The following is a 58,256-nucleotide window of genomic DNA, read 5'->3' on the forward strand; positions in this document are numbered from 1 at the left end:
AGAAAAAATATATTTGTCTCACTTTAACTTATTGCACCAGTGCATCAGTGCAGCTAAAAAGAACAGGCCACTAGTTTTCGCCTTGCGATACCCCCTTTTTCGTATCGCCGACGAGACAAAGGGTCTCTCTCGAAGTACCAATGAGCTTCTCGATATTCAAAAAACTCCGAGGTGATCCTCGAGAGCCGTACGCTATTCGACGTTATCGAGCCTCCCTTGCAGCAAGTGCGCTTCTGCCAGGGTTGCCAGATATTTGCAATCTCAAATCGCCATAAGAGATCACCCAAATCGCCAAAATCGCCATTAGAGGTCACTCAAATCGCCAAAAAAGCGCAAATTTCAGTACTATTTGAAGTAGAACAAAAAATCAAAATGACGTCAAAAGAAAGTCAAAATGTTGTTACTTTCGGTAAGAAAATCAGGGGACAAGAAACGCAACGAGAGACGTTCGGGAAAAAGACACGTGCTCGGAAACGCCCAATAAATGACGCTTCGCGAGTTACGCGTCGGATTTGGCTGTAGCGGATACACCAATAAATACTTTGAATCATAATCACGGGATCCTGACATTACGCCCCCCCCCCCCCTCTTACGTTTTCCTTACATATCAGAAGTGGGATAAAGAACCAACACGTGCAATCATGGGACGCCATGAATGTCGCGACGAATCTCGCGGGAGTACAAAGTGGAAGAGGTACCGCTACTCTTCGGCGACGAGCCGAAGGCAAATCCGAGGAGAAGAGAAACACGGCGACAAGCGTATTAGGCAAATAGAACGCATGGTGGAGAAGCTGGATCGACGATCACAAGCAAGGGGTTCAAGCATACAACGGGGAAATGAGCAGCTGATTCCGCTGTTCGACCTGCCGAAAGACAACTTGACGATCGATAAATGGATCGAACACGTGAACGATCTGGCGGAACAATATGACTGGGACGACCGGTCTGTGATGCGCCTGATAGCAGGACGATTAAGGGGGCACGCACGACAGTGATACGACGGGCGGCCGCCTACGTGGACGGAGATGAAGAAAGCGCTGAGGCAGCAGTTCCGTAAGTCCGTTCCATTTGCAAAATTGTTACGGGAAACCGCGAGCTACGAGAGTGCACCCGGTCAAGCACTCGGCGATTATTGCTTTCAAAAATTGAGCAAACTACGCAAACTAAATATCGAAATACCTGACAAATATCTTATCGACGCGATAATCGATGGGATCACGGACAAGAACATCGCGAGAACAGTTTGTTCTGCGCAACATCGTGACGCGGATAAATTGTACGTATATATGGCGATGTTGGGTTGCATCCCGGCGAGAGATAACAAGGAAAAGGATGCATCGGGCGCGGGACCCGACCGAGGGAACCGACCGACGAAATTTACGAAATCGGAACGCGCGGGCGGAAACAACGAAAACGCCAAACCGACTAACAATAACAATACCGCGAAGGGCGGTCGGGCAAAGTCGAGAGGCGAATCCTTCAATTGCGGAAAGGTCGGTCATATTGCAAAGGAATGCCGCAAGCCATGCCGTGTCGAGTGCGAACGCTGCCATCGTTTAGGGCATACGTCTGGAGAATGCCCGAAACAAAAGGATGTGAATGCGGTGAAAACGGACGACACGCGCAATCATTACTAACGAGAAATAATCGTGGACAGTCATAAAATTTACAGTCAGGTATTGATCGATACGGGAAGTAGCAGCATGCTGCTGCGCGCGTCCGTTGCCGATAAACAAGGCATGTTGATGGGCTTCGCGGGACAAACGATGACGAGTAACCGGTCGACACCCTGCGAAATTAAGATCATGAGCGCCACGATCACGGCGCGGGTCGACGCCATTATTGTGCCGGACAGCCATCTTACGTACGATATCATAATGGGGCGCAATTTTCGTGACCAAGAGCACATTGTGCTGATCAAGCGAGGCAACCGACTGACGTTGAGACAGCTAACTATGACTAACACCGACAAGGGCATTATCAGCATTAATTTTTCGCACGAACAATGCAACGATACTCTTATGGTCCGGGCAGACCATCGAGATGAAGGAACGAGACAACGGTGCGTAGAACTAATTCGCGATTTTCGAGATTGCGTCTCAACCTCCATGAAAGACTTGGGGAAAACTGACGCCGCATCGCTAAGCATCCGATGCATGTCAGATATACCCGTGGTCTATCGGCCATATCGACTAGCCGAAAACGAGAAGCGAGTCGTGCGGGGAATGATACGGAAATTGTTGAATAACGATATTATTCGGGAGTCGAACTCGCCCTACGCAAGCCCGATATTACTCGTAAAGAAAAAAAATGACGAATATCGTATGTGCGTAGATTTTTGAAAATTGAACGCAATCACGGTCAAGGACAAGTATCCGATGCCATTGATCGAGGAGCAAATCGACAAGCTGGGAGGCAATAAGTACTTCACAGAGGTAGATCTAGCTTCTGGCTAGTACCAAGTACCAATGGCAAAGGATTCGATCAAGAAGACGGCGTTCGTGACACCCGAGGATCATTACGAATTCTTGAGAATACCGTTTGGCCTGACGAATGCGCCAGCAGTTCTTTCAAAGGTTAATGGATAAGGTGCTGAGCGACCTGAAGAATTCAGTAGCTTTTCCCTATTTGGACGACGTAATTATACCATCCAAGACTATCGAAGAGGGCATGACGCGACTACATCGTGTGTTGAGGCATTAGTTGACATTGACATCGTAAGCATAAGTTGACATTGAAATTAGAAAAGTGCTCTTTCTTTGCAGAATCTATAGAATATCTAGGTCAAGAAATCAGCGAGCAAAGAGTCCGACCCAGTCAACGCAAGGTAGAGGCATTGTTACGCATGGAAAAGCCTCAGACGGTGAAGCAAGTGCGCCAGCTTTAAGGTTGACCAGCTATTTTAGGAAGTTTATTGAACATTTTGCAACAATAGTCGAGCCACTAACAAGACTTACCAGGAAGAACCTTGGGACTTGGAAGTGCCTTGGACTTGGAAAAACGCACAAGAACAGGCGACCCGTGCGATCAAGGACAAGCTAATGACTCGACGAGTCATGGTAATATTTGACAAATTTGGTAAGCACGTAGAATGAATGCGTGGTCGAGAAACAAGACATTTAGAGAGTATAATGTAATTATAGATTTACTTGCAAAGGGCTCAAATCCCGGGCCGAAACGTAGTACAACTTCGCTTGTTATGTACGATTGCCAGTGTTGGTCAAATTTAATAAATAAATTTGTCTTTCTTTTTTAACTACTGGCGGCTTGGAAATTGGTTACTCGAGTAATATTTGACCTCAACAGGCATACGGAAGTACACACGGACGCGAGCGTGGTTGACGTAGACGCTATTATACTACAGTAAGCAAACCACAGCGGATCAATGATGTTATCATTCGTACAAGTTGGAGACAATGGCAATTGTATTAGCCCTAAGATATTTCCGAGTGTATCTGCTGGGCATTGAATTCAAGGTCGTGACGGACTGCAATGCGCTGCAATTGACATTCTCAAAACGGGACTTGCTGCCCCGAATTGGCCGCTGGTAGCTCGAGATGCAGAAGTATACATTTGACATTGAGTATCGAGCTGGATCCAGAATGTCACACGCAGACGCGCTCAGTCGCAACCCGGCACCGTTCAGTGGAGGTTGCCGCAGGTGGACGTGACAGAAGGCGACTGAATCGTGGCAGCGCAGCTACAAAAAATGAGCAGCTGCTACGAATACGAACGATCTTGCTGGAAAATAAGCGGACGGGTGAGACGAAACATTACTTTGACGAGTACCTACTTAAAAATAATAAAGTACACAGAAAAATTGACGACCAGACGACGGCATGGGTGGTACCGCAAGGGGCTCGAATGCAGATTTGCAGGCTGTGCCACGACGATGCGGGACATCTGGGTGTTGAAAAGACACTCGAACGCATTAAAAGAAATTATTGGTTTGCAGACGATTCACGACGAAGTTCATAAAAGCGTGCCTGAACTGCGCTTACTATAAGAGCACGAGCGGGAAGAAGCAATGCAAACTGAATCATCGAAAAGGTGCCGGTGCCCTTTCATACAGTTCACATAGATCACGTTGGCCTGTTCGAGACGAGCCGCAAACAGAATAAGTTTCTGCTGGTATTTCATTTTTAACTGCCTGATCTATTTGTTTGAAGTTCCCACCAGGATCATAAGCAATCGGGAAATGGCTTTCACGTCACGAATATTTTGTAAGTTTTGCAGCGACTATGGCATCAAACACGTTTTGAATGCTGTAGCCATCCCCACGAGCCAACGGGCAATGCGAAAGATACAACAGGACCATTGTGCAAGCTCTGGCCACGACGACGGCGGGACGAGACCCTCGAGACTGAGGCGCAGTCGTCAAGCAGATTCAGAGTGCGTTAAATACAGCGCACAATAAGAGTATCGATACGACATCAATGAAAGCGCTGATCGGCTGTAAGACGAGAAGCGCTACGGAGGCGCCATTGCTATCACAGATCCAAGACGAGATGCGTCGTCTGGACCTGAACGAGATACACGCGGACGTCAAGTCTTATATCGATCAAGAGCAACGACGATAGAAGGAACGATACGATAAAGCACGCCGGGAGGCAACGAAGTATAATAACGGTGATCTGGTGTTAATACAGATCACAAACGATTCCGCGACGGGTAGTAGCAAGAAGCTGCACCCTAAGTTTAAAAGACCGTTCAAGGTACGCAAGGTCCTTGGTAAAATATTGATAAAACTGATTTATAAAAGTATTGAAAATTTTTGCGTTATTTTGCTAATTTTTGTTAAAAATTAAAAAAGTATTAATATAATAAAGTTCTTTTAAATTATTTTAAAGAATACTTATTTTATTAATTTACTGATTCTATAACCTAATTTTTTCTTTAGAGTAATGTTAAAAATAATAAAAATTAAATTATTGTATGATACGATACGATGTTTTTTATTGATTATACACGAATTTGAAATTTGTACTCCATTTTAGGGTATTTTAGCGAATAAATACAGTATTCTGTGAATACCATGAAACGGTATCAATATGATATTGAAAATTACTTCATTATACAAAATTTGATTTTTTTATTATATTTTATTGTGTTTTATTACATGTCATTATATTTGTAATTATAACTTATGAAGTTACCTATTTGTATCTATATAATATAAACATACGTAATATACACTGGCGCAAAAAAAACGGGACAAAAATCATTCAAATTATATGAACTTTATTTACAATAAAGGACAAAGACTACTTTAAGAATCCTTATCTCAAAAGTTTAATTTGTTAAGTGTAATTTCTTTATATCGCATAAAAAGCAAACATGTTTTTTTCCCCATTAAAAAAAGTAAAAGTTTGTTAGCATTTTTCACAAGTTTCTCGTTAAAATCTTGATAATATTAATCCAGATTCTTAAAGTTCATTTTTCTAAACAATTCAAAAAAAAATGTCAATACGATGTTTTTTGTTGATTATATACAAGTTGGAAATTTACACTTCATTTTAGGGTATTTTAGCGAATAAATACAGTATTCGTTGGATACCATGAAACGGTATCAATATTATATTGCATATTAATTTTAATCGTGTTTAACTCAGGCATGCCGCCGTTATCAGAGTGACCCAATATGCACCACGTGGAGATTGGCGATCGGATTGTGCACATCATGTGGTCATCCATGTGGATGCAATGTTCTTTTTTCATTACTGCATCGAAATTCTTTTATCTTCGAAATATCTATTAAATTTTCTGTCGATATATCTGTTAAGAAATATTTATAGGAAATTTACATGGATATTTCAAAAAACGCCGCGCACTCGTCCGCCAGTTAGTGCACGGTGCCGTCGACAGGCAGCGTAACTCTCTCGGGAGTAAGGTGCACCCGACACGCTACATAAAGGCTATCCCTAGTGCCGCCCGGTCATATATATGTTCACTGGAGAAATCTCTTGGACAAGCCTATAAATCCGCCCTTGATCTTCTTAGATCTACCCCTAACAGAGTAGTCTGGTTGTTTAGTAAACAACCTTGCCTTTCGAGGAGGATTATGGTTAGAACGGATAAATACCTATGCAAGTTGATTCAACTGAAAAGATATATCATAATAAACAAAATTAAAAACTATCATTCATATAGATTGACTAGAAGAGTGGCAAATAGGAACATCCCGTACATTGTCGATAGATGGTTATCGGTGAGTCCTTTTGAAAGACTCCTCTATCAATGGGACGTCCATCCGGCCCTTCCCATTCTGTCATCAACTGATCTCTCTGATACTGAGGTTGATCTTAGTTCAGACCCTATGGCTCTCCGTTGTAATAATTTTAACAATGCATTTAATAACTTAATTTCTTTTTACAGTTCATCGAATAACGAAATTACCCTTTTCACAGATGGTTCCAGAACTCCCTTGTTGGAGGGAGGTGCTCTAGTGGGCTGTGCTATTTTTGTTCCTCACCAGGATTGTTCTTATAAATACAGATTGAACTAATATTCGAGCTCCTTCTCCGCGGAGTCTATAGCAATCTCCAGGGCCTTAGAAATAGCCTTGGAAAATAATTGGAAAGAACTGAACATTTGTTCGGACTCTAAAAGCAATCTGGAGGTGATAAAATCCTTGGAGGAGGTTTATCGTAACACCATTATTAAACTCAGTCCATGGCTGGTCAGAATAAGGAATCAGCTTGCTGTGGCAAAGGAAAGGGGTCATAAAATAAGATTTACATGGTGCCCTGCACACAAGAATATAGAGGGAAACGATAGGGCAGATAATGCAGCTAAAGACGGGGCGCTAATTGGTGATTTGATTGATTTCTTCAACCATATAGCTTTCCCAGAGGAATTACAGCTTTAATGAAAGACTATGAAACATCAGATATAGTCCTTCTTAATAGAATTAATATAAACACTGGTAATTATTTTTGTAATAATTTTTCTGAATGGAATGTTTCTTGAGTTTCCAAACTTCGATTACCTCGAACCTATTCCTGCATCCTCACAAGGATTATTACGGACTACAGTTATACAAATGTTACAAAGTTTAAATTTGGTTGCTCTGAATCAATGGATTGTGAATGTAGGAATCTTTTTCAAGATATTAACCATATTTTCTGGGGTTGTCCTAATCTCATAAGACCCAGAGAAAATCTGTATAAAAGATTATCCCATAAAAAAAACCTTAAAAAGGTAAAAAAGATACGCCAAGTACATAAACGCGTGCTTTCCAAAATAAATTTGAGATCAATACAGTTAGCCAAGTATATTTTAAAAGACTTAAAGAAATTTATTAAATAACTATTTAAAAATTGCTTAAACAGACTTGATTAAATGATTAAAATCAACCAATGGGATTATAGTGAAGCAAAAACTTGGCGTGCCCGGCTCGTATTTTTTCTGAATTTCCAAGGCTCTATGTTATTGATGACAAAAATGCAATTAATGTGACGGATATTGCTTTACTCAGATATTGCTTTACTATCTGTCAATTTCTGCTTTATTATATGTGTTATCACTTATATTCCCATTTTTCAAATAATTTTTTAATAGAACCATTTTTGAATGCGTTTATATACTTGACATATCTTTTTTAACTTTGTGAAGTTTTTCATAAGTTATTATTTTTATTTTATTTTATTCGTACAAATAATTTTCATATTGTATAACATTGATGGGTCGTTTAAAGCTGGGCACGCCAAGTTTTTGCTTCACTATAATCCCGTTGGATGATTTTAATTATTTAATCATCAAGTCCGTTTAAGCAATTTTTAAATAGTTATTTAATAAATTTCTTTAAGTCTTTTAAAATATACTTGGCTAACTGTATTGATCTCAAATTTATTTTGGAAAGCACGCGTTTATGTACTTGGCGTATCTTTTTTACCTTTTTAAGGTTTTTTATGGGATTTTACTCCTTTTTGTAAAAATTAAAGAATTATTTCTTTTTTTAATTACATTAAGTTACATTATACATACTTTTAAATGTGTTAATTTGATGTATGTATGTATATATGTATATGTTTTCCATAATTTATTTTATGTTATTTGTTCTGCAAAAAATATGAATGCATTTTTAGCATTTCGAGGCCAATTGCATTTCTTTATACTTAAGGGGATGCTGGAGTTGTCTGTTTTACCAACAAAAAAATAATAATTTTTGTTTAACATCTTTTTATTTTTTTTATAGATTTGGAAATCCTTCTCCAGAATAAAAGAATACGCATTGCTACCAGTCTGTGGAGTGGAGTTTCCTCCAAAAACGAGAAAAAATTGTTAATTTGCTGTCACGTCATAACAATGTTTGTTTAATATAAAAGATCTACAGTTTGTACCTACGAAATTCGTATTCACAGACTAGTAGACGACGAGAACAAACAGTGTCAAGTTTCGAAAATTAGATTTTAGTGCCTAATTGAGACGAAATTGTGAAACGAAAATTTAGGTTATATACGCGTAAAAAGTTGATAAATAAAGCAATAAAAAAAAATATTTTTTGTCCTCGATATAAAGTCCAATTCACAGATGAATATTAATATGTGTATTTTAATTCTGGAAAAGAATTTCCAAATTTATAAAAGAGATATATACGAAATCTCATTAATGATGTGCATGAATGACTCTACATTATCGACCTCGATCAAGTTTGAGAGGCAGTCCAGCATCGCCTTAAATCATTTATTAACACCCATTTTGCGCTTTCAGTACAAATCATGTTTGTTTAATGTACATCGATTATATTTTCATTGTGATGAAAGATTGCACTAATAATTTTATATTTATTTGCATTGAGAGATAAAGTTTAGTTAAAATTATAAAATTATTTGCTTTATCCCTTTTTCCTTTCTTTCATTCTCTCGCACTCTCTTTTCCTCTTTCTTTTTCTCGTTTCTCTTTCACCATCTTTTTATTCTCTCTATTATACATATATTATACATCTATAATTGTAATTATAGCTTGAATATTTAGAAGCTTGTAATTTTATTAATTTTTAATATTTTATTATTAATATTTTTGACATTTACATATATATCATGTATTTGTTTATGTTATATATTTATTTCATTTTTATTAACTTATTAGATTTTTTTCACGTACCAATATTTATCATTTACATTACAAAATAATTTTTTTAATATTTTGGTTTTATAAAATTGTATGTAAGCATATTGTGAAGCCTCTTGAAGGACAAACCAGCTTTGCATGTATGTGTGCATGTATATGTGAATCTGTGAAAAATAACTCAAGTGAACTTTTTCGCGCAAGAGATATCGAGATTTCAGAATTATCTAGTTTATTATATTTTTTTCGCGTACCATATTCGCGTACAATATTCACCACTTACATTACGAAATAATTTTATTTTAGTTTTATAAAATTGTGGTCACATTGTGAAGCCCCTTTATGGACAAACTGGTTTTGCGTGTGTGTACATGTGAATCTGTGGAAAATAATCCAAGTGAGCTTTTTCGCGCAAGAGATTACAAGATCTCAGAAATGAGTGTACCAATTTTAATCGGAGTGGTCGTAATCGAAAGCTCACATCAATATTATATAAAATTGCCATTAGATTTTTGATTATGATTTTAGTTTCTGAGATATTTTAACTGAAAGTGAATTTGACAGCTAAATTCCGGATAAAGCTTAGTAGCGGCGTGACATTTGCGTAGTAAAGTTTGCATCATTTGCGTCATGCAGTAGAATTCTTTATGTACTTGGCATCGCGCCGCTTGATTTGAACTTAGACTCATCGCTCCCTATACGGTTGAATATCTGATCTCAATTCTGAATGGTAGTATCGCTAAGGCAATAATCAAGTTTATACTTGAAAGTAATTTACAAATTTAAGGCATGTAGTAACCGTCTTGACGGTATACTTGTTGAGCGCGTGCCAAAGGATCTTCTTTACAGGTTGCGAGAAGGGACATGGGCCTTCCCACCACATGTGGAAGAGGACCTTGCTGTGACGGGTCCAGTCTGCTGTAAACTAGGGCACAATCCGACCCCCACGATTGTTGTCCTCTAAGCCTTTGAAGCGTGGTACTGTGTCCCTATTGGAAGGAAGAAGAAGAAGAAAGACTATCCCTAGCACTTGAATATTCACGTAGGTTTCACGATGCCGATCCACGTATTATTGAGGTGTCTTTAGAACTTATTTTAAAAAATTTGAATTTTGGTCCGCCATTTTAGATGCGCCTTATTAAATTTACCATTCTTCATCCGCCACTTCTAGATTAATATAACTGACTGCTAAAATCGTAATCATGAACCTAAAAAACTTCTTCGAAACTGACTTTGAATACAATTTTTGAAACTTCTGCGACTTCGGTCTGCCATTTTTAATCTGTCATTCTGAATCTCGTAAAACTAATGTCAAAATCGTAATTAGCGATCTCAAAAACATTAATTATAATAAAGTAATGTTGTAAAAACTGTGAGAAAACGATTCTTAAGAATAACGTTAGTTATCATTGTACTATAGAGTGTTAAATTTTCGAATACGTTTTCTTAAAAAACGCCTTAAAATGCCTTGTTAGCCAAAATAAAAAAACGTGTTTAATATTTTTCGATGTACTACGTGTGTACAAAGTTTCAAGAAAATCGGCATGTTGCACTTGAGTTGTTAGTCCACGCTGTTCGTTTTCACATTAAATGCCACGGAGTTAGAATATGTTATAATTTTCTTGCAAGGATATATTTACGCAAAGCAAGGTCTGTCCCATAACCTCGTGTGCTTAGAGGCCGAAACAAAAATCATAATTGTTCTGTTCTACACAAATTTTCACCTTTCTATGCAGAAATAATTTTTTTCTGTTTATTACTTATTTTGTTATGTGATAGTCGGAGATTTTTTACTATTTTTTCCGTGTTCCTCGTTAAAAATATCTTCGTAAACCACCTTCATTTTGAGGGACCAAAGTTATCGTAATCATCTCAACAAATGTAATAAATTCCGTGTGAAAAACACTTTAGTTAACACTTTACTTATATAAATCATAATAAGGATATTTACATTTTTCAAGTTCGCATTATCGTTCTTATATAAATATATACATTAATTTTTGTCTTATATTATATATATTATATATATATATATATATATATATAACTAAAAAATATTTTATATTCTGTGCTGTTTACAAATACTTCATAATACAACCAACAGCAAATATAAATTTAAATGTAAATTTTTGTAGGAAATTGAATTACTGATCAATAATCAACCACTTATCCGTTATACTTTCAATTTGTTTAAAAAGAATCGGATTTCTGAGACGGACTTTTAACTCCAGCTTTCCTCCAATTGTCTTTCTGCCGTCCATAAGCTGAAATATATATAATAATAAATCTTTTAACTTTATTTTTGTTTATACATACAGAAAAAAGAAATAAATCGATCATTTAAAAACAATATAAGTTAATTTTGGTCAAAATTAAGATATTACACAATTTATAATAATAAAGTAAATACACGATTTTCTTCGTAACATTATTAGACATTTTTTTCTACATACCCACAAAACTATAGCTCTCACCTTTTAATGACTCATTAGTACTTCTCTTCAGTATAAAAGCTCCATCCTACCTAAAAGCTTACTACTATGCTTAACAGAAAAAAATTCAACCTAAACATAAATAAATAGTTAAAGCAGTAACTAAGAAACAGCACTAAAATCTTAAAAGTATTTTAGATTTATTAAGATGTAAACAATTGGTAACTTATCTTGGGTCGTGACGCTGCGGCTGACCTATCAGCATAAATCTACAACAATATGACCTAGATAGGTCTAATCGCCAACTACTTACATCGTAAACTTAAAACATTTTCAAGGTCTCAGTGCGATTCTAGTTATACCTTTAACTATTTATTTATGTTTAGGCTGAAGTTCTTTTTGTTGAACATAAGAATAAGCTTTTAGGTAAAGTACTGCGCATTTATGGTGAAGTTCAACCTTTGAATAAAGTCATTAAAAAGCGAAGTTTCATCTAAAGCCAAGTCAGGTCACCTATCAAGCGTTTACAACAAGAGAAAAATATTATATACTATAATATTATAATATTATGATAAAATGGATGTGGTCAGAAGTATAGAAATGAACTGATAAGAAGTATGGATTATAATTTTTTCATATCTGACAAAGAGTTAAATTAATGAAATTATTTAAGGCTGTGTTTCAGTAAAACTTTAAAACTCGCAATGCTCGTAATATTGTTTAATCTTTGTTATTTAGCAAATGTTAAATAAAGACAAAAGATGCTCACAAACATTGGAACACAGCCTAAGTCGATTACGAGATATAGATCACAGCCTAAATGCACATTGTAAATATAGCCAATAATAAATTATTTTAACATATTGAAATTGAATATTACAAGTTTGTATTTCATTATGAATTGCATTTTTTTATTTTTTAACAAAAGTTAAAACAAAATTAATTATGACCAATGACAACTTTTATTGAAAAATCAAATATAGTTTTTCGCAAAGACGGGAAATATAAATATATATATAAATATTTTAAAGCATCAATACCATTAAAATAATTATCAATTTAATTTACAATATTACTATTCTAATTCAATTTAAAGCAACGGTGCGCGCGCGGACGCACGCACAATTCAAAAAGAAGTAAAAAATATAAAAATTATATTTAAAAATTATAAACAGAACTAATAACTAAGAACCAGCTAATTACTATTTATAACAGAAAAAAATAATAGAAACAAAAAATAAAAAAGACAGCGCGAGTTGATATCTTAATATCATAATTATAAAGTGTTTATCACTTTGACATTGTTTGCATTTATATTAACTTGCAATTATGCATATCGCAAAAAATACATATTGTTTATAAAATTAACACTACAAAATGCAATTAAATTATTTAGATAGTCTAAACTGCATGAATTATAATAATACAGTGTACATTGACTAAATTAAGACATTTAGAAACGCGTATTAAAAAACACAAAAACAACATAAAAAACATGAGATGTTCAATCCGTTGTCAGCAGACAAATAGAATTTCCGAAAATCATGATTTTAATTGGTTGACTACGTATGCTGCATAGTGAGAAACATATGCTAAAAAAATGATAGCAGAAATGTCCGTCATTAAAAAAAATACTAACAGTATTAACTTACAGAAGAACATAGAGAATTTTAATCTAATATACAACAGAGTTATTGAGTTCACACGCTTGTTTTTTACTATGCAATTGGCTTTCGATTATGTCCTGTTCAGTCGTACTTGTACTGCTCATGTATAAAGACAACACTTCTAGTTTTATATCTTTTTGACGATCTGAATTACAACGGACATGAATTTACACAAAAAAATTTATAAGTTTACGAGCTAAGTCCGCGTAAATTGTCTCGTTTTTTTTATTAATTATTTTATAAAATTTTTTTCAGATATCAATTGCGAACACAAAATTACAATCTTTCTATAATACATTTTATTTAACGCTACCATATATTTGATAAGGGTCCAAAGTGAAGGTCAATGTTATATATTTGATTTTATAATAAAATTTGCCTGTCAGGTCAACCATAAACAATTTTAAAATCGGTTTTTCTAAATCATCATTGGGGACAAGAACATTATTTTAAATGTGACACATTCCACTCACTTGATGTACAAGATAATAAGAATTTTTTAATACATATTTTTAATTATTTTTAGCAAAAACTGGACAATTTTTTTATTCTCTAAAAGTGAAATTCTTTTACTTATGTTGTTTTTTTTTAAAGATCGATTCAAATATAAAAAGATCAATCATGTAATTACTGGAAAGGAATCGTGTAGAGTGCATTGAGATTCCAAAGGTTGTAATTTGACCATTACTGTGCCAAGTAGGCTATCACTTCGAAAAAAACCCCTGTAACATAAAAAAAGTATAAATATATAAAAACATTATTATAAAAATTGTGCTTAGAAATTTGTAGTTACAAGTATACGTTGTTACAAATTGCTCGCGTATAACGCCATAGAATTTGTAATACCATTTATGACAAATAACTTTATATACACATGCATACACACGTGCACGCACACACACATCTTTTTAAAGGAGGAGGGCCTATAAGGGCCAAAAATGACCTATATGGGTAACCGATTAAATTTTATATATATGAAAAAGTAATAAATATACATATTTTTATAATTATTATCTCATATATTTGATTTCACATATTTGCATGCAATTATTCGTATAAGGATCGATTTTACTTACCATGATTTTTGTAATTATTTATTCTTAAAAGCAATTAAAACTAAATTGAAACAAAATCATGCAATATTTAATGGAATAACTCAACAAAATTAATTAAAAACCAAATACTTCGCTATGTGCGTATATAACATACATGTTCTCTAAGATATCTATACAAATTAAAATTTCTATATGAATAATGTGTAGCTTTTATTTGAGTACATTTTGTATTTCAATTACATTACACAAAAGATTATATTATTAAAGATTAAGATTCTATGCTAATTAAAATGCATTAATTGTTAATACCTTAAGGACCGACACTTTTTGTTTAGAGATCTGTATTTGCAGACCAACAATATTTAAAAAAAACCAACTAAAATTCTCTCTTCTCAAACAATGTCTTTTCCCTTTCATTGTTTTATCTAACTTTTAACGATCGCTTTTTTATCGTTCCAAACTCGTTACCTTCCGTTTATACTTTCTATACTTGTGCATTACATTTTTCCCAAAAACATTATTTGATAAGTTAACAATTAATGCATTTTAATTAATATAGGATCTGAATCTTTAATAACATAACTTTCATATAATGCAAATAAAATACAAAATATGCTGAAATAAAAGCTACATATTATTTATATAAAAATTCTAATTCAACACATATCTTACAGAACATCTATGCTATATACGCACATAGTGAAGTATCTGATTTTTAATGTTCTTGAGTTATTTCATTACGTATTGCATGATTTTGTTTCAATTTAGTTCTAAATGCTTTTAAAAATAAACAATTACAAAAATCATGGTAGATAAAATCGACCTTTACAGGAACAATTGCATGCGTATACGCAAATCACTTAAAACATCTTCGATTTTCATAATGAGCGCAAGCATTTTTCGAGATAATAATTGTAAAAATTTGATGTATATTCATCACCCTTTCATATAAATAAAATGCAGTCGGTTACCCACATAGACCCTCCTCTTTTCTATAAACATTATTACTTTCTTACAAAAAACGATATATGTATAATGTCAAAATATCTATTGTATTAAAAAACGTCAAAACTTTCTGTGCATATAACCGCATATTCTATAGAAATATAGGGATTTCATACCTGGGATGAGTGCAACACAGGATAGGATTCAGCGAGCATCTGTAAACAACGTACTACTTTTCGGGTATAATACTTTAATTATACAGCTTTATAATATTCTATCATGTGATAATATTTTATCACGTAATAAAATGTATGCAGTACTGATTACAAGTTTGGAAACAATTGTGATTTTCTCATATCTTACAAAAAGTTGTTTTCAAAAATATTTCATCAAAAAATCTTCTAAAAAATCTCATAATGCGTCTTTAATTATTATACTAGTAAAATATTTATTTATGAAAGATAATATGCTATCTATCATGCAGTTCTCCCATATTGTAATATTTGATATTACTATAATATTACAAAATTATATGTTACAAACAATATAACACAAATATTATAGAAATATTTCATTACAATATATCGTAATATAATATTATAATTTGTAACATTACTGCAATAGTGTTGCACGTGTCGCCCGTTGTGATGCCCAACCGCACGAGTCAGCTGGTCCAACAGACCAATATTATCGATCACCTCGTTGCTATGGGGAAAACGTTGTTGTTTAAAAAATGACGGTTTCGAAAAAATTCCGTTTTCCTCCAAATCGTGAATGTTATTTCCCGCGTGCAACCAAGAGTTCGAGTGAGAAGGCCTGTTTTTTTTGTCGCTGCACTACTGCACTGGTACAATAAGTTAGAATAAGACAAATATATTTTTTTCTCATTCTAACTTATTAGTTTATTACACCAGTACAACAGTGCAGCAACAAAGAACAGACTTTGAGCGTGGATAGCGAACGGAAGTGTGAGAGTGACGCGAGTGAGCGCAACACTTTTTGGGGGCTCGTCCGGGATAACGGACGAGCGAACGAGTCGACGGAAAATTTAAAACATCGAGGAATTCTTATGACGACACACTCGTCAAGGAGGACCCGCTCTCAGGTCGCGGCGTCGATTCCTGCGAAAACAAGCGCGATGGAAGCAGTGTTGATGGAGCTGCAGCAGCTGCGAGAGAAACAGAGAGCGACAGGAGCAGCAGACCTTTTGCGCCGAAATCGAAGCCCGTTTCTTGGAGTGCGAAGCAGTTCTGCAAAGGTTGGAGAAACGACTCTCCGAGCCACAGCTAAATCGAAATTTTAATGAAATTTTAATGCGAGAAGGGTTAAAATTAAGCCCAACACTTTTGACGGCTCGGTGCCGTTGCGAAAATTCCTCTCGCAATTTAATCTGATCGCCCGCGCAAATCAATGGAATGACACGTTGAAAGCGGTCGTCCTAATTTCGTGTCTACGGAATAAAGCGCGCTCGGTACTGAAATCTATTAATTTGGAAAATTTAGAGTTTTCTGAACTCGAATCTAAGCTAGAATTACGTTTTAGAGAAGGGAAACTTACTCAAAATTTTCATTCGCAATTTACCGGACAAAAACAAGGAATAGGGGAAGATTTCGCGACTTACGGCTCAGAATTAGAGATGCTTTTTCGTTTAGCCTATCCCGAGTGTCCTTTCGCCGTTCGGGACAAAATAGCGTGCACGCAATTAATTTCTTCTCTCTCCGAAGGTTTGTAAAAAGGACTTTACAGTTGGAAGGAATAACTTCTTTGAAATTAGCTGTCGAGAGGGCAAAAGCCGTTAAAATTATTCAGGGCGAGAATTTTGGTAAGGGTGGCGATAAACTGAAAGTAAAACGGGGAAAATTTTATAGAACAAAGCGGAAACGGAAAAGAATGCTGGTCCTGCGAAGAGAGGGAACATTTTCAAAATAAATGTCCCGGGAAAAACGCATTGATCTCAGCAAGGAAAGATCAACTTATGTTTTTAATTGTTACAGAGTTTATTACAATTGATTTGACGACGCGCAGACTGGAAACTGACGTGGAAAGTGGAAGGGAAAAAGAAAATATTAAACAAAGATCGTCTCGCTCGATTTTCGACCGTAGTTTTCCATGACATTAAGGGCGAATGCTGAGCCGGGGACAAAGATGTCCTTGCAGAGTCCATGAGAAGTTATCTCCTCCTTGTCCGAAGAACAAGAAAGAAGAGCGCAAGACTCAGGAGAAGAGTGGAGTGCTGAGAAGAGAAAGAGAAAGTCGGGCGTGAAGAAACTTCGCCACAAAAAGCTGAGGTCTTGTCCATCGCTCAGGAAGCCACTTCCGTGAAGAAAATAAATGAGAAGTACGGCTGGCGTGAAGGAGGAACCGAAGAAGATGCCGCTCGGTAACTCATAATAACATCTTGGGGTAAAGCAAGAGGCGTTGAGGTGCCAGGTCCGAAGTCTTCCTCGAGGAAGCCCTCCCTAAAGTGTCGGGACAATTTCAAAGAAGAAACAGTGTTGCACTCGTGTTGCGCGCGTCGCCCGACCACGGGAATCAGCTAATCCAGCGGATCAATATCGATCGATAGCCTCGTTGCTATGGAGAAAGCATTGTTGTTGTTGTTGTTGTTGTTGTTTAAAAAAGACGGTTCTCGAACTGTCAAGCTTATGTATTTGTGTTAAAATAAATTCCGTTTTTCTTCCAACATCGTGAACATTATTTCCCGGGTGCAACCGGGAGTTCGAGTGAAAATGTGGGCAGTAAACGGAAGTGTGAGAGTGACGCGAGTAAACGCAACAATATTATATTACTAACATATTATATATATTATGTGAGCAAATAACATATTATATATTATGTGAGCAAATAACATATTTAATAAAAATAAACTTTACATGATTAAAATCTTATCAACTATTTATTATTTATTTATTAATTTATAAAAGTTTTATATTTCACTAACACATACTGTTAAACATGCGTGTTAACACATGCAAAAATCAATTCACGTCAATATATATATATATATTGTAAGACAAAATTTTTAATAAATTGTTGTATTAGGATCTGACATGGAGGCGTGGCCAATTATATATATGCAACTAACATGACGCCAACAAAATATTAGAATACATTACGTTTATATACTGAGAGAAAAATGTTGAACTATTGAAAATCAAATATTTCTTATGATGTTTTCTGCGATATTTATTTGTTATAAAAAAAAATTATTTGTGAAAACAAAATGTATCTTTCTATGAAATGCATCTTATTTTTCTTATTAATTGATTTATTTCTTAAGAATAAAATATTTGGAGTAAAATATACACTATTTTCCGTTAAAAAATTTTAAGTCTTTTTCTCTAATTAATGGTCTATTTTAATAGGGCAAAATTAAATATTTTATTTCAGCTATCGCTCCAAGCTACACAAAGTATTTTCTTTGCTTCTAATGGCGGCCGCCTAGAGGGCGTCACGACAAATGACAGATCCCAATAGGAAATAGGGATAAAGTTTAACATATTTTTAGTAAGTAAAATTTGCAAGGATTCCAGATAAATTTCTTGCTTCTAATATCACAATTCAATACAATTTGCAATATGGAAATAATGAATCTATTAACAATAAATAAATGAGATAAGGAAATTTGATAAGGTTTCATTACTTTGTCATGCAATTCTTAGAAATTGTTAAGGACTCTTTTATGGGAAAAGTATCTATTTTTTCTGAGCTCGAAAACAAAAAGTACAGAATAAAAATCGAATTTTTTTCAAACAAGCGTCATTTATTTGTTCACTGAACAAAATAAAAAAATTCTAATTTTAACGACAATCAATAATATTCTGCACAAAATGACATTTTATTTTTTAATTTTCATTCACTGGAAGAGCCGAAATTATAATCACATATTAATTGTACACGCTAATATCAAATAAATCCATTATTAGTTCTAAATATTTTTTCTGTTTAAAAAGTAGAAAATCAATCTTTAAATAATAATAAAAGATAAACATTAATTTAAAAAAGTATATACTATATTTACCTATATATATTTACTTTATCCCAAAAAGTTTCTCCTAAAAACAACATGACAAAATAAAAACCTCCTCACCCTCAAAATATATACATGTAGATAAGATATTGGAATAATAATAATAATGTTAATCGTACATTGTAAGATGAATATCTTTATATACTGGCGCAAAAAAAACTGGGACAAAAATTTTGACCGAATTTTTAAGCAATCTTCAAAGTAACGTAACTTTGCAAAAAATCATCCAAATACCATGAACTTTTTTTAAATTGAAGGGCAGGGACTCTACTTTAAGAATCCCTAGGCAAAAGTTTGACTTGTTAAATGTAACCTTTTTATATCACATAAAAACAAAACATGTTCTTTTTTCATTGAAAAAAGTAAAAATTTATCATTTTTCACAAGTTTCTTGTTAAAATTTTGTTAATATTTAGCCAGATTCTTAAAACTCATTCTTTTCTGAGCAATTTTTAAAAATACATGTCGATATGATGTTTTTTGTTGATTATACATAAATTCTTTGGACAATATTAGAAATCGTCGATTTTCAGCCCCACTTGCAAACGGAAAAAACCTATTCTATATGATTCTTAGACCCATATACAATGCGAAAATACAGCTCAGAAAGCGGAAAACCCTAGGGAAAACTTTTGCCAAGTAAATTTGTATGTCAAAAATGACTTTGCAGGATGCTGCTTTCGTGAGTCTAATGTCCACTGAGACATGCCAAGTTTATTTATTCATTCATTTATTTACTTGTTTTATGACCAAGAAAGGTCATTTACATATGTTACAGATCAGTTTTTGTCTTCCTATGCCATTGGTAACTTATCCAAATACTGACCGTGTGATTAATTTAACATACGCGCCAGCGCAAGTACGATGCGACTGTCATCGACATCTGAGCTTTTCTTCGCTTATTTCTTGTCTGAATACTTTTTAAAATCATGTATATAATCAATTTCATCAGTCTTGAGTTCCAAAATACATTTTAAACTCTAATAGATACAATGGAGTTAGAGCAAAACGTTTAGAGAATGTAATGAAAGTGAGATATGATAATTCTTATTAAAATTTGTTGAATCATTTTTGTTGGATGGAATCTAAAATATAGACTTTATTAAGCCATTTTTTATGCTTAATCTTAAATACTTAATCAACTTAATCAATTAGGCTAGTTGAAAATATGTAACGGTGAAAACATGGAAAAAAAATAGTTACCAGACAAACATTATTAATTCTTTTTATGAACTATCAATTTTAATTATTCTTCAACATAGATTAAAAACAATGTAGATTCAACAATGTCTTTTTCTTGTAAATATTATATGCTTGTGATGCTTTTGAATAGAACATTATACTATCCATTTTGATTTTCTCAATGAGAATTATTTAAAAGGAAAAAGTTCATGGAAAAAAGATTAGGACTTTGATCCTCTTATAAAGCGAGTCGTGGTGCTACTCTTACTTTCAAAGAGCAAGGCACAATTTTTTTGAGCACAGCGATCCAGCGACCAAAGTCCTAATCTTTTTTCCATGAACTTTTTCCTTTTAATTCTCATTAAAAAATCAAGATGGATAGTATAATGTTCTATTCAAAAGCATCACAAGCATATAATATTTACAAGAAAAAGACATTATTGAATCTATATTGTTTTTAATCTATGAAGATTAATTAAAATTGAAGAATAATTAAAATTGATAGTTCATAAAAAGAATTAATAATGTTTGCCTGGTAACTATTTTTTTCCATGTTTTAACCATTACTTATTTTCAACTAGCCTAATATGGTTGATTAAGTATTTAAGATTAAGCATAGAAAATGGCTTAATAAAGTCTATATTTTAGATTCCATCCAACAAAAATGATTCAACAAATCTTAATAAGAATTATCATATCTCATTTTCATTACATTCTCTAAACGTTTTGCTCTAACTCCATTGTCTCTATTAGAGTTTAAAATGTATTTTGGAACTCAAGACTGATGAAATTGATTATATACATAATTTTAAAAAGTATTCAGACAAGAAATAAGCGAAGAAAAGCTCAGATGTCGGTGACAGTCGCATCGTACTTGCGCTGGCGCGTATGTTAACAATTAACCACACGGTCAGTATTTGGATAAGTTACCAATGACATAGGAAGACAAAAACTGATCTGTAATATATATAAATGACCTTTCTCGGTCATAAAACAAGTAAATAAATGAATGAATAAATAAACTTGGCATGTCTCAGTGGACATTAGACTCACGAAAGCAGCACCCTGCAAAGTCATTTTTGACATACAAATTTACTTGGCAAAAATTTTTCCCAGGGTTTTCCCCTTTCTGAGCTGTATTTTCGCATTGTATATGAGTCTAAGAATTATATGGAATAGGTTTTTTCCGTTTGCAAGTGGGGCCGAAAATCGACGATTTCTAACATTGTCCTTTGAAATTTGCACTGCATTTTAAGGTATTTTAGCGAATAAATACAGTATTTTTTGGATACCATAAAACGATATCAATATGATATTGCACATTGATTTTATTCATGTTTAACTCCATTATACCGTTGTCATCAGAGTGACCCAATGTGCACCATGTGAAGATTGACGGTCGAATTTTGTACATTATGTGGCCCTGAAAAGGACCGATTTTTTAAATAAAATTTGAATTTTTATTTTTCATGTATGTGTATGTTTATGTGTACGTGTATATTTATGTGTGAGTTTAAATGACCTTCTTAAATGTGACCTTCTGTTGACTTCAGCAAAATTGGCGCGTCAGCTATCCGATATATTCAAATCAGTAAGTGCAAATTTCCACCGATGAATTTCAGAGCCATATAATGTGCAAAATCCGAGTCAACCTCCACGTGCACATTGGGTCACTCTGATAAAGACAGTATGATTGAGTTAAATACAAATAAAATCAATGTGCAATATCATATTGATACCATTTCATGGTATCTAAAAATTACTATTTTTTGGATACGCTTTTATTTGCTAAAATACGCTGAAATGCAGTGCAAATTTCAAATTTGTATATAATCAACAAAAAACATCATATCAACGTGTTTTTTTTAATTGCTTAGAAAAGAATGAGCTTTAAAAATCTGGATTAATATTTTAACAAGAAACTTGTAAAAAATGATAAACTTTTACTTTTTTTTAATAAAAAAAACAGTTGGTTTTCATGCAATATAAAAAGGTCACAACTTACAAACACTTAACAAGTCAAATTTTCGCCTAGGGATTCTAAAAGTAGAGTCTATCCATCAATTAAAACAAAATTCATGTAATTTTTCGCAAAGTTACGTCACTTTGAAAATTGCCTAAAAATTCGGTCTAAATTTTTGTTTCGTTTTTTTGCGCCAGTGCATTTATATTCAAACAATAAAATGACCTATCGCATTTATTTGATAATCGCAGAAATTAAACAACCATATAATTGTACATCTTTATTTCATCGTGTGAATTAAATCTTAAATTAATGTCAAACTGTCACTGACTTACCCTTTCGCCCAAATTTCACACTTTAATGCATGCCGTTTGAATGCTCTCTGACACTGCCTGGAGGTGCGATTTATAATACCGTTCAGTAAGAATACAGCTTGGTATTCGGGATTAGCAGAATCTTTGATCGTCGACGTCCTTTCTATAGGATGATTATCCGATGGAAATGGAAATTCACATATTACATATGTATCTGCTTCTCGAGAATAATTAATTCCTCTAATTATAGAAATTTCTATGTCGCTATCACTTAGATCTGTGCAACTCCTGAAAAAATAGTTTTTTTCAGATCAGATTATTTATAATATTTAAAAAAATCTAAAAATAAAAACAAGAAAATAATGGGATTAAAAATTAATACATGCAATCTTTTTAAAAATAAAAAATACACATTATCTAATTTCTCGTTTTAAAAATTATTTACGTTTTAATCTAATTATTATTTAATTTAAAAAAGAGGGATATAACTTTTAAGCAATTTGGGGACCACAAAGTGAACGCGAATTTCCTATTTTTTCTCGCAAAATTGACTTTAAAATTATGCTAAAAGGGAAAAAAATAGACATTTAAAAGTTGCTTTTTCCTGAAAATTATAATCCACCATTTTCAAGATTATACAAGCATTAATAAATGAAAAATTCTAATACTTTATTTATGGTCTTCTAATTTCCAAAATCCAATGCCATCATATTACATCAGAGAAACATCAACAGTTCACTGATAGTTGTGAACCAAGTTAATTCTAACGAGTTTTGAGCAACGTGACTTACTTTTATCAACTTTTACTTATATCCACCGATATCATTTATATTTATATCAGAAAAAACTGTCAGCTGGGTTATGAATTAGTTGGAATTGTTGTTGGAAAGCTCTTTATAAGAACTAAAATAAAGTCCAGGTGCACAAGACGACAAAGAGGTCATCTTAATGCTGATATATTTGAATATCAAATTCTATTAAAAATTAATAAAAATTATTAAAATTTTGTAACGAAAAGAATATATGAATCAATATATAACAGCTGATGTAGCGTTATACTTCATTAAATTCTGATAACAATAACATATAATTTAGTCTTTTCCCTTTATAAAGTTCTCATTTAATGTACATAAAATAATAAAGCACATAATAAACGTAATTAAATACATAATTAAGCACATAATATATAATAGTTAGTAAAATATAAAATGTAACATTCTTATTTCTTATATTTAAAATAATGTACAATTATTTAGGAAAAAAGTAACTAAAAACGACTCGTTATTTTTTTAGCAACTGTATAATTGTAACAAGTTATTTTTCGAAATCGGTAACTTGTATCGAAAGCTGTAACTGATTACTTTTTCAATAAAAAAATTGTAACTGTAACTAGTTACTTTTATAAAGTAACTTTTCCAACCTTGGCTATAAGCAAGGATTTCAAGCTTGTATCAAGGGAGTAGCAACGATTTTCTACACACTTGTAACAAAAATAACACATGCAATCAGTGCAGTTTGGCTATTGCCCACTCATGCTGTAAAGTATTTCCATTTGATTCGTTCAACTCTTCATACTCGTAGCCTTCGTAATAGTAAACTTCTTACACTATCATACAATATACTATAACCAAATTCAACAAAATTACAATTAAAATCACAATTACGATATATTGTAAAACACTTACAAATAATAAAGAAAATATACATATAAAAAAAATATGACAGAACACAACTTCAAAAGTATTTCTAAGAAAACTACAAAAATTCTTTATAAAATTGAAAGAAAAGAGAATAGAAAAATGCATTAGAACAAAATTACTTTAAGAAGAACGATTTCTACAAATTTTCAGTAATTTTCCTAATATAGTTTCATCTCTTTTTACTAAATCCACATATACTTAAATTACATAATAACATTAATAGTAAGAAAATTAATATATACTAACTGTACTATTTGATAAGTTTTCATTTCGTAATGATGTTGCGGTGGTGGCAATGAATCACGTTTCCGAACTCTCAGCATATCCAAATCTCGCGTGTAACTCAATGCGAGCCGTTCCCATCTATTATACCCAGAAACATCTCCTAATGCTTTTGAGTGATCTCGTGTAGATAAACACCACTATAAAGTCATTTGTTAATGTTATAATAATAAATTGTTAATATTATAATTATTACTTTATATTAATATCATTCTTCTATAACATTTAATAACAATATCAAATAAATTTTTTTTAGCTATGCAATATTATTTATCACCTTAATTTGTTTAATTAATTGAGTTTCAAGATTTTCATAAATTTGTTCGTCTGTCCCATTCATGCCTTCTAGGAAATCTTCGGAAGACACTAGTACAAAATTTTCATCCTTCTGCGATATACTAAGTTCTACTTTTTCAAGAGGCGATAATGGAATCGAAGTCATATCGACAGGCAAGCCAGCTTTGCTAGCTTCAATTAAAGGTTGTATCCCTTTTGCTTGTCTTAGATAATCACGTGCCAAATCCATGTCTCCATCTTTCTTTGCATTCAGAGCGGCTTGTTTTAATTCGCGTTGTCGTAGCTGCAATTGCATCATTTGCTTTTCCGCACGCGATGTGATCCTCTGATTCTGTTTTTGTCCTAATGAAAAATACATCGTAAAAATGACAATATAACATATAAATGTTATATTTTTATAGAAACAGATAATAGGCAATTAAAAAATGGTTAATTTACACAAAAGCAATATACAAAATAAGTATAATTTCAAGACATTTTGTAGGTAGTATAAACTTCGTTTTAGATAAATATAAACAAAGTCAAATATAGCAAATATAAACATTGTTTTTTTACGATCTAAAAGTTATTCTTTATTTTTTCAAAATAAATGTAGTTTTTTTATTATGTAAATCAACTCTCCTCTTCATTTAACACATAAAAAATATAACGATGTAATTCATTGGAAAAAATCTAATGTTTTATAAAATATTTTATATTTTATTCTGATATGTTCTGACGCGTAAAATCTCATAAAATATTCCATAAAAATCTTCAAAAAAAATTTTTTTTAAGACTCCTACTTTAATTCTCTTATACACAAAATAAGTTTCTTTTTTAATTTCTTAAAATCTTTAAAATTTCTCTTATTCTATATTCTATATTACTAAATTAAAGCTGCATAAGCACACACATAACACCTCAGTTATGTTCTGATACATATAAATATAAGTACATAAGGTAAATATATATATTTATACACCACTTTAAGAGTTTACTATTCTTTACCTGTTCTAGGAGGAGGAACAGGTGCTTTCGATTGTGCAGGTTTTTGTGTATCGTTTTCAGATGATTCAGGTATAGGTTGCGCGACGATATCGTTATTTTGCGAATTCGAAATTAACGGTGGAAAACCAGGCGGAACAGGAAGTTCATCCAACGGCACTGTCTTTCCTTGCATGTATAAATTAATAGCATCCTCAAATTGTTTGCAAATTCTACCGTATCTCCGTGCTTTAGATATGTTACCCTCATCCTCGGCAGTTACTTTTGTTCTCCTGTATATCTCGAGACGCTCCTTAAGAGCACCTTCAATATTCTCAGGACCACATTTTGCTGGATCAACTATATATTGACATAATAATAATTCAAATTCATGTAATTTTTTTTAATCAAAACTTTAATTATGTAGATTAGGTTTCTATTATGTATTATGTAGGTTTTCTATTACGTATTATGTGAACACTTTATATGTATAATTCATTTTTATATAAAAAAATACAAAAAAAACAACTTTTATCTCAATATTTCTATATAGTATAAAAAAAGAATATTAAAAAAAGAATTCACAGTATTTAAATTTACTTTTCTTTTTTCTTACAAAACTTAAATTATGTATAACTTCTCCTGTTATAACTTATACGTATAAATTTATGTAATTTATTTATTTTAACATATAAATCCAGAAATCAAATTTTGATCTTAATATTTCAACATAATATTTCACAATACTAAAACTAGACACTAAAAAAGAATACAATATTATTTACTTTTATATTATTTTGTTCTTTTTTTCGTTTTCTTTTAATGTAAATATTATAAAGTTTTTTATTGCGTATAGTATAAAGAAAAAATACGCGTAGGAGAGACGGCAACAACGCGGCGTAGCGAGTAACGCGGCGCACCTTTATTGTAACAATATGCATTGTCCGACACTTCGAATATTAATGCTATTTGATGCAGCTGTATTTAACTAAGATATATACAAAATTTCAGAACAATGATCCATTTTTTGTTTAAATTGTTATCGACTAAAAATTATTCGACGTACTATTCTTCTAACAAGAAAACCTCGCGAATTCTTAAATTCTGATTCTAATAAAACTTGGCATAAATGTAGAGAGGGTAAATACATGAATTTAGAAATTTTCCATTTAGGTCCAAAAACGGTTTAAAGGAGTGAAATCATCCTTCAAAGGTAAAGACATTTTTGCCTTTTCTTGATACATTTCGTAAATGAAACAAGATATCAAAAATATTTTATACAAAAGTTTTACAGCATAAATATCTCTATTTAACTATGCTATTAATTTTTTGAAAGTTTTTTGAAAAAATAGAATTAAATACAAATATTTATGCTATAAAACTTTTGTATATCCCCTCTACATTTATGCCAAGTTTCATTAAAATAATTTTGCTCAAATAAACCTATATAATTTCGTTTCTACAAAATTATTTCATGATAAGCTGTTATTGGAAAGCTAAATTCTTAATTTTTCAAATCCTATATTTTATATTCATAATAGTCTGTTTAACCCATTTTGGACCAAAATGCTACATTTTATTCTCTACTTTCAACGCTCTATCTTTTGATGTAATCAACCTAGTAAAAATTTTTTTAATATCACTTCCAAACGCAAAAGTCTCTTCTTTTGGATGCCGTCGTCAAAATTGACCTACGAAGTCTTTGAAAAAAGTTACAGCTCATTTTTTCGAAAAAGAACCGATTTTTTTGTAAATTTTTGTCAAAAATCCCATATTTTAAGTTCGAAAACAAGTGGTCAGAACATCTCTACCATGGTATAAAGTGTCATCTGTATCTGCTCTAAAAGATCTCATCGCGATTTTTTCGAAACTTTAATATGGCGACTCAAAGTTCAGCAAATTCCAAACAATCGATATTTCTTAGATTTGTTTCATGGTGATCTTACTAAATATAATCTAAAACCGACTAGAATTTATTAACATCACATATAAAAAGCTTGAAAATGATAAATATTCCGATATTATTGTCTAATCCTTGTCAGTTCTAAGAATCTATTATCTTTGATCCAGAGACACTATTGTCGGCATTACCGTCACCCAAGACCGGGAAAAAATGCACATGCATGATCATATATGACTCCATACATGATCATGTATGAGTTTTGACTTGACATGATCATACATAATTATATATGTAGTGTGTGTCGGCGAGGTATATATTTATGCGACTATATAATATCATACAATTCCATACAGTAGCCAAATTTTCATTCACACGATCGTAAATTAATCATATAACGAACTCTCTTCGTATAACAAAAACAATATATACTACACTTTGCCGTAAGTAATGGTTTTCTTTTATAAACCTTTTGGAGTAAATTTTCTCACGAGAAGAAGAAGCGCCGTGCCTTCGCCTAGTGGCGATCTTGCGAACTACACGCGAATGAGAGTTCGGTTCTACTATACGCAATTATATATAACCATGGATGGTCATACAACATCCTTTATTGTATACGCAAATTTGACATCATAATCATTCGTTATGAATGAGGGCCTGATAGTTTATTCGCATTCTGAACGTATTAGCGTGTTCATAAACTCATTGAAAAAAAGAGGTGCTGCAACCTGTGTCGACCTCTGTGGCGCCGACTGTACACACATACATACATACACACACACACACACACACACACACACACACACACACACACACACACACACACCGACTGTACACCATGAAATAAGATCACCATTAAAAAATCCAAGAAAGATTGATTTTTTGGAATTTGCTAAACTTTGAGCCGCCATATTAAAGTCGCCATATTGAATTTTTCAAAAAAATCGCAATAAGGTCTTTTAGAGCAGATACAGATAACACTTTCTACCATGATAGAGATGTTCTGGCCATTTGTTTTCGAGCTCAAAATATAAAATTTTTAAAAAAATTTACAAAAAAAACCGGCTTTAAAACAAAAATAAACTGTAACTTTTTTCAAAGAATTTGTAGGATTGTAGGTTAATTTTGACGACCGCATCTGAAAGAAGAAACTTTTGCGTTCAAAAATGGTATTCAAAAAATTTTTACTAGGTTGATTACATTTAAAGATAGAGCGTTGAAAGTTGAGAAGAAAATGTGGCATTTTGATCCGAAATGGTTTAATTACAATAATTAATAATTTTGTCAAAAAAGTGCGCTCAGGTAATGCGGCGCAGACATTATATGTACGCTAATATATACGTATATATCTAAATTTACTAATTTTTATAGGCATTATTGATTAAAAAATACAAACTATTTAAACATTTCGTAACTTTATTAATCTCTATCTTATAATCCTATTTTGATAATCTATAAAAAATTGTATACTTTCATTTTGTTATGCTCTTGCATTATTTAATAATAATTAAATAAGAACACTTTCTTTTCTAACTTTTTTAAGTACAATTTTATATAAAATCAGTAATAAAATAGTATTAATTTTAATAATATTTTAATGTAGAAACTACAGTGCACCGCATTACACGATGTATTGGGTAATAAGGTGCAAATAAACGTTTTTCAAAATGCAATATTTTCATGTATTATACAATGAAAATTTTATTAAATCAGTCACATGTTAATAGACAAGATGTTCAATTTTAATTTTATCCTTTATTTTTTACATTTAAAACCTTTTTCATTAAAAATATTCAACTTTTTCTTAAGTGCGCCATATTCCCACCATATCCCCTAAATATAAATATAATATAATTATAATCATAATTATAATTTTATATTTAAAATAAATATTTGTTTCTATGTAATATATAAGAAACACCAAACTTTTATCTTGATATTTCGACAAGAACTCGATAAAAAAAGGAGATAAGAATTATTTACGCCAACTCTTTGTGTTTCGCAACAAATATACAATTTTACCCCACCAGCAGCAAATAAAAATAGAAAAATTCTGCAAAAATCTAAAAATTGTAAATACTCTGTTTGTATACAATTATTAACATGCACAGGATAAATAATAATCAAAATGCACAGTAATTATTGGGCAAAAGTATTTTTAATATACATTTATTTTATCACATTTATTTTATTTCACATCAAACGTTTCGGCTATTCTTCTAGCCTTCATCATATACTCATATAATAAATTCTGCAATATTTCGTATCATGATCAGTAAAACAATTTCCTATGCAAATCAAGCCGAAGAAAATACAATAAACCGTTTTGCTTGAAGATTAAACAAAGAATTCTGGATTTCTAATAAATCGTTTTTCTATACTTAACTATGAATATTTCATGTGGTATTAATAACTATCTTTGCCAAACATCCTTTTTTTTATAGAAAGTAAATCATATATTAGACATTGTATAATTGTTGACTCTAGAACGTTACACCAGAGTAGTTTTGTACCACAACGCGAATTTAAATTTATCTCCTAATTTAGCAGATGAAGGGATCGAATCGAGACATCGACCATAATTCAATTTAAAGTCTTAGAAATGAACAGGGACATTGGTTGGCACCAAAACACCATTAGCTTTAGAGCAATACAAACGTAAAGTGAAAGTGGGAGTATGTTTATACCCGAGTCTGACGTTTGTGTACATTTCGTTCGGATGCCGCCATACAAAACAATGTTTTTTTTCATCGACATAAAGAATGGGAGACTGAGTATCGCGACAGACAAACGAGCGCTCGCTGTAGAAAAAGAGATACTATGGTTTGCGCGAGCTACAACGTTCCTGTGTGTAAAAACCACCATACAGTGTGGTGAGTGTCACTTGGAGTCACGAAAACATATTTAAAAATTTTTTTTACTTTAATAATGTATTCTGTATTTAAAAAAAAAATATTTTTATACAATTTTATAGCAAAATAGAAAAGATTATGTCTTTATTCATTTTTTCCTTTTTCTTAAGCTATCATTTTTTTCAACTTTTATTTATCAAAATAATTATATTTTTAAACAATATCCAAAATTTATTTTATCCCTAGATTTATCTTCCCAAAACTGTTATTTTAAATTCGTTAAAAATTGATAAAAATAGATATTTGAAAAAAACTAATTTTTGCGATTTTTTCAAATTTTATTTTGTTTAAAATATTTTTTAACATATTTAATGTTAATATAATTGTGGATTATACCATAGTCTTCGTCATGAAAAAACAAAAAGATTCATATAGCACAATATTGATTTCAATCCATCTGTTCAATGCAGAATGCTTGGAAAAGAATAAGGTACATTTATAACCCAGTTTGAGGTAAAAACAATAAGTTTACCGTAATATATCTAAAATATAAAGAAAGTTTAAGTGGTGTGAATGTGAGCGAGCGTGGCTATTTGGCCTGAGCGCAATAGAACATTAAGATAGAAGAGAGCAAAAGTTAAAGTAGAATTAGAGTAGCACCACTAAAATATAGCGACTAGAAAGATATGGAGTTTAAAGAAAAATTTGCAAAAATAATTTCAAAAAAAGATTTTATTTAAATATTTAGTGCAAATGGCATACGATATAGAAATAGAATAGGAATTAGAGAAGAAGAAAGAATTTTAAAAAATTATGTCAGATGGATATTTGGATAAGATTTTTGTACCCCAAAATATATAATTAACAAATAAAATCTTTCATATTATTATAAATTAAACTACATTAAATCATATAATAATTAAATTAAATTAAGTAATACTAAAATTAAATAATATTTAAATTACAAATATTTTTAATTAAAAAAAATATTTAAAAAGACAAAAATTTTACGTCAAGTCTAACGCAATATTAGAGCCACTAAAACAAAATATTATGTGTTGTCTTTATTTAATATTGAAGAATTAGAGCAAATGTTAATCTGTAATTCCTATAATCTAACAAAATTACTTACAAAGAAATATGTATAGTTACTAAGAAATTAAACAATCTTGAACCCTCAGGTCTCATTTCATATTTTTCTTATATATACCTAGTGATGGAAAAGTATCAATTTGAATTGATTTTTTAATCGAAATTCCAGACATTAAAGAAAAAAAAAATCTTAAGAAGAGTGTCATAAGTATTTCAGTTCCAAAGATATTTTTAAAAAATAATGTCTTGAATTACGTTAATCCAGTGGTTAATAAGTGTGGTGCCTAAGGGTTAATAAGTCAAATATTAAATAATTTAATTTTTATTTAGATTTTTCCCCATTTCAAAATAAATATTTCGTAATTATTCTTAAGAAATTTAGAAGATTATTATTAACCTCTAATATTATCAATTTAATTAGCTATTGCTCTATTTTTAGTTTAAAATTGTATATCAAGACCAACAATTAATTGGCGCTTAGTTTGCAAAAAGCTATTTAAAAATATATATGTCGTTAGGAATTGGGTGGAGACCTGCGGAGGACACGTTGCACTTTACGATCCCGAGTAATATTGGAAAGAGTAGAATTACTAAACGCGTTATATTATCAGAAATCTCACGATTGTTTGACCCATTAGGCTTAGTCAGTCCAGTAGTTACGTTAATGCAAAGATTGTGAATATGCAAAATCGGTTGGGATAAGACGGTCCCAATGAATGTTCATAATTCATGGCCATTGTTCAGGTCGCTGTTATCAGCGTTAAAGTGTATTAAAATTCCAAGATTGATAACGGGTGTTGGTAAGGCAAATTCGATATTACACAAATGTCTATGACTTCAGCAATGTTAGCAAGCAAGCATACGGAGCCTGTGTCTATATAATAGCGAGGGATTCTAAAGACAAGGTTGATTCTAAGTTAATGTGTTCCAAGTCCATAGTAGCATCGCTGAAGAGCATGTCCTTATCAAGGTAGAAATAGAACTGTGCGGCGCGATTTTGCTGACAAGGCTGATGGGACAGGTTGAAAGGGAAAGGCGTTAAAAATTAAGACAAATAAAAGATACTATTGGACAGACTCTCAGATTATTTTAGCTTGGATAAGTTCTCTGCCAAGAAAATGGCATACTTTCGTAGCAAACAGAATAAGCAAAATACAAGATAATTCCCATCCGAGTCAATGGCGGCACGTAAAATCGCGGCTGACTTAATTTCAAGAGGGTTAACTCCGAATCAATTAAAGAACTCCGTTCTTTGGTGGAAAAGGTAACTTTCCTTCGGAAACTAGCTTGGGGTAAACTTGGACTGCGCGCCTGAGGAACGAAAAAAAGCGTTAACTGCGACTGTTCTGACTCACAATATTGTTATTAATTTTCAAAGATTTTCTTCTTATTTTAAATTGTTGCGCACTGTAGCTTACGTGTTAAGGTTTTTGTATAATATAAGAAAAAATAAAAGCAAGCGGAAGACAGGATGTACATCGGTGGTAGAATTAAAAGATGCACGCAACACGGCTGTAAAGTTAATTCAAGGAACCGAATAGGAAAAAGAGATCAAGAGATTGAGTGAAGGCTAGAAAGTGTCCAAGAGATCGAAATTAATTAGCTTAAACCCTTGGATCAACACAGGCTCGGAGGAAAACTAGATCATTCTAGGACTACTGTCTTTGGCGGAAGATTCCAAACATCCGATACTGATTCCTGCTCATCACCATTTTACAAAACTGGTTGTAGTAACACGTCACATCAAATTACTTCACGCTAGAGCAGCCACTACATTAGCTGATATCAGACAGCAATTCTGGCCGATAGCCGGTAAAAGCATCGTAAAACATTTAAGAAATTGCGTCACGTGTCGCAAAACCAACCCTATGCCATGCCAGCAGCTGATGGGTTAGCTACCAAAGGCCTGAGTGAGAATATCCCGACTATTCGCTAAGGTGGAAATGGACTACTGTCGCCCTTTGTTCATGAGGAATCGTGTTTGGCGGAATAGTAAGCAATACAAGGCTTATGTGGCCATATTCGTATGCATAGTAATCAAGGCCGTGCATATTGAATTGGTTGAAGATATGACCGCGAAAGCATTCCTGGGCGCGTTTAAAAGATTTACAGCAAGAAGAGGCATCCCCTCTGACATTTACTCGGACAATGGTCGCAATTTTGTTGGCACCGAAAAGAAAATTCGACGAATGTTAAACAACTCCGCGTTCCAAAAAGGAGTTCAAAAAGCAACCTGTAAGAATGGCATTACCTGGCATTTTATTCCTTCCAGAGCACCTCATTTTGGAGGCCTTTAAGAGGCCGCGGTAAAAACCATGAAACGGCATCTAAAACAAACGATAGGGAATGCATTTCTAACTGTGGGTGAGATGAGCACAATCCTATGTCAAATCAAAGCCATCATGAATTCCAGGCCAATTACTCCGATGTTTCACGATCCACAAGATTTGGAAGCTTTAATGCCCAGCCATTTTGGTAGGGAGTTCTCTGGCTGCACTGCCAGAGTCTGATTTGCAAGAGTTACCGATATCAAGATTATCCCGATAGCAGCACGTCGAACAACAGACTAACTAGAATAGACTGCTTATGAAGTGGAAAATTCTAATCCCTACTACCTTCATAAACAGTCTATTCTAGTAAGTCTATGTCGAACAAATACAGCAGCGGTTTTCAAAAACACGGTGGTCAAAGGAATATTTGGCCACTTGCCAGCAAAGACACAAATGGCAAACCAAAACGCGGGAATTATTTACTCCGGGACAACTAGTCATGCTGAAGCAGGACGAGACAATACCCTGCAAATGGTCACTAACCAGAATTCTAGAGAGTCATAAAAAAAAAGCGTTGCTCGCGCGGCTACTGTGCGAATGTTACTTCATCAGAATGTTACAAAAAACCAATTGTAAAAATATCACTGATTCCATGTGAGGAATTTGACAATAAGACTGTACCTACCAAAACCTTGTCATGAGTATGTTTAAGCGCGTTTAATCTTATTTAAAAATGTATAAACATTTGTCAAGACAGGCGACATGTTTGGAGGACAGCTCGGCTAGGGAATTTTTGTACTTCGCGGCATTTTTAGCGTAACGCAGGCTAGAGCAAGGCGATGGTCCGGAAGGACGCGTGAGTGCACGCGTAAGAAGAGAGAAAAAAAATATGGCCGTCCGCCAGTCAAGTCCAAATTTGTAGCCAGTAAGTTATTAAATACAAGCATCTGCAAGTAACTTTGTCGAGTCTCTGCACCCAATAACAGAACAGTGGTGTCGGTTGTCATTATGGGAAGCCGACATATAAGCCCAAACAACGAGAGAAAATTCGGTGTTCATAACAAATATTTATACTAAAATTCTGAAAAAATTCATGGATTAACCTTAATATTTATAGAAAGTATTTACATATTTTTGGTATTAAGATTTAAGAAATTTTATATTTAAAAAAATTATTATATTTTGCGATTTGAAAAAATTATTTCTGCAGTTTTTTAATTTTTTTCCATTTATTACGATACTCGAAAGGTACAGAGCGCTAAATTTTTGGAGATCAGAAAATTATGGGTAGTATCACCCAGTGTGTATACAAAGGATTAAATCATACAATCAATCTATATTCATTTATTGTTAATCTAAATAAATAAATAAATAATATTTTAATTATATTTTTCGTTACAAAAGCATAAATCAAAAATAGAATACATCTATCTACATATCATAATAGTATTAATAAATACGTAGTAATTTTCAAAAAATCTTATAATCTGACTTCTTATATTTACCTGAAGCTTGCTGCTGAATTTCATTCTCTTTTTTTGCAGCCAGTATTGTACTACCATTTGGAGAAGGTAAAATTGGAGTCGGTGGCATATCTGATAAATCAAGCCTTTCCCCTGCAGCAACTGCAGCAATAACTATATCAAATTGTTTTACAGTTTTCACGTATTCTAACGCTTGCTCTTTGTTGTTTGCTCTCTTCCAAGCAACTGCTGCAGTCTTATATTTTTGTTGTCGCTCTTTTAACTTATCCAATGCTTCTTGATCGACTGAGACATTTGTCGCTGATTCACAAGGATTATCATCAACATTTGGAACGCTCGATGATGCAACTGCTTCAGTAACTTCCATTGGTGATGGTGTCTTGTCTTATGCAATAAAAACAAAATATTTTTCATAAAATAAAAATCAATATCATAAATTTGCAATTAACATCTAAAAAAATGGATAATAATCGGATGGAGTAACTAATTCAGTAATCTATTAATAAATCATAAATAAATTATAAATTACAGCGATCTACAGTTTCAAATTTAATACATTAATCATTAATACATCATTCATTGATTAGTCTGCCATAATAAAAAAATATCAATATAATCTACAAAAATCAATACATATTTCTATAAAATTTTAATTGCTTCAGTTTTCTTTTAAAAATTTTTTGAAAACAAGCTTTTTTTAGAATTCAACTCAATAAAGTAGATTTAGCCTTTAAAATAAAATATAAGATTAATCACAGATAATCTCGACAAATCATAAATAAAAAACATTTACAAGACCACACGCATAAAGTATGAATTACCTATACTTCTGATGGTTGATTCGGCGATAGCTGAAGGAGGCAAAGCTGGAGGAATGTCAGCCTCATTAATATTACCACCCGATTGTATGGAAATTAACATTCCCTTTAATATTTTTATACCTCTATTGTATCTTCGGGCTTTACCAGTCTCATTTTTCTCTTTCGCTCTTCCTTCAGCTATCTCATAAATTTGTAACCTCTCTTGCAATAATTTGACTAATTCTTGCGTAGAATTGTTTTCTTCTTCAATCCCAGTAGATTCAGATTCATCATGCTCTGCTTGTTCTTTCTCTTCCATTAACTCTGGAATTTCTAACGTTTCTGTCACAGTTTCATTTCCAGCGAGCATTTGTAACTCTTTCTAAATCAACAAAAAATTTTAAATATAGTTAAATTTTATATTTTATATTAAGATAATTTTCTCACAAAACAAAAGTTCTTAAAGAAATTTTTTTAATTTTTAATATTGTCCAAATTAGTATTTATTTTCAAAATTTGAAAATCGACCATTTTGATAAAAAAAATTAATTAAACATGAATCATCAAACATAAGACGTAGGTTCTTCTCAAAGTGAAAGAACTACATACTTCTTTAACTTTCGTACCTAAAATCTCTCATAAAAACTTTCCATTATATTAGAATAAAAATAGTTAACGGTCGTTCTCTTCGCCAGTGAATAAATTAAAACAAATTCTAGAAATTATTCGACCTTACTGGCTATTTTTATTAATACAATAAACGTTACGTTTTGACCCTTTATTTGGGTCCTTTTCAAGCGTGTCGATTACAAAACTTAATATAGATATAAGTTGTTTAGCAGTTTGGTATCAGACATCGATCTTAACGGACAAGTCATACAATGATACATATCTAAACAGTTTTTGGTTAACGAGATTTTAATTTAATGTTTGACAAACAATTTTTGACATATGTTATTTGACATACGAGAAACAATTTATGACGTATCTGGGCACACGTCACAAATTGCGGGATGTTATATTAAGTTTTGTAATCAACAAGCTTGAAAAGGACCCAAATTAAGGGTCGAAACGTAGCGTTTATTGTATTAATAAAAATAACCAGTAAGGTCGAATAACTTTTAGAATTTATATTAGAATAAATTTTGGAATAGAATAGAATTTATTTACTTCAAACATATACAATCCCAAGAAGGGACTTGGTTTACAATCAAGGACTTATCTAAGCATCCATCCCTATCTCACAAATTTTCTATCACACACGTATCTTCATTCATCCGTTTAACTATCCATCTATCCTAACCGATACATCGCATGGCTTTATTTATATCATTAGCATATCAAATCTTATTACTTCACTATAATCCTACATTTTCTCTATTGCACGAATTTTCCTACAACAATAAACATTCTTCTCTTCAGCATCTCATGGCCAAGAACAAAATCCTACTTAAAATTACAGTATGATTCTATCTAAACGTTTTTCTCGTACTATCTTCCTATCATCACTTTATTTATAGTCTTTTTTTCTTTCTGCTATAACTATACACCCTTATAACTAATCTCCCTTACTTTATTTACTAATCTTTACAAAAATCTTTCCTTTTTTTCTACCTCCTCTTTCTCCTTAAACATTCCTTTTGCCTTCTTCTACTAAAAGTTATTTCTATAATTCCTGAATTCCATATCTTATTAGTTACCCTTATTCATTTCTTTCCTGGCATGTCTATCATAACATAACATATCCTATTATACCGTTCTAATCGCAAAAATCCTGCCTATAATCTAATCAAATCTCATCGTTCTTCACCTATCATTCCATCTTTTCTGTTTACAATCTTCTTACTACTTATAACTATATTCGTCTAACCTTTCTTTTTAAACTTTTCTCTATGCGTACTAGTTCCTCTGCACTTTCTCTCCCTCTCCCTCTCCCTCTCCCTCTCCCTCTCCCTCTCCCTCTCCCTCTCCCTCTCCCTCTCCCTCTCCCTCTCCCTCTCTCTCTCTCTCTCTCTCTCTCTCTCTCTCTCTCTCTCTCTCTCTCTCTCTCTCTCCATCATATTATCTCTTAACCTAATTCTACATCTCCTCTTCTATTATATTCTACATTTACATATCTAATTTTACTATCTACAAGCTGAAAACCAAAGGATCCATTTCACAGCCCCATCTTGCTCCTGTCGTCGTACTGCACACTTATACCAATCCTTCTGTCCTTTATATCTTCTTTCATCTTTCCGTCTTCTGACTTCACAGTTCCTAATTTCTCTAGACTTTTAACGTTATCGTGAGTTGCTTTCCAATCCATCCATAAAGAGGGCAAAAAACTTTTTACTTCTCTCTTCCTCTCTGTACAGTATGAGTCACAATAAATAATGTCCCTTATTCCTTTACCTTAATATTTCCTCTTGTCTCTTCTCTCTCCTACAACTGTTCCATCCGATAGTTTTACCAAGCGGATTTTCCTTCTTCCTTGCCTATATTGTTTCTTATTCACCCTTTTCCTCCTCTTTTCCTAGTTATGTATTTCCAATTCCATTGCCTTTACAGACTTCAAACTTCAAAATCTATTTCCTCTCCTTTCTTCATTTTCTTTATCTTGCTTCTGATCCAGAAAGCCCTTTAGTTTACTCTTCTTCCCAATTGGTCCTCTCTCATAACTCTTTGTTTTCACCTCTTTAGAATTCTTTACATTTTTCTCTTCTCATTTTTACAGTTATTTTACTTTACCAGATCTTATGATCCGTTCCTTTTCTTTTCTCTACGCCTATCTATAATTGTTACTTTCTGGTCTCCTACAATATTCTTCCAGAATTCTGCTGCCTCGTTATCCAGAATTTCCATTTACCTTTTCCGCTTTTTTCTCTTTTGTATGCGTTTTGCTTCGTCATCCTCTCCTATTCTTGTTCTTCTTTCTGCAGTTTTTTGCCTTCTCCTCTTTTTTCTGGACCTCTTTCTCCTCTTTTCAATCTCATCGCTTAGGAACTGCAATCTGCGTCCATTCTTTCCTTTACTTTAAAATCCTTACTCTTATACAGTTTTATTTACTAATATATATTCTGCCTTACACATCTATACTATAATACCTTTCTTTTTTACTTATCTACGTACCCAGTGAACACGTTTTATAGCGACAATATAACATAGAAGTTACATGTAATGTAACATTGTTATTCTTGTGATATGTAGGTGCTATATAACATAGAAATAACCTGTTACATAACATTTGTTATACGCAAGTAATATAACTGTTATACATCGTTTTGACGTTACAATTATGTAACAAAAAATTGTATAATCGTAACATAACACACTCGTATCAATGTTATTACGGAACGATGCGTCGTAGTTGACTCAGAAATCAGACAACACTATAACATCCAGAATGAGAAATCCATTTAATATTTTAAAAAATTATCATAAAGATAATGTTTTCAAAAATAACGGTTTGTCTACAATTACTGCGCACAAAAAAATGCACAAAATCTAAATTCATCATGTACTGAACAAAAACAGGATAATAAATGTACTATTCAATTTTTCTTACAATTAGAATATATGATCTATATAGTTAACCATCTAATTAACCATTTGAACGCTTCAAATAATTTAAAAAAAATGAAATTTTTATTTTATTTTATTTTTCTCTAGTTGCAGTTTAAAGATATCCAATTTAAGAAATCTTTTAGATATCAGTTTCATGATATCTTTTTGTTCTCAAAAAACGGCGCATTGGTTAACATTCTGACATCATTATGTTATCTTTTAGAAGTCTCTTTATGTTATCATTTTCAAAAACAGGATATGCGTATCATGCGTAAAACGGAACGCATGTAACAGTTATGTGACGGTTAGATAACATGTTATATTGCTGAGTCGGAAATTGTAACTTACATGTAACATCAGAGCAATGTAACCTGTTATATTCGGTTACATTGCTGTTACATTGCTACTAGGGGAAGGCGGGGCAAAACGTGGAGCGAGGCAAAATGGTGAGTTAGGAATAATTTTTTAACAACAAAGTGCCATCTGGTGGCAATAGCTTAAACTTTGTCAGAAAAGGTCTCCGCGATAATTTTATGCGTCTCAACTCGTTTCGATATTCTACGGCCTAACAGTGATATGTGGTCCTTTTTTAGAAGCCTTAATGTAACTTTTTCGCATTTTGAAGTGCAAGTAAGTATTAAAAACCCTATGTTCATACTAAAAATGGTTTTGTTATTCAAAAGTATGCCCCTTGAAACTCTGATATTGCTATTACTTGTTGCGAAATGTTAATTTGCAATTGCAAAACAGATCGTAACTTAAAAATATGCCATGAGAGCAAAACGGCGTGGGACAAAACAAAGAGCTTCTCGGAAGCTTCTCGGGAGTTTCTCGACCTTTCCAAAAAAGGTCGAGGTCGACCTCCAATCCAGGGTCCATCTGCTGCTAAGAGGACTCGGAATCGACCTTCAACTTAAAACAGATTAGCTAGTGGCTGAGTGAAATAAAAGTTTTTTTTTCTTTTTATTGCGGGCTTTTGTGCCTCTGTAACGAGTTGAATATTTCAAATAAATTGACGTTTATTGCTAATATAAGTCGGTCCCCGTTGTGCCCCACCCCTGGGGCAAAATGGGGAGAATGTAACTTTTTTGTAAAATGGATATTTCACATAGTTTCCGTTCACAATTTGAAACGTTCTAAATTTTTGTAAATGTGTTACGAGTCACTGTAAACATAAACGCAGTGTTTCCAAAAAAACTTATGCATTTTGGATACACAAATTGGCATTAAATGTTACGATCCCCGTTTTGCCCCGCCTTCCCCTATATTACTGTGTTCACTGGATATATTCTCGGCCTTTCTTTCTCGCCTGATTATCTCTCTAAATCTATGAACATAACCTATCTCTTGTTTACTTCTATATTCTCTAACCTTATTCTATTTCTTTTCCACTTTCCGTTTTCTTTAACTCACCTTTCTACTTTACTTAATTCTTTCTTAACTGCATTCTCCAACCCTTTTCTGCCCCCCTTTATTTTTTTTCTTCTCGCTCTTATCTATACATTTTTCCGCGCTCGTCTATGCATCCAAACCTTCTTAGTCGCGATCTTTCTATCCGTTTTTTATCCTATCTTCCTGTTTCTATCGCGTTCCCTTCTATTCCCCAGCAACTTTACTCTCCTCTCTTCTCTTTCCCTTCTATTTTTTCATCCTAAATCTCTAAATACCTACTTAACTCTGTCCTATATACACGCACTATCGTCGCCATACGACCATTTGCTCTCACACCACCTAACCAAGTCCACTTTCCAATATATTCTTTAACCCTAATCCTACACTAAGCAAATAATTTGATATTCTACACAAAAAGTGTAATACACTCCAGTCTCTTTAAATAATTATTACTTATATATTATTAAGCATTTTAACTCAAAAAAAATTTTTTTAACATTCTTCAAAGTTCTAAAAATAATGTCCAAAAGTTATTTTGAGGCAATTTAAATTTTAAAACGGTAAAAAAATTTATAAAGCTAAGCAAAAAAACTAAATCTAAAACTAAAGCCAAATACAACACACACAAAATTTATTTAATATATATCTAATAAAAATATTTCTATTAAAAAATTTATACTAATTATATTTTCATATTTTAAATAATATTATAAATAGTATTTTATATATCATTTTAAATATTACTCAAATAAGAAAACTAGAAAATATAAACTATACAAGAAATTTAGTTAAAAAGAAAAAATCTTACATTAAAAATAATTAGACTTGAGTAAATTACTTTTTAACTAAATTAAGTTAAAATTAATAACTTATAAAATTAATTTACGTTAAAAGTTACACGAACAAAAAATTAACTAAAAGTTACATTGAAATTAAATTAAGTTAAAAATTAAAAATTAATTTTTAAAAATATTATTTATATAAATTACAATATTATTTTTTTAAATTAAATTATGCTAACAAAACAATTACAATATAGATTATCAAATAAAGTAAAAATATTTCATTTACTATTCGATAAAAGCTTTATCAAATAGTAAATGAAATATAGGTAACAAAAAAATAATTTGTTTTTATATAAGTGTATTTTTTCTCTTACATAGGTTAATTGTACTTAAAAAAACTAATAAATTAAAGTTTAAATTTTAAATAACTAAAGTTAAAAATTAACTAAATTTAGTTAAAAGTAATTAATTTCTTAACTTTATTTTTAATTTTTATTTTTCTAACCAATTACATTATCCTGTCCTACAAATAACATACCATTAATGCAGGATCATCATCTCCTTCAGAAGGTTCTTCATCAGAATTTATATCTTTCGTGCAATCAGTTACCATTTCATCCAAATTTACATTAGTGGTAGTTTTGTGCGCAGCTATAATATTTATATAATAATTATATAAAAATAATAGCTCTAAAATAATAGATATAACACTTATATAATTTATAACATTTACAAATACGACCATAGTCAAAAATCTTATCATCCATATTTCATCTCAGGCATTTATATTTTTTCATTTATTTAGAATTCTTTTATCTTTATTATTTCCCATTGATTATTGGTATACATATAAAACTACATAAGTTTAAAGAATTCTTAAAACAAAGAATAATTTACATTTTACTATGTTTAACTTTTTAATTTCTTCTGTTTAACCTTCACGAGAAATACTACATTTGTTTCGAGATTCTGAGGGTATGTAGTACCCATTTAACATTAAGATATTTTTCAATTGTGTATATCTTTGTATTTAATAAATATAAATTTAATTCTTCTTTTTCAATTGATGATAAACATCCAAAAAAAATGTATAAGTCCAAAAACCGAAAAATTTGACATATTTAAAATATTGAAATATTATGCAAATACAATAAAATATTGTACATATTTAAAATATTAAAGCAAGAAAAAAATAAAAATACTAACACTAATTTTTTTTAATTTATAGTTTCAATAGGAAAAGAATTAAACAAATTTGGATTTTAAACAATAAATTTTAAAAGATAATTAAATGTACTTTAAGACAAAACATCCTTTGTTTGAATTCCAAAGAATATATATTTTTGGTAAGGTAAAGAGGAGGGGAAAGAAGAAGAGGAAGGATAAGAAGTAAAAGAATGGAAAGAGGAAAAACGAGGAGAATAAAGGTGGAGAAAAGGTGAAAAAAGTAAGGAAAAAAGAGAAGGACAAGGGGAAAACCTGAAAGTATTAGATAGCAATACGCGATAGAGCAATAGATAAGTGACTTAATAAGTAATTTCAAAGAATATAAAAACTACACAAACTATTTAAACTTTAATTGCTTAGAGATTCTTTAAAATAATATTTAAAAATGTTTAAATGCTAAAAATGTTTTACTTATTTTTACTTATTAACAATAAATTCAAGTACTAAAAATTATTTTTAATATTCTAGACCTAGAGGATGTAATACACCTACAGACTGAATTCTTACTGTTGTGGTAAAAGATTAGTATTAGAGATATAAAACATTTTTTTATCCCTATTCTAGCTCTCGCTATCCCTTACAGTCAGTGTTGTTCTCGGTGATGCTTTCTCGCGCTTGCGCATTGAATATAAGTTTGATGGATGTATCTATCTTATATGAGAAAGGGTGCTTTTAGAGCCCTATTCTGTATCAATGTCAGTATTGTTATATATATTACTAGTTATACAAGTATTAATGTAATAAAAAAATTATACAACGTATATGTAAGTACAATATCGAAAATTATTAAAAGTTACAGAATAGGTACGTTACTTCTCCGTCCATAAGCGTATTGTTATAGATATGTTACTGGATTTCATTATGACCGCATTGCGCATGCGCAAAAAAGCGTCACCAAGAACACTGTTTACAGTATGTGAATGCTTACTACTATTCAGTATAGCTTGTGTATGCATAACCCAGTGCTTCATCTAAGAATTAAATTCCTACAGTTAAAAATATTTTTTGTTGCCTATGCACAGAAAAGTTGTGTTCTTTTAATTCGCAACGATGCATCCTGATACATCCGTTGCATAGCATTGTCGACCGGCTCTGGCCCAGAGCATCTAGGCAAAATCTGTCGATGGACAAATGGCGCTAAGTAAGATCTTCGCATGGTCAACCATTTTTGGGAGTTGTATTAGTGCGCGTCGTAACACAGATCATATCTGTAGTGTGTGTGGATTGTTTTTGGTGTGTGTAAATTACAACATTTGAGCTTATAAGTGGTCGCCATTTTCGGTCCAAATAGCCAAATAGCAAGCAAACCTTACTTAGCACCATTTAATGACATCATTGGTCAATCATCACAGCCATTCTTCTAAAGAATAAACTGCGATTGGCTAGTTCTAGAAAAAAAGAACCTAAGATGTGTTAACCTAGCTCCTATCAAAAACGCCAATAATTTAGCCGTTTTTAATTTCTAGTTGCGCACAGCACATTTAATTACATTTAATAAATCATGATTTATTAATACATTGCAATGTATTATATAATTATATTATCATTATTATTGTTACTATTATTATTACATATTATCATTATTATTACATATTGATATAAGTAGAAACATTTACTATTACATTTGCTTTATATTTACTATATTTACTTAAGGTTTCAATATCCATCCAATAAGATTCATCCAAATTGTAATCCTACGCACTGGTTTATAATCACCCGCTGTGTTCGCTTAACCTTCAATATTTTCTGACTTTCCGCAGCCCCTTAAATTGGGATACTAAAAGTTGCGAGCAACTTTAATAGTTCTGCTTACAACTCGAATTTAAAAACAATCAAAATTAACTCGGACTACAATTCAATATATACCAAAAATTAAAAACGATTAAATTATGCAAGATGTATCATGCTGCATTGTTGCAAACGCCAAAATAATTCTTTTCTCACCTGTCAATTCATACTCAACTAACATTTTGATGCACAGGTAACAAAAAATATTGCGTGCAACATGTGTAGATCGGCTATTGCCACACGTACGGGTGAATGCACTCGCCTTCGATTCGTACGTCCATTTCCCATACTTACGAGCAATTAGCCGACTCACCACACTTGTTGCATAAATTCTATTTAAAAGTATTAAAAAACTTTAAAATATTTTTGACTAAACTGTATACATATATATGGAACGTCCCACGTCAACTGGATCACCTCTCTACCAAAATTTGTATTGAACCAAAATTGAAGCATGCAATTTAAGCGCTCTTGGTGCTAACAGGATGGCGACCGGTAAAAGTGTTGTCTCAGAGTTTTTGCGAGTAAGAAGTGTGAGACCGGCTAAGGAGAGAAGAAAGGTGATCTAAGCAACAGCAGGAGGTGAAAAAAAAGCCAGACATTGGAGAGAAGAAAATAGAAGAATAAGAAGCAAGAGAATAAGAAAAAAATTTAAGTAATGTGTTAAAGGAAAGATGTTGAGAAGAAAGGTGACGTGAAGATGAGGACGAAGAGGGCGCCTAAAGGTGCAAGCGGAAGGAGGAACGAAAGAGATGACAGATAGCGGTGGAGATAGGAGTAGGTTGCAGGAGCGAAGAAAAGAGCGTTAGAAAGATGGCTAAAGACGGCAGTAGGTGTGAAAAAAGAACAGACAAGAGATCTTTGCGCATGGGTGGAAGAAGATGAGAAGCGCGATTGGCCGGCCAGAGGCAGAATGCAAGGAGAGGAAATAACTACGTATGATGGATCGAAATATCAATATACCGACTAATTGTATTAAATCGGAAAGATCGAGAAGTGGAATCAAACACATGAAAAGAAGGTTAGACGAGAGAGAAAACAGGTGAAAAAGCAGACATAAAATTTAGCAAGCTAAAAAGAGAAGACAAAATAAAAAAAAACAGTAGAGGACATGGAGGGAATAAAGAAGCTGAAGAGAAAAATGAGAGAAATAAGATGTTTGGAGAAAGTGAATTCTACTAAGAGAAATGCACACAAAAGTAAGTAGAAAAAGAGGAAGAGAAGAGAGAGCAAGGTTCGAAATGCAAAAGAGAGCACAGGAGAAAGAAAGAAGTGGAGAGAGTAAAAATAAGGTGCAAGTAAGAAGAAAGAGCTAAAAGAGGAAAAACGGAGATAAAGAGAAAAATGATTGTGGCTAAAAGAAGAGACAAGGGAAAGGAGAAAAGGCATGAGGAGACCCTAAGGTTAAATTTTTTAAGGTTTTCATCACAGAGGATGTGGTAAAAAAGAATAGGAAGGGTAAGATGTTGGAATGTATGACGAAGGCGGCGGAAGTTCTATCAAGTTTCGCGGAAGGCGTATCAAGTTTCTCGTTAAAATCTTGCTAATATTAATCCAGATTCTTAAAGTTCATTCTTTTCTAAGCAATTAAAAAAAAGCATGTCGATACAATGTTTTTTGTTAATTATACGCGAGTTTGAAATTTGCACTGCATTTTAAGGTATTTTAACGAATAAATACAGTATTCTTTAGATACCATGAAACGGTATCAATATGATATTGCGATATCAATATATTACGGTATCAATATGATGATTAATTTTATTGTTTAACTCGATCATATCGCCGTCAGAGTGCACCACGTGGAGGTGGACAATCGCACGCGTGAATGAAATTTCACTATTCGTATCCCTGTGGCCAAGAAAAAAAAAGTAATCGCAATTCAAAGATACCTTCCCAGATAGCACAGGACGTCCTCAGGATCATCCTGAATATGTCCCGGGATGTCCTGGGATCTTGTCAGGATATAATATAGTTGTATTATTGTAAATATTTTATGTATAAATTTGACTTTTAAAGTAAGTTTAGAATGTTAAATTCTGTAATAGTATCAATATAAATTGAAATTTTACTCATGTCTTGAGGACATCCTTGGGATGTCCTGAGGATATATGTATTCTAGCTGAAAACGTTATTCTTAAAATATTGTATAAAGAGTTGCATTAGCTACATAATGTCTGAAAATAAACTAAATATAATGACTGTATAAATACCAGACATTTTAGATAGCACAGAATGTTCTAAGAATATGATATTCTGAAAGTCCTCAGGACATCCTAAGACAGTCCTCAGGACATTCTAAAACAATCCTCAGGACATCCCAAGACAGTCCTTAGGACGTCCTAAGAGAGTCCTCAGGACATCCTATAAAAGTCCTCAGGACATCCTAAAATAGTATTCAGGGACATCCTGGACGTATAGTAATTTTTGAAAAAGACGGGTAAATTAATATAGCAAGTGAGAAATCTTTGAATATATATCGTACGTATTTCTAGAATGTATTGCAAAATCAAATGTGTAAAAATGTTGACTTCAAAGTCAGATTGAATGTCACATTTATTGAAACAATATGGCATATTAGCAATACTAAAAAATTATAAAAGATGACATTAAATAATTTTTTATTTTATTTTATACAAACGGCGCAAAAACAGTTTTTTTTAATAAGTTATTCCACATACTATTTCGCGCGCATATATAAAAATGATTTTAAAAAACTGTAAAACTTTATATTTATTTATAAAAATATAAGTTAACTATGTTTCATCCTTCTGACAACATCTACTGTAATGATCTATAACAAATATGTATGCATAAACAAGAAATACTCATGGATCATCACGAAGCGTTAGGAAGCGTATGGTCTTCGAAGTCAAGCATCGTCGGCGATGGTTGATACTTGGATGGGTGACCGTTTTCTCGGGTACAGAGATTAAACATGCTTTAACAGGTACAACTGTCGCTGAAACATGTATAGTCTCTTCTTCCTCTTACAAAATTATCGTAGAGATAATTTAAACTTTTAATTTTTTGTTAAAGTTTTTTTTCAATTCTCAAAAACTGTTAAAAATACTTAGAAATATTTAAAAAATTTTCTAAATTAATCGGAATTTTTTATTTTTTAAATTTTTCTGAGAAACGTTTCAATTCTTATAAAAAATCGATACATTTATCAAAAATCCTAAAAAAAAAAATCTAAAAAATCTGACAAAAAGTGGTCATTGTTTGCTATTCCTGAGGATGTCCTGAGGAAATCCTATGGTACCCTCAGAACGTCCGATGGACTGTCCTCAGGATGTCCAATGGACTGTCCTCAGGATGTCCTGAGGACTAAAAAGTGGCGCTCGTTTGCTATTCCTCAGGATGTCCTGAGGACGTCCCGGGATAAAATCAGGACGTCCTCAGGATATCCACGAAGTTCGTCCTGAGGACGTCCTAAGAACATCCGTGTGCTATCTGGGTTGTATCTGTGGGTATTTTGGATTGCTAAATATGAATCCAAGGTTTAAATTCTAAATTCAAAATAACAGATCCAATGTGTTGATTAAAAACTAAAATCTATTGTTATAAAAAATAACATTCAAGGATTTTTGAATTGCTAAATTTGAAATACAAAATTTTGTCATTAAAAATAGCGGATAAGTATTTATGTGTTGATATATATGTTTATTTGCAAATACACATTCTACCCTCTAGATACTAGATTTCATTACAATTAAAAAATTTTGATTATTTTTGAGCGCTATTTTGTATTTTGTAATTTTAATCTTGGATTCGTACTCAATGATCCAAAAAATCCCTAGATACCAGATTTCATAATAATCGGAAAGTTTTGATTATTTTTGACCGCCATATTGGGTCAACTATTTTGAATTTTAGAGTTTTAACTTTTGATTTATATTCATCGACACAAAAAACTTTGAATATCAATTTTTATGCAAATCGATTCAGCCAATTAAAAAATAAACAACGTGCGCCATATGGCACATCAATGCCCACTGGGCCACACATATTTTCCGCACAATATAGCGTCAATGCCGAAAGGGTTAATCAATAAATAGAATGTAATTGTAGTTTACGTAGTCGCGGTATGTAGTACACCATTACGGTGAAAAATTTTTGTAATGTGGATGCAAGTGCTAGATAGAACATGTAAAATATGTCTTTATTGTAACGTCAATGGTCTGTGACATTAGAGTCTAGCAATCCAAAATAGAGCCAGTGCTCGGAATTAGTTGCACATTTCGCCTCGATTCCTGAGGCATCGCCTGCTATACCCCCACTACCGCTCTAGGCTCGACGGCCAAGCCGCCGATCGCGCGCGTGGCCTTGTGTCTCAGGAGCGTTCTACGATAGATATGCCTGATCCATTCGCGTGATTAAAAAATTTTCTTGCGCTGTGAATAATTTTCTTATTTTTACAGACAATTAAAGTTATTAATATTATTTTTACGTTTATAAACATATTTGTATATACATATAATGACCATAATATAACACAATGTAATAATTGCAATTTTGTCAATAGCTTTCCACATCACTCAGGAGGAAAAATAATATTAATAACTTCAATTGTCTGTAAAAATAAAAAAATTATTCACAGCGCAAGAGAATTTTTTAATCACGCGAATGGACCAGGCATATCTATCGTAGGACGCTCCTGAGACACAAGGCCACGCGCACGATCGGCGGCTCGGCCGTTGAGCCTAGAGCGGTAGTGAGGGTATAGCAGGCGGTGCCTCAGGAATCGAGGCGAAATGTGCAACTAATTCTGAGTGCATTAGACCATCATTTTAACGTCATTAAGTCGTCAATTAGTAACGTCAATAATAGTCTGGGAATAACCAAAATTTGACGTCAAAATGACTTGTGTTTGCTACCTGGGATGTATTTACTTTACTCGTAAACGAGGAATTTTGATAAAAATATGTAAAAACAAATTTTTCGATATAAATTCATTTATACAAACTCAATTTACAATGTTTAAACCTATTCAAGTATTTTTAATTGAATATGACTGCGTCGTGGTATTTTATCATTTGACAGCCATTATGGCCCCACCATCTTTAAAACGCTATTTTTAATTTTTAAAATTTAAATTCTTTTTCGTAATTTGCGATCACGGAAATCACCGAGTGAGCATTTTCAAGTTTATTTAAATGGTTTTGATATATTCACATGATTGTAGCATTGATTCGCCACATTGAATTTACAAAAATTGACTGCATTTTCGCGATAAGGCCTTGTTCACGAGTAAAGTAATTTTTATTAAATTTTGAGACTTTAAAAAATCTTTCTTCCATATATTTTTATACAATTCAAGATTTTTGCGCAATTTAAGCGCCATGTCACCGCCATTTTAAATTTTCAAAAACACCACATTGCTTTCGAAAGTTTATAACAAACATTTTAAGCCCAAAAGTACTTAAATTGTATACTTCAAATTTTGAGCACACGCGCATATATGTGTGTTTTATATAATAATAATATACTACATTAATTTTATTAGAGGAGAAAAGGTGGGAATACAAACCACCATTTTCTTTTATTAAAAAAAATCCGTAAATATTTATGTGTGACATAATTCTTGCCGATATAAGTTTGTTAGTCACAAAGTTCTATCAATCATGTTATAAATAGAAGTTGTTCGGATATATGTAACGAACATAATTAACAATTTTCTAAAGACAAAAAAATTGCGATTATAAAACCTGTAAAAGAATACACTGCCAACAAATATTCTCAAATCATTTTTATTTCTAAATTTAAAAAAAATTAATGTGGTTTATAAAAGTATCAGCATCTTATACATAATATTACACAAAAGTATCAAAAATATATGTAAAAAATCTTTTTAGGTTTTACAACTTTATGCATTGTAGTAGTATCATAACATATTACAATAAATAGCTAATAAGTATTGTAAAAGTGTGACAAAATTACGTGCGAGGAAATTATAGAACTCAGACTCGTGACACTCGCAAGTATTCCATAATCATGAACGCAAATAATAACTTTACATGTCAAATTTATGCATACATTACGTCAAATATTAAATTTAATTATCATTTATATAAAAACCATATTCAAGCTCTTCAAATTACACTAAAAATAAAAAATATGACATATTTCTTAAAATGACATAAAGAATACACAATTATAAAACTTTTGGCTACCTGCAATACTGAAACGCAGCTTTCATGACAATAAAACATTAACCACTTTGTCGACAGGCGAAATTTCACTGTTCGTGCCCGTGGACAAGAAAAAAAAATCGCAATTCAAAGATATTTTGTATCTAAAAGCTTTCGGGGTCGCTGATTACGAATCAGACATCAGAATTTTAAAATTCAAAATGGCGGATCTAATATGGCAGGCCAAAAATATTTTAATTTAATTTATTTGGATAAAACTTATAATACAGGGGTTTTTAAATTGCTAAATTTAGATTCATTTTGGGTCTGCCATTTTGAATTTTGGAGTTTTGACTTTGGATTCGTACTCAGCGATACAAAAAACCCCTAGATACCAGCTTTTATAACAATCGGAACATTTTGATTATTTTGAGTCCGCCATTTTGAATTTTGGAGTTTTGATTTTGGATTCGTACTCAGCGACCCAAAAACCCCTATATACCAGCTTTCATAATAATTGGAAAATTTTGATTATTTTAGGTCCGCCATTTTGGGTCCGCCATTTTGAATTTTGGAGTTTGGACCTTGGATTCATATTCAACGACACAAAAAATCTTTGAATATCAATTTTCATGCAAATCGATCCAGCCAATTAAAAAATAAACGATGTGCGCCATATGGCGTCATGCCCCCTGGGGCACACATTTTCCGCGCCATATGGCGTCAATGCCGAAGTGGTTAATAACCAATAACCATATTGTATTAGGTGTGTGAATTAATTCGGTCCGTTTGGCAGTCAATTGCTGTACTATATAATTTTCTAACTTCTAATGTCTGCAAAAGGCTTTATGGTTTAGTATTGACATCTGGCAATAATATTCAGTTGATAAGCATTTGGGTTTATAACAATTACATCGTGTTTATCTGATTCGAAAATGTCGAAATTCGAATCCAAAAAACATCATTTCCGGGAAATTCTCATTTGCTGTTTTCATTTGAAGAAATCAACCGCTAAAGCTCATCGAATGCTCGTAGAAGTTTGTGGTGAAAGTGTTCCCACCGATAAATCATGCAGAGAATAGTTTCGACGATTCAAAATTGATGATTCCAGTGTTAATGACAAGCCTCGTCCAGGTCAACCAAAAAAGTTCGAAAACGAGGAATTGCAGGCGCTAATCAATAATGAGCTATTAAAACAGAGCCAAACCATCACTACCGTAGTTTACCAATAATAATTGATCCATTTAAACAACGCATTGAAGAATAAGCGGCCGGAATATGCAAAGAGACACGACAGAGTGACACTTCCAGCACAATAACGCTCAGGCCACATGTTGGAAAGATTGTGAAGGCCACCTTGGAAGCACTTGGCTGGGACATTTTACCTCACCCGCTGTATTCACGAGACATAGCTCCATCCTATTATCACTTGTTCAAATCGATGGTACATAGAGTTTTGGACTAACACTCCAGCAATTATGAAGAAATAGAAAAGTGACTCAATGAATGGATCGCTTCGAAGGACGAGTCGTTTTCCGTCACGGAATACAACAACTGCCAGACAGATGGGATAAAATAATAGCAAGCGATGGCAAATACTTTGATTAGTGTACTTTCTCTTTTTTTTTTACACTAAAGTCTTTTTTTGGAAGAAAAAAACGGACCGAATTAATTCACACACCTAATATCTAAATAGTATGTAGAAAAGTAACTTAGACAGTTTTTCCCAGAATCAACACAAAGTATACACGATATCATGAATTCTGTAACCCAACATTTAGTCTATAACCATCTTCTCTCCTCTATTATTGTATTATTATATATATAATAAAATACTAAATAGAAAATACATATAGAAATATATATGTATATATATATTATATATATAAAGAATACACATACACACAGATATATATATATATATATATATATAATATATTGTTTGAAATATTTCCAACAACAGTCATAATTATATCTGTGATTTTTACAAAATAGTTATAGCTATTGCTATACAATAAATTTCTGTTATTTAATCTTAAATACATGGATCTGTTACATTTGATTATTTTTCTTTTTTAAAATTTTCAAAAACTGAAAAAAATTATAAAATATCCATTAACATTATTGTTAAAGGTTTTATAATTATTTTGGTAAACATTATTTATTAAATATTTTTTTAAATAAACTTTCAAAATTAACTTTAAGGATCCTAAAGTTATCTATTTTACCAACATTTTTTCATTAAACTAATCTTTTAAATGGCTTTATAGAATCGTAAAACTTTTATAGAATTAAAGTACGCATCAAAATCTAGGGGAATATGGTTGATTTAATATAAAAAACAAAAAAAAATTATTTTTGGTACGTAGAACTGTCACTTGATGACAATATTTGCTTAGTATACAAAATCTACTATATATATGTACAAAATAAAACTGTATTCCTTTAGGATAGCATAACAAACAATATCATGCAATTCAAACTAAGATTAAATCTAGAAAAAAAGATTAGTTTCACAAACTTTTTATAACTACAAATTCAGATATAGGTTTTAAAAAAAGGAATCTAAAAAACATTTTGTTTATATATTCTCAGTATAAAATCCAGTTCATATAATGATATTAATACACTTTAATTCTGAAAAAGGCTTTCCAAATTTGTAAAAAAAATACATATGAAATTTTGTTAATGATAATGCACAAATGATTCTACATTAATGACCCCGAACAGACTTGATGGACACTTTAAGCATGGTCTATAATACATGGAGTAAGCGTAGAGTAAGGAATAAGAATAAGAGTAACAATTTGTCATATAATTTTCTATGATTTTATGAAACTAGTGTTTGCACTGTTCACAGCTATTCCTGCATCCTAATTGACTATAAGTATAAAAGATGAAGTAGGAATAGGAAATAAAATTAATTTATCGCTTACGCTCTTATGTCTACTATTACTTCTTACTCTATGCTTACTCCATATATTATAGACCATGCTTTAGGATCCCCTTAAAATAAGTAACAAACTTCATTCTTTGTCCATGGTATTTTTTGGCAATAAGAGAACAATTTGTTAAAATTTTTTCAGACATTGTTTTCTTACATAAAGTATACAATATGTAAATCCAGCTTACCACTGCGTCTGCTTTTATAACCTGTATCATTGCCAGCTGCTAAAGCAGCTAATTCAGCTTCTAAACTTTCATCATTATCATCATCCTTCATATCATCAATGTTATCAATATTTAGGTCAGGTACTTCAAAAATGCCATACTAAAAATGCCATGTAAAACATTATAAATAAAAAAAAGAGAAATAATTGATTAGAAAATATCTAATACCAACTCAAATTAGTAAAACAAAGTACAAACATATATGTAGGGTATTACATCTATGTTTAACTATAAAAAAATTATATTAATTTAATTTAAATTTAGATTTATATCCAAAATGCAATGTCTCAAACTATAAGCTTTCAAAAAAATATTAATGAGAAGAAATCTTACACATATACGTATTGACAGAAAAAATAGTGATATACCTGTTCTAAACTACCAACTGGCCTAGACTGTCTCGATTCTTTTTTCTTACTAAACATTTTGTTTTGTCGATTATAATATAATATGAATATTTAGCAAAATATTGGCAGAAATGAGACGAATTAGAATATATTTCACAATTACTATATACTTTCGTATCATGTATTGACGCACGTCACATATCAATCATGCAGCTACATGCAGCCATCGACATATAGAATGGACTGAGCATTGCGATGGGCAAGCGCGCGCCTGCTTTAGAGTGAGAGGTACTACACCTGAGGCCTATGTTTGTCTCTTTTGCAAGCTTCTGATTTGTTATTTCGTCCTCCTCCGTGAATGGAGGAGGACGAAATAACAAATCAGAAGCTTGCAAAAGAGACAAACATAGGCCTCAGGTGTAGTACCTCTCACTCTAAAGCAGGCGCGCGCTAACCTATCGCAATGCTCAGTCCATTCTATATGTCGATGCATGCAGCAGAGATTTTATCATATTGCCATAAAACCTTTGATTATATATACATGGAGGAGGAATGCCACTTGCCAGCACTGAAAGTGTGTCCAAGATATGTGCGAGAGAGAAAGGTATATCATGATACTTGCTCTCTCTGCGCATGCGTCAAACGCTATATGTACAATGGCTGGCATTGTATGTTTTACACACACATACAATCCGTAAATAAGGGCTGCGTTCCGTTTCAACGCATGATGCGCATAATGCATTGTTCATCCTTGTTTAACGTTTGACAAACAACAAGGATGAACGATGCATCATGCGTATCATGCGTGAAACGGAACGTACTCAAGGGGTGCGTTCCGTTTCACGCATAGACCGCATGAGACGACAACGCATCGCATGAGCGCATGAGTCCGTTCCGTTTCTCTATGCGCAAAACCAAAATGGCTGTCGCGCATAGACATCGCATGAGCTGCCTCACCTCGGGTGCGTTCCGTTTCACGCATAATACGCATGTTGCATCGTTTATCCTTGTTGTTTGTCAAACGTTAAACAAGGATGAACAATGCATTATGCGCATCATGCGTTGAAACGGAACATAGCCCTCGAGAGCTGAGGCAGTTCATGCGTTCTCATGCGCTGTGTGGTGGGGCGCGGGAGACCATTCCCATGCGCGCATGAATTGCGCATGGAGTGAAACGGAACGATCTTTAAGTTTTCCATGCGCTTCATGCGTGAAACGGAACGCACCCAAGTACAAAAGTGCACAAGAAATGTTGAAACTGCGGTGCAGATAATGATATTAACGCATGCGCAGAGAAAGCGAGTATCATGATATACCTTTCTCTCTCGCACAGATCTTGGACACACTTTCGGTCTACATGAAACCATAGCAATTCCTCCTCCATGTATGTGTGCTTTCCAGCAAGACACAGTGCAACACAGTGTCCACTAATGTGAGCAAGACACATTGACATGTTCTTTGTCACACTAATGGACACTGTGTTACACTGTGTCTTGCTGGAAAGCACACTATATATACTCAAAGCATAAAACCAACAAAACATATATAAACATATTTAATTCATCTAAATGGCCATAGACTTTTATATAGATTGACCCTCGAACACTGAAATATACGGGCTAAATACATAATGCAGAAAAGAATTAACCAATCAGAGTAAAGACCTATAATAAAAGATTCGCCAATGGCGAACACAATTTTGATTGGTCACTTGAATCATGTGGTTTATCCGCCATTGCGTACCTACGCTGGGCAAGGAAGATGGGAGAGTGCTTTGTGCTGAGCAATATAGGTTAAAGGAATGTGTCAGAAATTATAAGGTAATTCAATCTCTGCACTCTCGAGAGTCACTATACTTTGACGATACACTCAGGAAGAACAAGAAAAATTAAATTTGCAGCTGCTATATAGTTGCGTAGAACTTGGAGCAGGCTCGCATTGTTTATTTTTACTGGGTGTTTACGATAATAGCTATCCGAGTAATTTTCTCTAGGACCGAAATATATGATAAGCACAACCATCTACTATCATCATGATTCGTGACAACTCAATGCTATCCGGGGTGCGTTCCGAAATCTACTGACAGTACTGACAGTACTGCTACTGAAGTTACTGGGTTTGAGCTGTTCCGAAACGCCAGTGAATACTGGCAACACTAAAAAACGGAATGCGTTTACAGTCAAACCAGCAACTGTTGATGCCATCATAAAAACCTAACTTTATACAATCTAATTATGGCAAATGTCAATGCAATTATAATTGCAGTGCAAGGTATTGTGAATGTTATTAATAGTGACAGTGACAGTTCATCAGACGATGAGGAAGAAATTCTAAATGTCTTAAACATGATTACTAAGCGTAGACCATTGGAATTAAGGCCACGCATAAAAAATTATATTGAAAATGTTATTGCTTTACTTTCGGATGAAGGATTCAAAGCACATTTTAGGTAGGAATTATAATAAAAAAATAGAATTTCTCTATTATTTCATTATTGAACAAAATATTGTGTGATATAATCATCGCGTGATTTTCAGAAACACTTCATAAATGTTATTGTCGCCATCAATAAGTTCGTATCGAACAGTTTCCATTGTTACAATTAATTTTTTAACAATCTCGTCAATTTTAATTATACACATTAATGTACGGCGGACGGCGGCCATATGCTTTACTGAATTTGCACTACCTCCGGACAATGTGTAAAATTAGCCGGAAGTCAGTAATTCCCTAGGGTCTATTTTTGTAGAATAGATAGTAATTTACAGTTGCTGACAGCACGCTGAAAACGATTTCGGAACGAAAAAACAGTACTGTCAGTACTGGCAGTAGATTTCGAAACGCACCCCCGGTATAGCCAAATCATCACGAGCAAGTTGTGAGTTGCGAGTTCCGTGAGTTTGTAGCAGGTAACCTAAAAAGTACGACATAAATAATTTGATTATTACAATTAAAAATAATCTGTTTTTAATGTATGGTAAGATTATTAACTTCATTAAAATAGTAATTATATAACACAATCATGTATTTTTAAAGTATTGTCTAAAGTAATATTAAAGAGATTATTTTATTTACAAATATTTTATTTATTTATTTGTCTATCAAGTTTCTATTATAACGTATCTATTATAACGTATAACTATCTAACGCATATCTAACGTATATCTGTTTACAGTATATCTTAATTTACTATGCACTTGTATTACAAATTAAAAAAATTTATTGTAAACATCCCAGTGAACACATTTTATAGCGGCAATATAACATGAAAGTTACTTGTAATTTAACATTGTTATTCTTGTGATATGTAGGTGCTATATGACATGGAAATAACCTGTTACGTAATATTTGTTATACGCAAGTGATCTAGCTGTTATACATCGTTTTGGCGTTACAGTTATTCAACAAAAATTGTATAATCGTAACATAACACATTCGTATCAATGTTATTACGGAACGATGCGTCGTAGTTGACTCAAAAATCAGACATAACATATCCTGAATGACAGATCTATTTAATAATAAAAAAAATTATTATAAAGATAATGTTTTCAAAAATAACGGTTTGT

The 58,256-nt window shown here is 32.4% G+C and overlaps 1 protein-coding gene and 1 pseudogene across 3 annotated transcripts; one reads left to right on the forward strand and one right to left on the reverse strand.

Annotated features, from left to right (window-relative positions):
• Positions 1 to 616: 616 nt before the first annotated feature.
• Positions 617 to 1,659, forward strand: LOC114255172 (annotated as a pseudogene).
• A 9,450-nt stretch (positions 1,660 to 11,109) lies between these two features.
• LOC105832124 (coiled-coil and C2 domain-containing protein 1-like) lies at positions 11,110 to 54,953 on the reverse strand. 3 transcript variants are annotated; one of them, XM_012672788.3, is made up of 12 exons: positions 54,709 to 54,952; positions 54,302 to 54,440; positions 42,559 to 42,671; positions 36,319 to 36,679; positions 35,519 to 35,881; positions 25,924 to 26,259; positions 24,917 to 25,278; positions 24,604 to 24,779; positions 22,679 to 22,945; positions 15,345 to 15,383; positions 13,800 to 13,890; positions 11,110 to 11,333 (listed from the first exon to the last, which is right to left on the reverse strand). In XM_012672788.3, the coding sequence occupies exons 1-12, from the start codon at positions 54,763 to 54,765 to the stop codon at positions 11,214 to 11,216; spliced, it is 2,424 nt and encodes an 807-aa protein (XP_012528242.1). In that variant the 5' UTR covers positions 54,766 to 54,952; the 3' UTR covers positions 11,110 to 11,213. The 3 variants fall into 3 exon arrangements, with proteins under 3 accessions (XP_012528242.1, XP_036138285.1, XP_012528243.1); XM_036282392.1 differs by lacking the exon at positions 42,559 to 42,671 and having other exon boundaries at positions 54,709 to 54,953; XM_012672789.3 differs by lacking the exon at positions 15,345 to 15,383.
• Between the last annotated feature and the right edge of the window lie 3,303 nt (positions 54,954 to 58,256).

This window comes from Monomorium pharaonis, chromosome 1 (assembly GCF_013373865.1).
Source record: "Monomorium pharaonis isolate MP-MQ-018 chromosome 1, ASM1337386v2, whole genome shotgun sequence".
In the NCBI taxonomy this organism is placed as follows: domain Eukaryota; kingdom Metazoa; phylum Arthropoda; class Insecta; order Hymenoptera; family Formicidae; genus Monomorium; species Monomorium pharaonis.

Coding starts and splice junctions, on each gene's coding strand:
- LOC105832124 (XM_012672788.3), bottom strand. CDS start 54,765: ATGTTTAGTAAGAAAAAAGAATCGAGACAGTCTAGGCCAGTTGGTAGT. Junction 25,279..25,923: donor TGTTCCTCCTCCTAGAACAG/GTAAAGAATAGT, acceptor ATTTTTCATTAG/GACAAAAACAGAATCAGAGG. Junction 11,334..13,799: donor CTCTACACGATTCCTTTCCA/GTAATTACATGA, acceptor TATATATTTCAG/CTTATGGACGGCAGAAAGAC.